At 35.3% G+C, this 65118-nt stretch overlaps 1 protein-coding gene across 3 annotated transcripts; it reads left to right on the top strand.

The window, feature by feature from the left end:
* Window positions 1–17950: 17950 nt before the first annotated feature.
* On the top strand, window positions 17951–64398 carry LOC123528306 (uncharacterized; the record flags this gene model as incomplete). 3 transcript variants are annotated; one of them, XM_053534568.1, is given in 15 exon segments in its annotated part: window positions 17951–18054; window positions 28242–28322; window positions 29120–29222; window positions 35322–35436; window positions 35872–35924; window positions 36136–36167; window positions 40447–40482; window positions 40700–40774; window positions 41027–41050; window positions 52769–52840; window positions 53904–53990; window positions 60263–60468; window positions 60823–60872; window positions 62242–62302; window positions 64382–64398. In XM_053534568.1, coding segments are annotated over 15 exon segments (1049 nt in total), but the record flags the coding sequence as incomplete, so codon positions are not given.
* Window positions 64399–65118: the final 720 nt, after the last annotated feature.

Genomic DNA, 65118 nt, shown 5'->3' with positions numbered 1-65118 from the left:
CAAAACTAGGTCACTAGCTCAAATCAAAGAAAAACCTTGTGTATGCGATAGAGGCTGTATTATTTTTATGATCTTCATGAAATTTTGTCAAAATTATAACCTTGATAAATCTAGGTCAAGTTCGAAAATGAATTATATTTGATAAAAAAACTAGGTCACTAGGTCAAATCAAGGAAAAACCTTGTGTATGTAATAGAGGCTGAATTTTACTCTGGATTTTCATAAAATTTGGTCAGAATGTTTGCCTTGATGAAATCTTATCTAAATCTTATTAGTTTGAATATGGATTATCTAGGGTCAAAAACTAGGCCAATAGGTCAAATCAAAGAAAAATCTTGTGTAAGCGATGGAGGCTGTATTTTTCAATTGATCTCCATGCAATCTGGTCAGAATGATCGATGAGATCTAGGTTGAGTTTAATATGGTCATCTGGGTCAAAAACGTTTTCACCAGGATTAATCAAAGAAAAATATTGTGTATGCGATGGAAGTTGTATTTTTCAATTGATAAAATTTGGTCAAAATGATTTCCTTGTTGAAATCTAGGTCAAGTTCGAATATGGGTCATCTGGAGTCAAAAACAAGGTCACTAGATCAAATCAAAGAAAATACTTGTTCACACTCAAGATTTTTGCTCAGAATATTTGCTCAGAATATTTGTTTCCACGAAATCGCTAGGTCAAACATGTTTACACTGCTATGTTGTGATTCTCAGGTGAGCGACCTAGGGACATCTTGGCCCTCTTATTTACTTTAACTGTCCTTATTTTCTTAACCGAAAATAGGAAATACCAACGCCATTATTAAGATTAATGTATAATGCAAGTTTAATTTTAATGCGACTATTTTTTACTGACTAAATCAGTGGGCTAAGTATCGGTATATTTACCATTACCTGAAATTCAAGATTTAGCGTGATAAAAGAAACCGAAAGCGGAAGAAATATATTTGAAAATAACAAATGGAATTCTTACAATTTTGTATTTAGTTTGCAATTGTACCGTGGTATGTTTAGGACATGCAACTATTTTTTATTAAATTATCTCGTTCGCACGCCATCTTATCTCGAGCGCTCGACATCTTATCGACATCAGATCTTGTACGAAAAGGTATAGTATATCATTTGGCAAAGGCATATGAAATACGCGACTGCATTAGAAATACGAGCAATCACTGTTTGCTTTCGTATTCCAACGGAGAATAATACGTCTATTATTGTCGCTCTTGTTTTCCTGTCACGTGATAGAGTCTTGTTATTATAATTAAACATAGCATGTTTGTAGTTGTTAGAGAAATTTTAAAAGCATAGGTATAGCACCTACGGGGATATGCCCTGCCCTCTCCCACTGGTAGGGACCTGTAGGCAGGGGGCTCTCCCCCGAGAAAAAATACAAAATATGATCAACGATCAAACTTTGGTGCGTTCTTTAAAATATTAAAGTGAAAAATTATCTTTCACTTGCGATCTGCCATATCATAATTATGATCGTTTGTAATGTGTCTCTCTTGTCTGTTGCAATGGAGTATTCAGATGCAACAAAGTGCTTGTCTTCTGTTAGGTGTAAGGTATAATACTCTTCTCGATGGAGCTTCCTGCTTATCACATAGGAGTAACATATTCAAACAAGTTTCTTACAAGGACAGTTAAATCTTATTTTGCACACGTGGGAAACTGGATATTAACTTTATATAACAAAACGTTTTCTATCACCCAATAGCAAGAATGTTGCAAACAAGATTGAATAATGTTAATTAAAGGCAAAATAACTCACTAAAAAGATTAGTCTAAGAGCCGAATAAGTTTAAATGACATTGTTTGCGACGTAGAATGATCATAAAACTTCATTACATAATATTTAAAAAAAATAATTAAATGATATTAGGTTTCATCTATTGATCATGAATGATTACACATGTTCACGTCAACGAGTGGAGATACAATAACTTCGAACTGAAGCTGTTTTTTTTTTTCAAAAATAAGTGAAGAAAACATCGAATGGGTTCATCAAATTCATGTACATAACTTATGTTGGCCATATCCTGGAGTTTCAAATATGCGTTACAATAGAAATGTTTTATAACCTTCATAACTTCATTAAAATACGAAACTGAAAGATTGAAACGTCGGGATTTGATATTTCTCTAAACATGCCCTTGTATTCAGGATACAGAATAAAAATGTAACGTAAAATATTTGCTAGATTTTCTAAATAAAGTTTTATTTAGGGTAGCGTATATGTGATATGTGTGTGTGCGTTGTGCGGCGGGGAGCGGGGGAGCTTTGCGTGAAGCGTGGAGTGGTGAGGGGGAGCATTCAGAGTTATAAACAAATTGAGAAATTTTCAACCTTAACTATTTTAGTTATTTTTTTATGTGGTGTTAAAGTGCAACACATTTTACCATTGTTATTTCATCATTGTGCCATCGCGCTGTCGCGTTTTCTTCATCATACCATCATGCATCGTGGTTTAGAATTTAATTAAAAAGTCTCACGATTGTCCGAACGGAACACAATAAGACTGCTGAGATATATTACAGCCTGGTAATTGTTTTAATGATTCCTATTGATACATTATTGAAAACAAAAACAAAATCCAGTCTGAAATGCTTGGACAAAGCGAAGTTCGATTTGAAATATCTCCTTTATATAGTTGTACACGCAGTTCTGACTATTTGAAAATTAAACTTTAAGAAATTATTCTTAATTAATCGAGATTAGATTTTTCCGGAACGGTTGGTAATTTCATACTTCATTTGAGGCAAAAGGGCGGAGACCAAATATAATTGCCGAGGAAAAAGATGACAAATGAAATATCTTTTAGAAGATACATGACCCCTAATTTTCTCTACGTTTTATAACAGTATTATCATAACTCTTTTAATTGGGGTAACGATTTGTTCTCTGAAATAGAGCTAGCTATGTTTGGTAGCTCTTTTAAAAATATAGGGAATTTTATTTATTGTAGTGTGATCTATAAGAAAATGTAGGCAAAAATTTAGATTTGTCCAGATATTGATATAAATGGGCTAGTTTGGTCAGATTTGGTAAATAATGAGCAATTCATCGAAATTATGCAACAAAAAATGATAAAAACATAAAAAGCTCACATTTTCACACTAAATCTTGCCCATTTGTAGCTTTCAGAGGGGACATTTGGTATATTTCAAAGTGTGTAATTTGCTTGTAAATTATAATGAAAATTGATAAAATAGGGCAAAAACCAGCTCAGGCTAGAAGAACTTGTTAAAGTAATGTAGCGTAATGTAACTGGTTTTTCTTATAGGCCTACTTATAGTAAAGGAACCAGCGTGGGAGCCATCTGGTATAGTCGCGTAATGGCGGACAGGTTTTTGAACACTTATTTTTTCTCTTGGCATGGCCACATAGGTCTAAATTAAAGCTGTTTTCTGTTTAGATTTCATTATGTATGTATTTCCGACAGTTTTGTAGAGGTAATGGGATAGGAGGTTGTATCTAGTGAAGTGAAACTTTGGTATGGGTAGTACTTCCAGGTCACAGCAGTGTGATTTTGATGTGATTTTACAGTAAGCAAAAATGACAAGAAATTCTCTCTTGGAAGACACATAACCCCTACTTTTCTCTCCATTTTATATCAGTTTTATCATAACTATTTAAAATGGGTAATGGATTTGCTCTCTGAAATGGGTCCAGCTATATTTGGTAGCTCTTTTAAAACGTCAGTTCAATATATAATATGTATGGAATATTATTTATTGTACTATGACCAAAATGAGTGAAATAATGGGGTATTGTTATACCTAAAATCACTGATGCAAGAGAGAATGTTAAACACGTTTTGATTGGCTGCACACTAAATCTCGTAAAGGCACGTGCACCTGACATATTTTCTTCAATAGAAAAAATGTTGTATTTCGAACTACATTTTTCTGCTTTTTTACAGCTAATTACAGCTCAGGTCAAAGCCATTTGTCCATTGTCCTGTCCATATCATATATTTTGTACTGTTTATTGCTTGCGGCTAGTGCTTTGCAAAGATTTGACCTCAGCTCAGTTTTGACTTAACGTTTGAACAAGCTAAATATCATAATTATGGTAAGAACATAATTTATTCTTTGCAATTTACAGGAAAAAAGTACGAAATTCTTTTGAAAAAACAGTACTCGGACAATACAATATATTTAATTGAAATGAAATTAAGTAAAAATATTAAGAATGTTGTATACACTGCATTTATTAGACTACTTTAACGAATACTTTTATCCGATACAGATACATAGGTACGACACGGGTCAGCGGTCAAAGTCTTTTTTGAGGAGTAAATTGTTCAAAATTTATATAAGAATTGATGTGTCATACAGAGATTTTCATTTTACTTACACGCGGACTGCGGACAGCGGACTGCGTACTTACAGTAGGGGTTTACTCAAAATATTTCAAGGTTCGCAAGAGAGAAAATATGCATATGGTATTTATGTTTCTTTCACCTATATGAGTAGTAAATTTTACCTTCATTGTAAAAATTGTATTGGGATTTAATAATCAGCTGTTATACAATACATATGTTTGAAAATACATGGGTAGTGAAAAAGCTACATTAAACACACGGAATCGCAATTTTCAGATGTCCTATGGTACTACGATAATACTTCACCTTGGTATGTTCATGCATTAAAAAGGTACAACTTTAAACTTGGATTTAAAGATAACGGCACGGCGATTCCTATAAATACAATTTGTGTTCGTCCATATCACGTTCGTCCATATAACGTTTATTTAAGACTTCTTTAATTTGAGACGTGTTTGGCGAGAAAATTTAAGTAATTCTGATATGTGTATTTTTGTATAAATGTTTAATTATAAATTGACTGTATGATTGTGTGTTTGTGTGAATGTATATCAGTTGAAGACGATACTGGAAATCAGTTGTATAATATCTGTATTTTTACACTTAGTATGTAACCTTCAGAAAATAAAGTTATTATTATTATTATTATTATTATTATTAAACGATTCCTAGACTTGTTCTTCCTAGCAACAAGAAAAGAAAAAAAGCAGTACAAAATATTGTTGTGAAAACAAACCAAATAAAATACAAATAAACATTCTGAATAAAATCAACGTCTGTTCCATTTTTAGCTCACCTGAGCAATGCTCAGGTGCTCAGGTGAGCTTTTCTGATCGCTCGATGTCCGGCGTCCACATTTAGCTTGTGTATGCGATAGAGGCTGTATTTTTCGACTGATCTTCATGAGATTTTGTCAGAATAATCACCTTAAAGAAATCTAGGCCGAGTTTGAAAATGGGTCATCTGGGATTAAAAACTAGGTCACTAGGTCAAATCAAGGAAAAACATTGTGTATGCGATAGAGGCTGTATTTTTCAATTGATCTTCAAGAATATTGGTCAGAATGATTACCTTGATAAATCAAGGTCGAGTTCGAAAATGGGTTATCTGGGATCGAAAACTAGGTCACTAGGTCAAATCAAGGATAAACCTTCTGTATGCGATAGAGGCTGTATTTTTCAACTGATCTTCATGAATATTGGTCAGAATAATTACCTTGATGAAATTTAGGCCGACTTCGAAAATGGGTCATCTGGGGTCAAACACTAGGTCACTAGGTCAAATCAAGGAAAAACCTTGTGTATGAGATAGAGGCTGTATTTTTCAATTGATCTTCATGAATATTGGTCAGAATGATTACCTTCATGAAATCTAGGCCGAGTTTGAAAATGGGTCATCCGGGGTCAAAAACTAGGTCACTAGGTCAAATCAAGGAAAACATTGTGTATGCGATAGAGGCTGTATTTTTCAATTGATCTTCATGAACATTGGTCAGAATGATTATTTTGATGAAATCTAGGCCGAGTTCGAAAATGGGTCATCTGGGGTCAAAAACTAGGTCACTAGGTCAAATCAAGGAAAACCATTGTGTATGCGATAGAGGCTGTATGTTTCAATTGATCTTCGTGGGTATTGGTCAGAATGATTATTTTGATGAAATCTAGGCCGAGTTCGAAAATGGATCATCTGGGTTCAAAAACTAGGTCACTAGGTCAAATCAAGGAAAAACCTTGTGTATGTGATAGAGACTGCAGTTTTCAATTGATCTTCATGAATAATGGTCAGAATAATTACCTTGATGAAATCTAGGCCGAGTTCGAAAATGGGTCATCTGGGGTCAAAAACTAGTCCACTAGGTCAAATCAGGGAAAAACATTGTGTATGCGATAGAGGCTGTATTTTTCAATTGATCTTCATGAATATTGGTCAGAATGATTGCTTTGATGAAATCTAGGCCGAGTTCGAATATGGGTCATCTGGGGTCAAAAACTAGTTCACTAGGTCATATCTAAGAAAATACTTGTTTTAACTCAAGAGACCACATTTTTAGTCCAATCTTAATGAAAATTGACCAAAATATTTGTTTTCATGAAATCACTAGGTTAAACATGTTTACACTGTTATAGTGTGTTTCTCAGGTGAGCGACCTAGGGCCATCTTGGCCCTCTTGTTGTTGCTTAGTTTAAATAAAGCGTTCTCGTAGACTTCTGTTCGTAAGAAATCATTGTCTTTCATTAAGTTTGATAATTGTAGAATGTTCCATAAAATGGAAGTTTTAATGAAATATCTTGAATGATTTCATTCAACATTTTGTCTAAACATACAAGAAATTCTCATACATGTAACTTTCATCCCCGTCAAAACGAATTTGGCGACAACTTCCTGAATTAGTTTTGTATCAACATGTTTAAAAAAAGAGTATCGTATCTGATACATTACAATAATTTACCGACAAGTTCATGAATAAGTTATGTATCAGCATGTTTTAAAATAATGGTAAAAAAGGAGAAAAAATATCAAGACATGCTCGGTCTTGATGACTGAGGTCACGGAAATATTAAATTCCTCGACTTCTGTTTTTAAAACATTTTGAATTTCAGCTGTGTTTGATTATGAAACATTTTCACTGATATCAAAACTACTTGTAAAAATTTAAGTTTTAAATGCAGGACTATTTTTCAAGTAACTATTCAGTAAGGATTGTCATGGGTTTTAATCTTAAAATACCTTTAAAACTAGCTGTAAAAATTTCAATCTAAAACCAAGCTGAGACCGAAATGTTTTGTGAACAAAGGACCTGAGACGCGTCCAAGGTCACAGTTTCGATTATTTTCCAAAAATGTTTTATGGCCAGTACATGCATGGAATTGTCAAAGAAATTATATTTTAGCTTAATCAAGTCCAATGGCACCATTTGAGCAATTCTATTTGGTCATTTGATACAATCAGCTTAGTAGTCAAGACTAGACTTTTATTATTATTGAAAAAATACCTTTTCGAACATATGCATATATTGTATGTATAGATACTCTGATTCAGGGAACTTGAACAAAGATTTAAGTACCCCTATAGTAAGTCCGCAGTCCGTGGTCCGCAGTACGTGTCGAAGTAAGCTGAAAATCTCTAATTAGAAAATGTACTTACGATTCCCTGAAGTGGGTGTGCATCTACAATGACGTGCCAGCTGGTGTTCATAAAACATTTATATTTATTATGTTAACATGCATTTACAACTTTTATAAAAACGGATAGTCTTAAAGTAATAAACCTTTAAGAGCAACCTTATAGGCCTGCACGGAATAACACACTTAGAAATATTGTATTCAATTCAATTCAATTCAGTTCAATTCTTTATTACTCGCATTTAATGAAACTCATGATAATACGAGGCAAATTACAGTTTTGACATATAATATCAGTGTATGTTAATGTGCAAAGATTTTCATCAACGTCATCGAAACGGCCAAATTTCAAAGACATATACAAGTGTACAAACATTTATTAAACATTTAATTGAGAGAGTAAATTATTAAATATGAAGCTTTTGACTGTTAATCTTTTACTTTTTTGAACGCTGAAATACATGTATCGTCGGGGCCCCTATAATAGCAGAGTACCGTGATTTGCCCACTTCGATTTCAAGAAAACTCGACCGTGTGGAGTTGCGAAAAAGTAAAAAATACGTTGTAAGATGAATGCACTGAATATTACAGTACTGTTAATTTTTTATTTAAACTTTATTTCCTTAATAATGCCGTTAATTTGGTACATTTTATTCCCAAAAATCGATATTTGAAGTTTGATACTCCTGCGTCTTGTTGATGTTTATTTTAGGGTTTTAACATCTGTTTAACATTGAAATATAATATGAGGTTCTATTATAAATTAAAACCTTTACACCTTATAGCAAACAAAACCTAGGCCTCTTATGATCAAGTAATGATTAGGCACTGGTTACAATTCTTTTCATACAGAACAGCTGTGTTTACATTTTAGCAATGGCAGTCACATGACGTAAATTTTATTTTATAAAGGCCCGGTAAAATTGTTTTTCAAATACAATGTACCTATATTCCTAAGTTAATTGTTTTCTTTCTTTCGTTTCTTTTTTTCTTACTTTTATACTTATCCCCAGTCTGTTAGAAGTAAATGTAAACTGCATACAGATGTGTAAAAGCATCTAGGTTGTACGCAAAACCTGACATTTAAAAATTGACTCAGACGCGAGTTGATATGGGGAAAGTGCACATGTTTTGACCAATATGAAGAATCCAAAATAGTCATTCAAAGCTTATGGCTGGTTACGGGTATGGATAGACTTGCTTTGTAGCTAGGGAAACGGAAAAAGGACAAATTTTGTCATTAAAATGGATTGTTTACAAAGATTGTAAGATACGAAAGTTGTAAAAACACGTTGATTAGTAGAACATGTTCGTGCAAAAATGACAGTGGAAAGCACAATGATGGAGAACTTAACGAAAACATGTCCTTACAGAAAACCCACATGTCAGCTTTAATGCTGATGAAAATTGGCTGTCTACTGACTACAAACTCTGTTGTAGAAAGCTCTAAATCAAGTTTGTTTTCACTTCTGGTAACTATCAGATAATGACAGTAATTGTTGTCTCTACACCAGCTTATAGTTTTTTTCCTGGAAAAATATGGATTCTGATCCTTTAAATGGTGCTTCAGCGGGAAATTATTTATAGTCCTTTCAGTTGGTCTAGATGTAGTCACATGTTCAATGATAAAATGTCGTTTTGACTCAAAAACATGTACTGACCTCCAGCTGTGACGTCATCACGGTTGACGTCAAAACAATGCGACGTTGACACAATTTACAACGAAAAAATGATCAAAGGCTGCAGATATTTGTATTTAATTTTTATACTTATAAGTAGGCTGGATGTAATAATAAAACAACTGTTGCCTTTTAAGTTCGGCCTTTTCGCCTTTTATGAGCGCCCTCGGTCGAGATCGCTTTTATCAGGTCGATAAATCCACATACCGACCTCGACAAAAGGCAATAATTGTATAATATCTTGAAGATTGGTGGCCTATATTGTACATTATTATTGGTTTGTACAGCGAATATTTTATTTTGGTTCTTCGGTTGTGGTTGTGTTTTCATGTTAATACTTTGATTGTTGATATTTGAATTAGTGGTTTTGCTATTTATAATTTTGTTATCATTATTATTATTTACCAGATCTTTATAGCGCTCTTTTCATCTATAAAATAAACGTTCAAAAGCGCTGTACAAACTACATATCACAGAATGATATGGACATACAATACAACACAAAAAATATATCAACAATAAAAGGTATTTAGCCTGAATCAGGTTTTACTCTACATTTTAATTGTACTAGATATTTTAAAGAACAATTAACAATAGGAAATAATTTCCATTGCAAAGCTTGTTTTCCAGCGCAAAGTGAGTTTCAATAGACCTTGAAGAAAAAGTGTGTTTTCAATGATCGTTTGAAAGCATCTAAGCTTTTAGCGTCTCTTATGGTAGCCGGAAGAGCATTCCATAACTTCGGTGCAGCTGATGAAAAACTACGATCACCGTACCTCACAGTTTTGCTTTTTGGAACAACTAGTTGTTTTGAATTGTTCTTGGATCTCAAATTTCTTGCTGGCTGATAGAGTTCCAGCAAGTCTTTAACATAGATCGTTGATTGGTCATGCAATGCTTTGTATGTGTGAACTAGAATCTTAAAGTCCACTCTATGAGTAACTGGTATCCAATGCAGTTCTTTTAATACCGGCGTAATTTGATCATAACGCGATATTCTCGATATAATTCGAGCTGTAGAGTTCTGAAGACTTTGAAGTATATTCAGCAAGACCTTCGGAACACCATACAAGAGCGCATTGCAATAATCAAGGCGTGAAGTGACGAGTGAATTTACTAGAGATTTTGTAGCATCTGTATTTAGACATTTCCTGATGTGGCCTATTTGACGTAGCTGTCCGTACCCTGATCTACAAACTGAGTTAATATGTTTTTCCATGCTCATTTTGGAGTCTAGAAAAGCACCAAGATTCCTTACACATTTAGATGGTTTAATGTTCTCTTCTCCAATTTTCACAGTAACCGATTCAATATGTTTTTCGTTTTTTTAAAATTGTAAATACAATGACTTCAGTTTTATAGGCATTGATTTTCAACATGTTGTTGTTCATCCAAGATACGATTTCTACGAGACGGTTTTCAACACAGCGTAAAGCATCCTTTTGAGAGACCGGATTTGTTGGTTTGAACGATAAATAAAACTGCCCATCGTCGGCGTAAAAATGATGATTTAGTCCATGTTTCTTGCATATTGTACCCACTGGTTTAGTGTACATTGTGAAAAGTTTTGGTCCGAGAACAGACCCCTGTGAGACACTGTATGTCATTTGCACTGGTTTTGACAATTCACTATCTATGGTCACTGTTTGGTAGCGGTCGCTCAGATATGAAGTTATCCATTCAAGTGGTTTCCCTGCGATACCAAAGTGGTCGTGGAGGCGGTGCAATAGTGTCTTGTGGTCGATGGTATCGAAAGCAGCCGAAAGGTCAAGCATCACTAACATTGTTGCATCATTTTGGTATATATACAGTTGAGAAAAAAATATACGTTAGGCGAGAAGGCTTAAAAGGAGATGCCCTACTTGAGGACGAGCAGAAGGAAGACGCTGAATTCCTCGCAACGGACGAGCGTAGCTAGTGAACGGTATGATCAAGAACGTCGGCGCTTAACAAAGATGCTGAAATAGAAGAGAAAAAAACACACTTATTTGAGCTTGAAAAATGTAAATACATGGCGAAAGAGGCTGGGAAGCAGAGACATATAGAGCTCAATCTCAAAACAGCAAGAGATCAAACTGATTAAACTGAAAGTTGAAGCATGAGCTTCATCCGACTTTAAACCTTCTGTAGAGGCATCGCAGAGCAGAGACCTTAGGTCAAAGCTACCTAAATTTGAAGAGAGTAAAGACGACATGGTTGCTTATCTTGAACGTTTTAAAAGATATGCACGTGTCCAGGAGTGGAATGAAAATACTTGAGCCACAAGTTTTAGTTCTTTCTTAATCGGGAAAAGTTTCGAAGTAAATACTAGTGTACCCATTAAATACGCTTCAAGTTATCAGGCATTAAAACAGCCGTTCGTTAAAGATATTAGCTTACGGAAGAATCTTTTCGGGATAAATTTAGAGAAGGTAGGTCAGATCAAGGGAAGACGGTATTTCAATTCATGGCTCATCTTGATAGTCACTTCAGTAGATGGACTGAAATGGCGGGTGCTGCAGTTGAAATACGTAATTATTTAATTATTATTAGGGAGCAGTTTACTAGAATTTGGTCATCTGACTTCAAGGTCACACTTTTCCTGTAAGAAAAAAACCGAAAAGCCGCGATGACGTCATTACACTGGTAGAAAAGTACATAGAAGGTCATGGCGGTACGATTACTTACAATAAGAATCACAAACCTTTCAATCTCCTCAATAAATTGGCACCATACCAAGGTCAAGCCCCGTGCCCAAAACCCCCGTCCTATGATAAGACAGTATGTGAGAAAATAGCATGTTTTATTTGTAACAAAGGGACTCATTGCAAAAGACACCAGAGATAAAACAGGAAGCGATAATGTACATAGGGCTAAATTGTAGGCGTGAACCGTCACCATTGAATTTGTGTAAAGGACCGATGTCAGTAAGTTTGGAGCAGGGGACACAAACACAGCTGCCGTAGTTGAAGGGACTTAAGAAGATAAGGAAAAGAAGTATATAAAACAACTTGCAGTGCTTGTAGTTAAAGAAGATGCGATAAAGGCCGAGTTGCTTTAGAATGCATATTCATAGGATAAGATGATTAACCGACTAAGGAGATACGCCAAGGAGACAAACATTGGCAGCTAATACAGCGATGGAAAAATGGAAAGAACTGCGGGGCAAAGAGGTGTCAGATCTTAGTAATACATAATTTTAGAAACCGTATCCCTATAACTTTTAAATATACACCTCGTGGAGAATCTTAAATCCAGTACCGAATGAAAAATATCTAGAAGTGGACATTGCAAACAAAATATCTCGGAATACACATATCAAAAATAGTCAGCAAAATACGAAACAAAATATGGAATTTGTGTAAAGGACCGATGTCAGTAAGTTTGGAGCAGGGGATACAAACACAGCTGCCGTAGGTGAAGGGACTTAAGAAGATAAGGAAAAGAAGTATATAAAACAACTTGCAGTGCTGTTAGTTAAAGAAGATGCGATAAAGGCCGAGTTGCTTTAGAATGCGCATTCATAGGATAAGATGATTAACCGACTAAGGAGATACGCCAAGGAGACAAACATTGGCAACTAATACAGCGATGGAAAAATGGGAAGAACTGCGGGGCAAAGAGGTGTCCGATCTTAGTAATACATAATTTTAGAAACCGTATACCAATAACTTTTAAATATACACCTCGTGGAGAATCTTAGGTCCAGTACCGAATGAAAAATATCTAGAAGTGGACATTGCAAACAAAATATCTCGAAATACACCTATCAACAAAGTCAGCAAAATACGAAATAAAATATTAGGGTTCATCCTCAGGAACATTGTTATTAAAATGAAAGTATCCAATCCCTTGCTTTTAAAAGATAATAGGTAAGGGTAGATTTCTCGGAAGCACAGAGCACCAAAACACAGCCCCAGAGCCACGCATTTGCCAACAACAAAAAGAAACGGTAATGGAAAAATATTTCAGACGGTCAGCTCCTACTAAATGCGATTGTGCATCGCCGTGCAATTACAACTAAATGAAATAAAATTGATTGGAATAACGTGTGTGGAGGAGGTTAACATATTTATTCTGGTGTGTAACTATTTTCCTGTGACAACCTTTTTAGCTCACGGTCATTAATTTCTTGTCTGCACGATAGTGATTTCATTTATGATTTGATTTTGACCAAACTTGTACATAACTTGTATCACCGTAAGATCTTGGTTCCTTTCTAGAACCAGCCATATCCAACCATGGGTTGCAGAGTTACATCTCCCTGGTAGGGCAAAAAATAGCTATTTTGGTTTTGCCTGCACGATAGCTGTTTCATTTGTGGTTTGATTTTAACAAACTTGCATGTTTGGTGTTCAACCCTTTTAGAGTTGGACGCTACGCTTTCCTCTTTGATTGTGTCTGACGGATCAGGTGGAGGACTCTATGATGAGTAGTTCTTAAATCCCACCAGGACTGAGCTATTTTGATTTCCGTCTTCTGGCCTGTTTCGTCGGGCCCTTAATGGTGTTTCCCTTGTTGCTCTGTCTTCTGCAAATGCATTGAGTACATGCGTTTTAGGTTCTTAAGGATTGCATTTTAATATTATATCTACGAGGGCATCTTTGTGTTTTTCATTACATACCTTCTGTTGCCTTTACGTATGTTAGGGTTTCACCTGGCGGGTATTACTTTTATTTACACTGTCTTGTGACTTTGGAACATGGTGGGGGTAAGAGTGAGGTTAGGTGCAACATAAACCGGTTTAAACTTCCCAGTGGTGGTTTTGCCACTGACCGTTCCAAGGCTGTGCCCCACTGTGTTCCTGTATTTGATTGTTTTGTCCTTTTGTGTTCATTTATGTGTGTGGTGTGCGAGAGTTGTTCGTGCGTGTCTTTCGAGAGACTGCGTTTTTTGAACGTGGCTTTCCCTGTTGGATATTCTTCCTTGTTTTTTTTTCTTTATTTTATCTTGTTTTTTCTTTTCTTTTCACACAAGTTGTATCACTATAATATCTCGTTTGTTTAGTTAAACCAGCGATATGTATTTATGGGTTCTAGAGTTATAACCCCTGAAAGGGCAAGGCTGTTTTAATCTTGTCTGCACGATTGCAGATTCATTTATGATTGGATTTTAGTTGACAATGTACAAAATTTGTATCACCATAAGATATCGGTTTCTTTATTGAACCAGCTTTATCCCATCATGGATTCCAGAGATACGGCACCTGAAAGGGCAAAAATTGGCTATTTTGGTATTATCTGAACGATAGTGGTTTCATTTGTGACTTGATTTTAACCAAACTTGCACACAACTTGTATCACCATAAGATCTCGGTTCCTTCCTTGAACCAGTTATATTCCACAATGAGTTCTGAGAGTTAGGGCCCCTGGAATGGCCAGCCATTGGATATTTTAGTCTTGTCTGCTAAAAAGGCGCTTACATTTATGATCGGATTTTAACCAAACTTGCACACAAGTTGTATCACCATATGATCTCGTTTGTTTTCTTGAACCAGCCATATTCACGCCAGGGGGCATGGTCACTTTTCCGTATATGTATATAGTGGAGTTGAAAAATCTTCTTGTGTGAACTCCTGGCCTTATTTTATAATAATTTTACACAAATGGTCCTTGTGTGCCTCTTTACCAAGATTGTTCAAATTATTTTGATTTGTCAAAAACATGGCCACCAGAGGGCATGGTCACTTTTCATCAAATGACTTTTTGTTATTAAAACATAGATTTCATTACAGAAAACAATTATGTAATTTATGTTTTATACAACTGTTCAAAAGTAATTTTGGAAACCTTACTTCAAACGAAATGTTAAAGTCAAACAGAGCGCCTATTAACCGTACTTTTTCATTTTCTCTAATAATCTATGTGGAAATAAGTTTCGTTTTACGAATTCTTTGAATCTTTGAGACACTATTGTTTTGCAAAATAATGTTTTCACTAATGTTGACGGATTCAAGTCTGTTCTAGTTAGAGGATATTGTAACTGTTGTAACAGTAATGACCAGACTTTTGGAAATAGCAAACCAGAAAAATAATGTCAAAACGCTATTTTCCCACTGTGGATTAGTTTTCTAATAAAGAATAAGCCATCTCTTTATTTTGATTCGTCAATAAACATGACGCCAGAGGGCGTAGTCACTTTTCATCAACAAATTCTTTAAATAACCTCTCCAAAACCATTGAATGGATTTTGATGAAACTTTACACAAATGATCTCTGGGTAATCCTCTTTCGATGTTGTTCAAATGGTTCTGGTTCATTGAACATATTGGTGTTTTAAGTAAAATGGGTGTTCAGCTATCAGACTTTAAAAATCTTTTTCTCTAGAGTTTTGATATTTGGCATGTGATATAAGGGTTTGACTCTCTACCATACTTGTCCAAGCCCCTGTGTGTGACATGTATTTACTATAGGCTTATATATAAGAAACTTTTAAATACTTCTTCACTGAATCTATAACAGCTAGATATTTAGCGTGTGATATCAGAGTTGTGCTGTCTACCGTAATTGTTCAAATTATTGCCCTAGGTTCAAAATGTGTGACATGTATATAATATAGGCTAACAAAGAAGAAACCTAACTTTGTACTTGCACCATTACGTAATGCAAACACACTTGAAGCCTTGTACACAAGTGTGCTCTTTAGGGTCAATGAACCTTTTGTTTATTGTTTCTTTATTTTTTTTTTATTATTTTTTTTTTTTTTGTTATTGTTGAATTTAATTGAACACTGCGAATTGTGAAACTCAAAGGATAGTGTTTATAACATCATCAGAAATACATGTCTATAGTCAAAAAGTCAGAGTGTAATTAGGTTACGGTACCTTTACATTTGAGATACAGTGCATTCCGTCTTGTAATGCCAACAGGTTATAAAGTAATCTCTTATGTACAGAAGAAATATTCATTCTTTGTGTACTCTAAAACTATCGCCGAATCTGTGATATATTACGATATCAAATGTAGATAAAGGTTCACGAGTGTATATTGAATTCAATTAGCTTTCCTTTATTGATACCCTTATTAAAATGCCTTAGCCGTTTCAAAACTCCTTGCACAATTCCAATATTTCCGCACTGAGTGCACGTACCTGATTTCCTTTGTGATTCTTGTGCAGTGCAAACTTGGTTAAGATTGAGAAGAAATCAGTCAAAGACGGCGCACTCAGTCCTGCAGTATTGTGTGAAATGGTTGTGATTAGTGCGTAAGGTGCATACAATAAATGAATATAAAACATGATAATCACTTTAACACTTTAACTGATATACTTATACAGTTAAATTTGTCTATTAAATGACTGTCGAAGCCGAATATTACATATAAACAATTAATTTGACAGTACCATTCATATTTGCAATGTAACGGTGAAACCTTAGTTCGAAATTAAAATTTGTATAGCACTTTAATTCATTGTATATGCACCATAAACATTGACAAATCGAATCTGCCTCTTAAATGGAAGGTCAAATGTTTGAATCCGTCTGGGGGCCGTTCTATAGAGAATAACAGGCTACTGTCTTTTGATATCAATGTTATCAGGTCGAGGCTGATGTGGGCTAGAAGGGGTGAGGGAACCGAACCCCTTCCGCCCATATCAGCCGAGACCTGATAACATTGATATCAAAAGACAGTAGCTTGTTATTCTATTTATCATGAAACTCATACAAACTGCCTAGAAAAACATATGTCTTCTTCTCTTATTTCGTAAAATATGTCTTCTGAAGCAAACAATTAAATTTATATTTTACGGATTTGAAAATTCATCCGCCCCTGAAACTCTGAACGAAACAATACGGCAGCCATATTGAATTCAACTCCGACAATGTTTTTGACTTTCTGACATATAACAAATAACAATGAAATAATTTCTTACCTGCGTAAAAATAAAAAATCATCATCTTGAATAAACCAGAACATGCTTTATTTCCATATTATACAACATTTGACTCAGACAACTACAGTACAGGTCCAAAGCGCTGAAAATTTCACTTCCAGTTCCAGACTTTAAAGTTTTTAAAATCACTAAATTTACACTGATCCAAGAATTATAATTAACTGATTCAGGAATAATAAGTAACACAAACACTTTTGCTAATACTTAATAAAATGTGCATGCCTTAAATAAGGCATAAATCAAGAATAAGTATATCATACATTGTCAAGTGTATTGTAAACCTTTCCAAGAATCGACCCATGTAAACATTGTGATGTCATGATGAACGTTTCACAATGACGTCATTCAGTGATATTGTCTGTGTGATAAAATTAGAGACAACCATATTCAAGGAAATTTGCTGAGATTACAGAATCTATTTAGAAAAAAAATATTGTGCAACATTGAAACTTGGCTCTAAATAAAATTCAGTCTGGAAGGAAACTGATGTGAAAACTAGTCCGTCAATATGGGAGGAGCTTAATTTTGATATCAGGTCAATGACCTGATAACAAAATAGAATATCAGGCAAGTGATATCAGGCACTTTGCATAGTAGTTGCATGATAAAATATGACCGCTTGGTGGGCCGCAGTTAAAGTTAAAGAACTGTTACCGATTGCCTACTAGCTAAACGAAAGCATATATTCGTATCTGCAAGTCACTGTCATAAGTTTATGGTCAAAGCTAGTCAACATATTTACTCAATAACCGAAACTCAATTCTTTCCATTGATACTTCAATTCCAGTATATTTAATTATGTTAAAGTACAAATCTGACTTAAATCATGAATTGCCCCCTTTTTGTAAATTTGACGGTGGTCAAATCAACTCTAACAGCTGAAAACATTTTTCTGCATCAAAATATGGCTAACAATATTTAAACACCGTTCAATATAATTTCCTTTGCTTAGTTTCAGATAAAAAAAAAGCAAATCTACTTGACAATCCAGCAACTTGAAAACACAAGGTCAATTGAATGGCGTGGAATGCTACTGATAGCGCGTTGAATATAGGTATGTTACAAAAAATTGTTTTGTGTGTCATTTGTGCCTCTACGAATAATTCAATAACAACTAATACACGCCTGGTAAAAACAGAGATATGTTGTTTACCAGGCGTTTAATAACTGTATGCAGGTGTCCATTTGAATAACTTCCTTTAAAACAATGCATAACGCATAACTTGTCAGAACATATTTCGTGTTATTTAAGTCATGGCTCTATGCATGTATAAATGTTTAAATAAAGTTAAGCTGAGGAAACTTTTACATATGTTATCCATTGTCGAGCTGAAATTATACTTCTCAACAATCTACTTTTCATATTTTTCTATTTTGTTGCTTTTCTCGAAAAGTATTTAGATACTATTTTTTCTGTTAACTATGTATCATTCATGTTATTGAAAAACAAGTCAAGTTTTCGGTAAAAGTGCAACAACCGGTAGGCTTTGAAGTTGACAGTGTTAAATATAACCTTAACGTAATTATTAGAATAATTAATTGTATATCAGACTACTGTAAATGACATTAGACACAAGCTTTGATTAAGAACTCTCAACAAGAGCTCCACAAATTAGGTCAAAAGACGCCCGAAGGTTTAGATCAGAGGAGGTTTTATAATCTTAAGATTTCATTTGTGTGTGAGAGGATGGATGTAATGTGGCAATGGAGCGGGGAGGTGGTGTAGGGCTTTTGTGCTTTAGCCTTGATGGAATACTAAAGCACGAGGAACTGAAAGTGAATATTTCTTTATATTTTTCCATTTGAGAGAGGGTGAAATGTGGGGGTAGGGGTTTTATGTGTGTGAGTTTAGGGCGGGGATTTGTGTAGCTTCTTGACCTTCCATCTTTATTCTAAGTTTAGAGTCAAAACATTGAATGAAGTGGTGCTGCAGACACAAAATACGAAGGACATTTAACTTTGACATATTGACCGAGTTCGTACTCTCTGCACATTATTATATTATAATCTACCTACGTGCAAAGTACGAAGTCAATACCTTCAACGGTTATTCAGTTATGCTTTTAACACAAATTTGACCTTGCTGTTACCTTGACTTTTGGCCTCAAAGCAAGGTTCATGCGCCAGAATAGTAAGGCACAAAAACTTAAAAGTGATATTTTTCCTGATTAGGAGAGGGATGTGGTCGGGGAGTAATGTCGATTGCTGTATTTGTTCAGATCATATCATCACCAGCCACCTATATTCCATGTTTGAAGTCATTACCTTGTATGCTTATCAAATTATGCTTTGGACACAAAATATGGCGGACAAAGCCGACCTTTGACCTACAGTTCTAGTTCATGCACTCTGCATATTGTCTTTTCGCCACCTACTTGTATGCCAGTTTAAAGTCAATACCTTAAAATAGTTATTACGTTATGGTCCGGGCCAAATGAGGGTCAAATGTGACATTGAGCTACTTTAGTGATCTTGACTTTTGACCTACCGACACAGATAGTGCCTAAAAGTAAACAGCCTATTGAATAAAATTAAGTTCTAAATGGAGAAGAAAGCAGATCAGTCACCACAAAGACGAACGTTATCATCTCCTCGGGGAATAGATAGCGAATAGAAACACAAACATTTAAACTCAAAAGTTGATAGTGACTAGTCTGATTTGATAGATTCAGAATAAAAGCCCCACGATTTTCAAGTCCATTGCAACACGAGTTAAATAAATGACACACCAGTCTGGTTAAAGGGAAATGTAACTACATGTACTTCAGAAACAAACATCAACGTAAGTTCCATCAGGATCTCTAATAGTTAAAGTAAGGTGCAGAGCAAACACATGCAAACGTTGATGTTTGTTAATCGATCTGTTTTAATATACATGTACAATTTTCATAATCGCATACAGTTTTACACAGCATATCTGATCATGATGTCCTAAGAAATTCTACAGGCATCAAAGAATCTCTTAAGAATTTACAAAGAGAACAAAAGTAGAACCACAAATGATATAATGCTGGATATAGCTGGGACATGGAGAGCTATAGTCACAAAACATGACATAAGTACATCACACAGGGTTTGTCAAGTCACAACCGATAAAAAGATAAAAACAAAATTTCGTAGAACATGAAATGCCCCTCCAACTTCCTGATGCATTTTGTAACTGCACAAGGAACAGAAATTATTTGGTCACTGTATACTGGACGTTTGACGTACTGACCTCAAATCAACAAGAGCTCGTAGAATACGAAATACACCCCAGCCCCCTTCGATGCATTCAGTAATTGGACAAGGAACAGAAATTATTTGGTCACTGTGTACTGGACGTTTGACATACTGACCTCAAATCATTTACAAGTCAGAAGTAAATCCGTATCAAATGTGATCCTACAAGCGCTACTGTTCTGGGTCAATGTGACATTGACCTTTGACCTACTGACGTCAAAATCAATAGGTCACTGGGAACTTTACCTTAGACCTCAAAATTAATCGGGTACTTGCTGGTCATGATCAACAACCCTATTACGTTTCGTGCTCCAAGGCCAAAGTGTGCTCAAGTTATTGTCCGGGAAAAGTTTAATTGTTCCGTGTCCTTGACCTTTGATCTACTGACCTCAAAATAAATAGAGGTCATCTGCTGGTCATGACTAACCTCCCAATCAACTTTCATGATCTTAGACCTAAGTGTTCTTTAGTTATCATCCGAAAGCGGATTGGTCTACGGACAGACAGACCGACTGACATAACTACCGCCCGACACCTGCAAAACAATTCTAAGCTCAAGCGTTGTCAAGTTATCATCCGAAAACGGTTTAAATGTTCCGGGTCACTGTGACTTTGGCCTTTAATCTTCTGACCTACTGGGGTCATGTGCTGGTAATGACCAACCTCCATATTATTTTTTATGATCCTAGGCCTCTGCGTTCTGTAGTTATTATTCGAAAACGTATTGGTCTACGGAAAGACAGACCTACCGACGGACATCTGCATAATAACATAACCCATCTTCTTCGAAGGGAGCATAATAATTATGGGTCATTTATCAATCAAAACGTGACCTCCGTATCAAATGTGATCTTAGACCAAAGAAATTCTCAAGTTAACTAGCAAACAAGTTCTACCGTTCTCGTTCAATGTGACCTTGACGTTTGATCTATTGATCTCAAAATCAGTATGGTTTGTCTGCTGGCAATGATTAACCCCCTATAAAGTTTCGTGATCCTAGGCCCAAGCGTTCTTAAGTTATCGTCCTGAGACGCTTTAACTGTTCCAGGCAACTGTGACCTTGGCCTTTGACTAACTGATCTCAAAGTCAATAGGAACCTTTCTATCGACTTTCGTGATCCTAGGCCCAATAGTTGTTGAGTTATCATCCGAAAATCGTTCAACTGTTGTGTCGCACCTTTGTTGTAGTTATGCCCCCGCCATAAAATGCGGGGGGAGGGAATTCGTGATACCCATGTCCTCGTGTGTGATTGTTTGTTTGTTTGTTTGTGTGTGTGTGTGTTTGTGTGTTCGGGAAAGGGTGGTGTTCGTGTCCGGGCCATAACTTTGACATGCATGGTTCGATTTCAGAATAATTTTATACAAATGATAAGCATGGATAGGTTATTCGTCTTGCATAAAACCATGTTTCTAGCTTAAAGGTCAAGGTCACAGTCCTTGGTTGAACTTAGTCAATGTTCACTACAGATATATTGATAATGTGGTCTACGTGTCTGGTCCATAACTTTGACATGCATGGTTCGGTTTCAAAATAACTTAGCACAAATGTTCACCATTATAAGACGGAGTGTCCTTTGCAAGAACCAGGTCCCTAGGTCTAAGGTCAAGGTCAAACTTAGAGGCCAAAGGTCATATACAAGAATGACTTTGTCCTGAACATTTCTTCTTCATGCATGGAGGGATTTTGATGTAACTTGGTTCAATTAAACACCATCATGAGACAGAATGTCATGTACAAGAGCCAGGTCCTTAGTTTAGAATTACTTCTCTTTGTTGTTTCTATAAATAGCTTATATTGTAAGTTTTTTATTACTGGTCGTAGGGAAAAATCAAGACCACTTTTCTGTAGTACAACATGCATGCTACATCCAACTTTGAGATGTATTTTGACCTATCACTACCTGGTTAGGATTTTTGTGTGGATTTTATTCATTTGTTTACTTTCTTTTAAGATTTTCCACCCTTAGTTGTTACTATAAATAACTTATATTGTAACTTTTTTATAATTGACCGTACGGAAAAACCAAGACCATTTTTCTGATGTTACTTTCAGATTTTAGGTGTATTGTAAGGTATTTTTACCTGGTTAGGAGTTTTTTATGGACTTAGAATTTTAACAAAAGGATTACAATAATTACTACACAACCACAGAATTAAAATCAATTTGCAAATACAGGTGGTAGTGAATATTCGCTATGTTTATACGGTCAAGGGTCCTTCTTTTAGTTTGTGAGCAGTACCATGCCTGTGACCTTTCTCATGTTGCGGGGGCATCCGTGTCTGTGACATATTTCTAGTCATTCTATACATAGAGCGTGACGTCACACATTCCGTCTAACCTCTATACTAGGAACTGATAACTAGCCGATTTTGGATAACTGTACATACACTAAAACATAGTCCCGCGGAGGAGGTGACATTTTCAGAATAAACTTATATTTTGCATGTTATTACAAGAAATATGAGTAATTGTGATTACTTGAACTTTTTAGACCGTTATCGTTCTTTAACTCGTGTCATAGAATTATTTTTTGACAAAAAGGAAAATCTACTTTCACTTTCCTATACTATAGTATTGCAACGCAATATGGCATATTAAATGTGGCTTGGAAGACTAAGAAATCATAAGATCAATGTCCTAAACGTCTAAATGATGCACAAATAGAGTGCTTAAGTCATGTCATCAAGAAGGAATACTGTGTGGCCTGATGTACCAGCTGGCACCCCATGTCAAAATACATGTATATCATAATCTGTTAAAAGAGTTAATAACCAAACACTTTCTCTAAGTTTACATATTGCAAGTCTAGTCCTTCCCTTGGTGCACCACTGACTGAGACCAAAGAGAGAGTTATTTCTCTGCGGCTTCTGACTGGAAATACTAAAAAAGTACTTGTTGTTTGTATGATCATGGACAATTAATGTAATACTGACAGGATTTCAGTTTTCAACATCACTATCATGAGTGAAAAACAACCACCTTTGTAAATTCCAGTTTTATTTGTACATATATCAAAGTTCATACACACTATTTTGCAGTCTAATTTTAATTAATTAGCAGGCCTACTGAACATGGGTAACATATCAAACAAATACACCTCGGGCAAACATGTAAAAAATATTAAAATCCTATGCACAGACAACTTCAATACAATATAATTGTTGATTGAAGTATTTGCTAGTCAAAAGTAAAAATAAGGCTAAGTTATGAATACTGACCCGCAAGCCATTCAATAAGTGGTATATTACATGACTTTAGACATTAATAGTCACTGTTATTCTCAAATTAAACATGTCATAAAACACAAACTATGGACCAGATATTTATGTAAGAAGTCATGTAATATTACTAATGATTATCAATATTATAACTGTGCACACATTAAAACATTTTATCAGATCAGTTAGAGGTAAAAGGGAAATACAGTCATAACTTAATGAAAATAATAACTAGAATGTTAACGATGTATATATATATATATATATATATAAACAGTCACTATGATGACTAAAATGTTTTTAGATTCTGTTCAATGTTTTAATTTGATAGTATTTCACACAAGAATTCTATTTTTAAGGCTTGTCGTTAAATATTTGGTTCATTCTTCTCTCAGAAAGTATGTTAAGTTTCCAATATTTGATGAGAAATTCTCTCTTTTTTATATCTTCCAACCAAAACCTTTAGTAAATATCATGTCAACCATACCAATTAAAACAAAAAGCAATATGTTTAAATTAAGTCCCTTTCTTCTGAAATGGAATTTATTCATAATTTATTTTGATACAAAAATAACAATGTCACTTAGTTTCAAAAGATTCCATTATTTCTATCACTACAATTTTTTGACAGCTGTAACATTATATCAAAGTTAATAAGATACTGTGCTCAACAATAAAAATTATAACAAAATCAAAGCATCAGTCTCATAAGTTTTCCATGGCAAAATGCATAAAACACTTCCTAAATCATAGTAAATGTGCTGTGCTATGAAAAATATTATAAGATCAAATGTGCAAGTAGAATTGAAGTTTTATGTGTTATAATTTGGAAGTGTAAATGGACATAATTGGAGGTTATACGGTGGACAAGTGCCAGGTCAGGATTCGAACCTGAGACCTCCCCATGACATTGTACTTCTATGTCCGGGGTGCTCTAACCAACTGAGCTACCTATCAACAACTGTCCTCACCGAAAAATAAATTCTGAGAATTTTTAAATTTTGAAGCAAGCTGAGAAATCTTTATTGAATATGATTTTTACTATTCTGATATCATAAAATACTTATACTAATTATCAACTGTTTATTCAAATTTGTATAGAAAAGTATAGAAAAATATCAATTAACAAAACAAGAATACAATACAAGAAAACAAAGTGTGCGTGTGTGATATTTAGCCTTTTAGGTCTGGACCATTTCTGACTAGACTGTACATTTAGCCTTACTTGACAACATCGAGCTGACACTTTGGAAATTAGACCTGCAAAAAAGACAAAAAGGTATTTCAATTTATAGTTACACTGAAAATTGGTGTGTTCAATACTTTTGTACAATCGTATTGTGAAATGATGTACATGTACAGCATCGATCTACAGATCAAGGGGTCGTAAGTTTGATCCTCACGCGGGGCGTATGTTCTCCGTGGCTATTTAACAAACAGTATTATGTCTGAAATTATTAGTCCTCCAAATCTGATTCATGTGGGGAAGTTCGCAGTTACTTGTGGAGAACAGGTTTGTACTGGTACAGAATCCAGGAACACTGGTTAGGTTAACTGCCCGCCGTTACATGACTGAATACTGTTGAAAAAAAGTGTTAAACCCAAAACAAACAAACAAAACACAGTACAGAAATATACATGCAGAATTTTGGAGGTAAACAAGCTAAACGATGCCGTTTTTCATGTATGAATCGATTTCTACAACTGCAGATAACTTACATTCATCATTTCAAATGATACTCAAATGAATACACTAGAAATAATCATACTCTAGAAACAACAATAGTGAAAATTCTACTAAAAATGCAAAGCACACTTTCACTTTCTTGTTTACGACTCCATGTTGAAAATAGTTCTTACCAATAATGCCCCGAGCGAAAGTACACAGGTCAGTGCGACAGTATGAAAGCGCTACCGTAGTGTACACAATGATTTCTAGTTTATATTTATGTGTGAAATTGTGTTTATGTATTCTACAATATCCTCACGAATGTTTAACCTTCTTGAAATGTTTAAGGATAAACCTTTTAAACTTGTAAGTTAAAAACGTACACGCAAATACTTTTATCACACCATTTTACATATTCACATGAGAAATAGACATGCAATAAGTAAACATCAACAACCACCACTGACTTGCATGTCATGTATTTGGACTCTACTGTGGATATGACTAACAATATATATCAGCTGTGTTTTTTAAATGAAATTATATCCATTTAATTGCTTGGTGTAATTTCACTTGCTGAACTGTGTAGTTTCCAGTATATACCATTTTCATTAACAATCATCCAGTATTCAATATCTATACTACCTTATTAACTAGGTTTTGACCAGTGATTGTGAGCATTTAAATGTTCTGTTTGATATGAGAAAAAGTTAAATTAACTGCGATTATAATATACTCACCGTTGTATTTCTTTTCAAATAGGTATGATCCATTTTGAGGGAAAACTCTAGTTTTAAATATGGTATGAACATACATTTCGAATTAGGAGAGGACTTGCAGTAACTAAAGGGCATTACTCTCTTACTAAAGTGTATTTTCTTTTACTGTACCTCGCATGCATTTCTCTATATACAAAATTCCTATACCCATATATCATCATGTTGACATGCTCCTAAATAAAGCACAGTCTAAACATAGATATTAGGTTTTCCCAGTAGCAAATATTAATGCCATGATGACACACTCCTAAAAAAGCATAGTCTATAAATATATATATTAGGTTTCCCAATTAAACGATCATGATGACAAGTGCTTAAAAATGGCTAAATGTAAACATAGACATAACACAGGCACATGGGATTAAAAATATGACCAGACAGATAAACCTCCATGTCTCATCATATTAAAACAATACAAAAGGAAAAATATGTGGTAAAATATGAGCCCCTTTCAAATAATATATGCCATCAACACAAGGCTATATACCAGAGGTTCGAGCCTGCCAGCCATGGGTTCACTTCTTATACCGTTGTGAGAAAAAATCGTAACTGAATGCATACGTGAAATAGTGACAGATAGTTTGTGTACGAGGATTGTTCAAATATGAATGCATCTAAGCACATAAAAATGTATCCTTGATAGATTTCAATGAAAATTTTATTTGGTCCCCTAGAAGTATTTACCTCCAACAGATATGCAAAGTTTCAGTCTTCTAATCCAATCTTTGAATGCATTTTCATAGTCTTTTCTAAGTATACTATGAAAACACTGGAATATTGCAGAACCGAGGTGTTTGCGCTGCACAAATTTTCGACCAGAAAGGTATTTTTTGAGCCTTGGGAACAAAAAGAAGTCACACGGGGCAAGGTCAGGCGAATAAGGAGGGTGAGGGAGCACAACAACCTTTTCCTGCTTCAGAAATTCTTGTACAATAGACGCCTTGTGCGATGACGCATTGTCATGTAGCAATCTGACATTGGCCAAACCAGTTGCGGGTCTTAGATTTTTGAAATATTTGTTCAGTTTTCGAAGAACTTTAGTCTTCACATTTACGGATTTGCCTTTAGGTACAGCAACCTGAATGGCAGGACCCTGAGTTGTGAAGAATATGGCATACATTACCTTCTTGATACTCGTGGTCCGCTTTGCAAAGTATGGTCTTTTGCCAGACTTTGTTGCCCATATTTTGTTATGAATGTTTCGTTTGGGCTCAAAAAATGAACCCATGTCTCGTAACCAGTGACTACATTTGCAAAAGACCGTGCATTGTAATTTGGAAACTGTTTAAGCAACAATTTTGCGCATTGCACGCATGCCCTTTTCTACTCATCTGTCAACAGATGGGGAATCCATCTAGTACAGATCTTTCTCATTTTCAAATTACGTTTCAGAATTGTATGAGCTGCTCCTAATGAGATGCCAACCATAGTAGCTATTTGCCTAGCGGTGTATCTTGCATCAGTAGCAACTATTTCTTTCACTCTAGCAACCATCTTGGCAGACGTTGCTGTTTTCGGACGACGGCCATGTGGTGCATCTTCTGTTGAAACTAACCCACATTTGAATTTCTTAAACCAACGAATAACTGCCGAAAAAGACATTTCATTATGCCCATAAACAGAACATATTTCATCAAAAATGTCTTTACACCCTATGCCAAGAATACAACGATTCTTAATATTGGACCGTATTTCAACGGCGTACGCTGACCTTCTTCCAACCATTTTTGTATTAGTATACACGAGTAGGCCATGTTTAGCGAACGATAGACACAGCTAAAGTGAACGGATTTTAACTGGTGTGGTATCAATGTAAAGCTAACATGTTTATCTACCCAATAATCTTAATTTCCTCGTGATTTTCGCATTATTGAGCGAGATAACGTTCTAGATGCATTCATATTTGAACAATCCTCGTAATTTTCTGAAGAATTTGTTTCACAACGAGAAGTAAACCCATTGCTCGTAGACTCGAATGTCTAGTTTTTAGCCTTGTGTAGAGGGCAAATATCATTTGAAAGTGGCTATCATTTAACCACACATATATCATTTTCGACTGATTAAATATGAAAACAGGAGTTTTACCTGTCTAATCATATTGTTTTCATCCCAGGTCCGATACCCGTGCCTATGGTTTTCCCAAAGTGAATATCTATGTCAGCAATGTAACCTTATGATAGCCCTCCCTAAAATGCAATATAATAGTCTTAATAAAGATACCCTGCTTTCTTCGTGTCAACAGTATTTTCCCCTGTCGCCAACCTTTCATATCTTGTCAACAACCTGATTTCCAATTACATTCGCAGAGTAAGGATGCTATGACACTTTTGTATATTATTATGCCGTTTACAGATGCCTCTGGACTTCTCAAGGTTGGATATAATCACGCAGGTACATTGTACATACAAAAGAATTCCAAAAGAAAAACCAAGTGTGAGTATGATACTGATATGATACCTTAAGTATGTTAAGTATTATATTCTAAATCTCTTGAAGGATGGTCATGAGTGTTGACACATATGACAATCCAATTAATACATTTTAAAACATAATTTAATATATTTAATATATTTAGACCATTTGAATCGATTATACCACGCAAAATTACCCCGCAAGTGTATCTCATCTTCTTCTTTTACATGCGCTTGTATATTCTGTTTCTTTGGAAATATTCTGTGTTTTGTATACATTAAGTATGGTTCTACATTATATATTGTCCGTTAAATAGGTTAACTTTCTTTTTCATGTCATTTCAAATGTAGAATCATGAAAGGTTTTCTAAACATTCAACTTTTAAAAAAAGTTAAACAGAAAATTATAATTCGGTAACAAGAGAAGTTGACTATTATTTGGCGCCATGTATGCGCGATGAAACAGTCCTGTCATAGTTGATCTAAACTTCACAATAAAAAACATATTAGAATAGAAATAATTTACAGCAAAGCCGTGTTTGAACACTTTTTATACACTCGGGCGGTTAATAGAAATAAGATTATTTTTCGGAAAGCTTTGAAAATACAGGAACTATTTCATAAATAATCGTTAATTGATGTGCATGTGAACTTACCGGATTCAGCTTGCATTTATAAGTTCATGTGCATTCGATTATCTTCACTTACTATAATAGTAGTTCGACCGAAGAAACATTTTTGTCTTTAACCGTCGTATTGTAAGTAGTGATTATGCGTTTCACTTTTGTCATCAGTTACTTTGTGTTGCTTTTTTTTCAGGGATTCCACGTTTTGTCATCATTGCACGGGGATGGATATATATTTTCCAGGATAAAAATGCTAAGATAGCAGAAAAGACATTCCCTTTACATGATTTCAATCGGTATGAAGTTTCGTCCTCTTCAATACATGTTTATCCATATTTCAGATTGCATACCACTAGTACGGTATTGGTATTTTCCATATATACGTAATTTGATTTAAAAATCTAAATATTTGAAACCAATGCATGCACTTGCTGGTGGTTATTAAATGATATTATGATCATTGTCTCGATACTTAATACCAATGACCGGAAAATGTACACTGTATTTGCGGATAAATCAAAGGGAGAATAGTCTTACACTTGATTACTTTAATATATATTCATAATAATTACATGTATATATTCAAACGCCACTTAAAACAGTTACTGTTGATAATAAAGTATCCAGATAACACAATTAAAAATAGTTGTTTTTTTCTGTTAATTCAGCAAATTTAATACTTCTTAATACGTTTATAATAATAAGCGTCCAAAAAATCTAAATATACGTATTTGAACGTTTAAATATTAGATATAGGTTTTACGTGCAAACGTTGATTTGTTTTACGCACAAGATTTTAGCATTTTCATTAGTTAAAGGTGGTTATATGGTGCCCCTATATTTCTGTGAAGGATCAGTAGATGTCCATGTCAGTTAAGGCTAAAAACAAGCGGACAATAAAACAAATTAATTATTGAGCTTGTTAATGACTCTCCGCGGACATATGTTAACGCCTCTACCCTGTATTCCAGGCAATATTTAATAATATTCATGGATAAATTGTGATTATGACGGAAATTTGCTTCTACCGAAGAGCATTAGTGCAAGGTGCATGTTATATTTGTACTCTAACTTACTCTTAAATTTCAACTAACGTAACTCGAAGTTTTGACTTACTGTCACAAATTTCGACATACTATAACACAATTTTAAGCAGCTTATGCCGAAATTTCAACTTATTAATTCTAAAGTGTGTCTTATTATCATGTCCTTTTAGCTACAAAATCTGAACCTCTGTCCATCTGTCAAAGGCCAACATGCTAACTGGCTGCTTCTCCTAAACACCTGAGCTTGGACGTTATTTTATTAGCTCTTAGGCAGCTTAGTGTATAGTGGATACATCTGCCTACACATCCAAAATATGATACCCAGTATGTAGGGACTTGAACATAAACGACCATACATCAGTATATGACTTACCCTAACCTCTAAAGCAACTCTGCAACTTAAACTGTGTCCAGGGTGTATACCAACATTCATTTCTAAAATATGTTCTGGTGAAAGAGGCTCGAATCAGATCGACATATTTCCAGATATGGTCAAAATAATGAAATTGTCTAATTTCGAACACACTACACAGTCATTCTATGGCGTCTCCTTAAACCCCAGAACTACCAAGGTACACGATCTTGGTCTAAAAGGATAGCACGGACCAATTATGACATGTGCATGTACGGTATGTTTATATTACCTTGCTTTAATGCCCAGCAATCTTACATAAACCTTTCGGTTACATAAGGCACCAAATATTTGTCAGAACATATACATCTGCATATAATGTAGTAGTTTATTACTCTAGATTTCGATTAAAATGACCCGAAATTTCGAATAAAATTACTACGTAGAAAGCTGATATTTTGAGTTAGTATCTCAAAATTTCGAGTTAATTTATAAAACACCGTCTCTTTTTTTGGCGATGTAAATGTTTGAATATGTACTGATATGCTGTTGATAAAGTTGTGCTAGATGTAATTATTTGATAAAAATCTATGATAGGCTTAGATTGAACGCAGCTAAGACTGGAAGAACAAGTGGTTTAGGACCTTTCTTGGATCCATAACGACATAAGAAAACATATAAGAAAGAGAACGAGAGCATATGACATGGCTAACGAGCCCATAATGAACGTCATACAAATAAACAAACTGCTCCATTATTACAAAATTCAAAATCGCATATTTCATATTAGGCATCAGACAAACAACAGAATGTAACCCTTAAACATCCAACAACTGGAAAGTACTAAAATAATCCCTTTCACCATCAACAAACATATCTGTTTTCATTGCTTAATAATAATGATAGCAATAAAGCAAACCTTAGTGGTTTCGTTCAGACCCAAACTTAACAAAACGATTATAACAAAAGCCTGCCAAACATACAAACCAGTTCAACTTTTCCATCCAAAACTTGACTGAATAACATCACATAGTAAATATGTGCTATCGTAAAGAACAATGATCCATTCAATCCTAACAACCAGATTAAAAAAATAAAGAATAAGCTATTTGCAAAGGCAAGTAAGTCCACAAAAATCTATTTTTTTAAGTCCACAAAAAAACAACACTTACCAGGCAGAGATGTGTTAAAATACACCTAAAAATTGGAAGTAACATTTATCTTGTGCAAAGAAAAGTAGTCTTCATTTTTCCCTATGGCGAGTTATAAAAAAAAATTACAATTATACAAGTTATTTACAGTTACAACAAAGGGAAGTAATTCTAAAACAAAACCTTAGTCCACAAAAAATCCTTACCAAGAAGAGGTACGTCAAAATACACTAATTATAGTATCATAGTATTATACACTAACTATACTAAAATTGGAAGTAACATGTATGTTGTACAACAGAAAAGTGGTTTAGTTTAATAATATTTTATTGTATTTGTTATTAGGCATATGTACAATAGTATGAACACAAAAGTAACATATACAAATGAAAAGTGGTCTAGAATTTTCCCTACGGCCAGTTATAAAATGTTAAAATATAAGCTATTCATAGTAACCACAAAGGGGAGTAATTCTAAAAAATATGTAACTTCATAAAAAGCAATACTGTTTCATTGAAGGCATTATCTTTGTCTGTCTACGTTAGGGCCTAAGCTCTTATATGACCTTTGACCCCTAAGTGTTACTTTGACCTTTAAGATAGGGGACATGGGTTTGTCCATGATACTCGTTGTCACTGAGGCTAACATTTATGACAAATAAAAGTAACATTGCTTAAATAATTAGTTCAAGTATGGAGCAGAAAAATGTCAATTTTAGCAATTTCGATCATTTCAAGGGCCATAACGCTGGAGATACTGGTCCGATCTGGCTAGCTATCGCACTTGACTAAGAATGTGTAGTAATACATTTTCTGCATAAGTTATGTTGACATCACAAATAAAATACTCTTAAACTAGTTATCGAGTGCACACTGACAATTTGGGCAATTTTGACGAATTCAAGGACCATACCTCTAGGGATACTGGTGCGAACTGACTGATTGCCGACCTTGACCTAAATTGTATAAAGATACACATTCTGTATAAGTTATGTTTTGTTTTGATGCAAAATAATCTAGATATTGAGCGAACAATGTCAAGTTTGGCAGTTTTGACAAATTCAGGGGCTATAACTCTGGAGATCCTGGTTCAAACTGATTGGTTATTGAACTTTGCCTAGATTTTATAGAGATACACACTAATATAAGTCTGGTTCAATTATGATACAAAATACTTAGTTATTGAACGGACAGACCGCCCAACCGCCCAACCGCTCAACCGCACGCTCGTAAAGGATGAAAACATAATACGTCCCATTTTCTTTTCGAGCGGGTGTATAAAAAGTAATTCAAATGCATATTTAAAATTGACTCAATTAACAACCAACTTGTTTCTATATATTCTAGCATAAAACTGCTGTTATTGTCACTTTTTGGGGGTGTTTTAACAGGAGAGAAAACGTGTTTTAACAGAGAGATTCTCGCACTCACGTGCTGTTAAAACACCTTTTTATATATGCGCGTTCCGTGGCAAAGCGTAAACGTCATTCGGCCCCAAAACGGATGATTCAAAACGAAATGACGTCAACATAAAAAACAGCTCAGACATTCCCGCGCATTTCATGGAAATTTAATGACGTTGAGGTAGGATGTATTCATTTATTAGTATTTTTTCCGCGTTTTATGCTAGAATAGCGTTAGCGCATGTTCATTTCATGTTATAACATCTGCAGAATCCCTCGGGATTCTGCAGACGTTATAACACGAAAAAACATGCGTTATCCCTAATAATACTTTCTGTCAAACATTAGATGAAGGTGAAGAATTCCGTGCAGTCTTCTGGGATAAATCTAATGAAAGCTTTTAACTGGGCATGGCACAAACGGCTTTCGTTTAAGCTAGAATCTACAGGTATATGTGATGCATATTAAATTCGTTTCATGGAGCAGAAAATTGTTCTTCCTCGAGGTTCATCTGATACTGTTTATATCTCAGCTGTTGTACCAGAAGGCTCTATTGTTGGCACCCTTCTTTTCATTGTCTTTATTGGTGGCTTGCATTGTCCTTTATATCAGTTCAACTGTCAGACTTTTTGCTGATGACACAAGCTTTTACATTTTTGTTAAGAACATAATCATTACTGCCGAAACCCTAAAATAGAATTTCTTGACATTTCTCGTATACCATGGCATGTCAAACAAAATCTTGCATAATTCTTTGTATATGCATGGTGTTCAAATCAACGAGGTGACGTCCCACATGCATGTTGGTGTTAAATTTCAAATGACAGAAATTGACACAAACATATAAGCAGCATTAAAGAAAATGCGTGGAAACGTATCAGCATGATAAATATCTTGAAATTTATTCTTGACCGTAATTCTATCAAAACTACCTGTCTGTCTTTTATATGACCCCTCCTGGTTTATTATCGATTAACAAGCACAGAACCCTTCCGTTATTTGAATTTTCCGCGAAAAGGTGCCTCATTGATTCATACGAAGCTACCAGCAGTTAGTTTTACAACTGACATCAGAATTTTACATGTGTCGGCTGTATAAATTTTCTAAAGAATTAACAATCAATATCTCTCACCTTAATTTACAGACATCCAAAATCACGAAGTTCTAATTAAAACAAATATTGACGGGGGCCAAAATTCGAAATGCACCCTGCTACCTTGTCAAGTGAAATGTAAACATACAAAAACAGAATGTAAACTATTCACAGTTATACAATAAATAAATTCGAAATGATGAATGAAAGCGATCTTAGAAATGCTTCTGACTTTGAATCATACAGTGATATACATTTAATTGACATTGCATATTTATGTTGCATAAACACATTCTAGTGTCCACGTGTAGTTAAACTTCGATTGACATACATATCCATATCAGGCAAGCATATTACGTTGTCTAGACAGGAACTGCATTAGAAAAGTTCATCCAAGATTTTTCTGTAACGTTGATGAAAATATAAACTAAGCGGAGTTAAATGTTAAAGCAATGTGGCCTGATTAGATTTTTCTTATACAAGTAATGCTAATCATAGTATAGATATAGCCCGCCAGCTTTACCCAATAGGGAGAGTGCAGATCCCCGTGCATGCGTATGTTCTCCGTGACGATTAAATAAAAGGCATTGTGTCTGAAATAATCTGTCCGCCACCTCTGAATCATGAGGGGAAGTTTGCAGTTTCTTCCGGAGAACAGGTTTATACCGGCACAAATTCCAGGAACACTTGTTAGGTTAACTGCCCGCCGTTTCATACTAAATACTGTTGAAAAAGGCGTTAAACACAACAGTATAGATAATCAGATTTTGTGTTCAATGGTTGATATTATATTTTCTGAGGGAGCTATAAATAAATGCAACTTACAATTCGACAGATTCGATAGCTATAGCATCCTTCTACAGTTATTGACAATATAACCCGTGCAAACATTAAGAACAAGTGAATTGAACTAAATTTGATATAATAGTAAACATCTGCTATTAGATGGAGATGTTGTCGTACAGTATATAATCACGGCTTTTACATCGCTCAGTTGATAAGATCTGCCGAGCATTTAGTCTTCTTAAAGAAAATCAGCGTAATAAATTTCTTACCTATTAACTATATTTACAGGGTTACTGTTACCATAGATAACGTAACAATGACCATGGGCAGTAGTTTTACATATTATTCCTAAATGATCATACACTTTTTTTTCCACACGATTCCTGCCAGTTCATTAAACTTTGAATAACGATCGATTACTTGGCAGGCTGGCACGCTCTGGTGCTATAAGAAATCATTGTGTTAGTGTCTGAGAACAACTGAGGAAAACAAAATTGCAGAATGAACAGAATGAAGTTAACGTAAATAAAAGACATTTTTTATTGTTTTTAATTATGTGTTTCAGTGTGGAGAGCTACCATCATGTGGCCGGCGAAAATTTCTGCTTTTGCCTGAACTATTCTGACCTGCAAAAGAAAGAGCCACTTATTTTCGCTTGTGAAGTTGAGAAAACCAAACAGGTATCACAGTGTAGTGTTTATGTGGTTTCGATTGCATTTAAATATTCAAATTCTTTTGACGTACTGGTTTCAGATTACCTTTAATGTTACTCAAGATACTAATAATAATGTTTGTTAAATGTTTTGCTTTACTGTGCATTAGGCAAACTTTCTTGATTTTTCAATGGCGTACAATAGTTTTAATGAACTGTAGTGGTTTGATGTCTTCAGCTCTGTTGTAGCAAAAGTACAATTGATGGATGCGTGTAAACGTATGTATACTCCTGGAGGTATCCGGCGATTGCAAAAATATAGAAATTAATGGCCCTAACCGATCTACTATTGTCAAAATATGTATGAACTGATCTTGTGTTCATTTTAAATTTGTTTTCTGTTATTCGTGTGTTAATACAACCTTTTAACATTTTTGGACAATAAATATTTGTTATTTTATAGACATGGATGAAACATTTTGATGAAGCTATTAAAGCGATTAATGGATCATCAGCGTAAGATATTATTTTTTTTAATTTTTAATAACTTTACAAATTTGCCACGTTGTAGTAAACTGTAGTACTATAAGAAGCCTATTCGAACTTGCTGAAATTATTTAAATATAAGTTCTAATGACGTTTGTATCCTTAGACTGCAAAATTTAACTAATTGACGATCCACCTTTTAAAATTTGTTCATCATAAGAACTTTTACTTCCAATTTCAGGGACAGCGATTACGAAAGCATTACTGGAGAAGGTAAGCGTAAACATATATGCGTAATTTAAATGATCATCTCTTTTTTTCAGTACTGTTATCCTTCTAGACATTTTAAACAGGGCAGGCGGGGCTCCATGGCTGAGTGATTAAGGATGTTGACTTTGAAGGACTTGCACTTTACCGATGCGGGTGCGAATCTCTTGGATTCTGCCTTTTTAAATCTTGTTTTGCTAACATTAATCATCCCAATGAAAAAATTGCTACTGCAAATTTGTTTTAAAACCGGTGGCATAAAATCAATATTTTCTCCGATTTAGTCAGACAGAACTCTTATAGCTTATTTTAGTTCGCAATAATATTACTGCGTAAAATGAAAAAGTACAAAATATCAAAAAAATCACTAACAGTGTAGTTTTTTTACAAATCAAAACCCAGATTTTGTAGAAAACCTCACATGATATGGCAACAGACATGTTGTACTTTATTTGACAATGTGTAGAAAGTAGTGTTAAATGATACAACTTTCAGGAATGATTATTCGCTTCATTTATTCCACATTGAACTAATTTTTAAAATCTTAGGAACTACATAGCGAATTCTTACAATATAGAGAAGCTTCTGAAGAAACAAAAAGTGATTTCCTCCTACTGAGAATCGACCTGTCCTGTTAAGCTTATATTGCTTTGTATAATGTAACGCTTTCCTCAAATGAACACAAGGAGCTCAATTTCGGACGATTTCGCTGCACAAGAAAAAGAAACAAACTAAACTGGAGCGCTGTAATTTAATAGAATTCCGTAAATACATCGTATGCATTTAGGTCCGATTTGCAGCGTACATGCACTCACACTGAGTTTTTACTAACACCGTAATATGTACAGTCAAAATCACTTTACTTAAATGGAGCATGCATATAAGTTCCACTGAATCTTGTGATATCGAAGGCTGGAATTCACAACGTCTGATTTGCTTCGACTGCTTACATACTTGATATGAAATCGTGCTCCTATCCCAAAAATACTCAAGGAATGTTTGCGTTGTGATGCGATATCACACCATTGACTATTTGAGAAGCTGACGTTGTCGACTTGTCTTCCCAGAGACTAATTACTTTTAAATTATGCAGTTCTGGATAAGTCAAATCACTGAAAAAGGAGGGAAAAGCATTAGGTACCAATTGCAAGTACACATGAAAGCTTTCATCCTCCTAATACATTCAACGACTCAATGTATTTATATCCAGGTGGTTACTTCATTTCAACAATTTTATTAGGGACGATCAATGTGTTTGAAATCAATAACATTATATTCATTTACTTTACGTTACGTCACCTACACGCATGTACACATAGAAATACACATTGAATATTCAATATTGGTCATTATTTTATAGTAGACTGGTATAAAATAAGAAAACTACTATATTATATTTTGGAGGGTTGTACATTTCAAATAATGTAATCCGAAAACATTAAGTATGTGTTAAGGTGTAAAATATAAACAAGACAAATTTTTAGCATCAACAACAAACAGCTCTTACCAGTTATTAGAAAAAAGTACGAACGTTGCTGCAATATTCAGCAAAAGGAAACTCCGCGCCAAACTAAGCAGTATATGTAGTACTGATATAACAGGGGGTTATCTAACGATATTGGTGTCTTTTGCTGTAGACGCAAGGCAAACAGACAGTCTGATGGGGTTTCATGAATGTTGGAGAAAAAACAATGCATTTGTAGTAGGAGCAGAATTTTAATTGTATTCAGTAATCGACATTTGTATATATCCAATGATCCATATGCGAAATTGAAATTTAAGTTTCGGTAAATGAAACGAAATGTATTGTATACACAAGGTTGTTTATAAATTGAAATTTACGTAGTTGTTAATCCAAAATGACTTAGTGTCAGATGTTATCAAGACCATTCTTCTGCGGAATGACTAATCAGGAAGATATGGGCTCGTTATGGTACTTTCAAGCTAAGTGACGAGGAATGAATAAGGTGTGCAATGAATGAAAACAACATACATAATTTTATCCCGCCCTAGGGTCGTAACACTTAGAATTTAGAAGGAAAACCAATTAATCAATTTAGATAACCAAGTGCAAGTGGCATTATTTAACATTGAACTGTATTAACTTACAAAAGTTAAATTAAGGACATAATGCCTTATTCTCATTTGACACGGGTGCCGTGCGATAAATTAGTCTACGCTTTTCCTTGCGTTTCCTTTTTTTTTTTTGGGGGGGGGGGGGGTGAGGGGGGGGGGGGGGGAGGGGGGGGGGGGCATCGTAGCTGGCTACCGGCTACGGCGTATGTGTTCACATTGTATTCGAGCATCGTGTAATGTTTTTGTATAGACTCTCGGGGGAAGGCCGAGAGAAATCCGTAGAGTCGCTGCGTGGAGATAATAATGAAAAACATGCAATTACAGTGCAGTTGCCGTGCAGTCTCCACAAGCTTCCCACGGAAATCGTACGACGCCCATACGGCGACTGTGCAGAGGCTACCTAGAGAAGATACAGTGACGGTGCAGCCTCCGTGACGTTTTTAAAAGTCCTAGTACGCTTTGTATAAGAAGGAGTGTTGGGAACTAACTCAAACTTCTGCTTTTTAGTTTGAGCTATGCCGCTCTGAATTTAAGTGGTACTATCATTTCGTTGAAGAAACGGATAATGAAGACAAGTTGGAGATGGTCAATATATATAACGATCTGAAGCATGTTTTACCCCTTATTAAGGCTGCTGCATGGCAATCGTGCGGCTGTTGTGGGGTTGCCAGGCAATGATTGTTCTGTTTCAAAAGTTATGTTCGGACAGCGAGCGGCAACCTGGCTAAGGTCCGTGCGAAGGTCCCACGAGTCTAAATTCTCCGTACAATTTCTTTTGGGACACCATTTCCACGAAAAACTCGTGCGTTGGCTGCACGATCACGATTACGTCCTCCTTACAATACCCGTGCGCTGACGAACGCAGGCCAAATACGAAATAGGCATAAAATTCGCCCTTTGGAAAATTCAACAATAGTTGTTTAAAAAGAGTTAAAGGAAAAACTATAAAAGCGTCAAAATGCTGATAATATTAAGTGTTTTGAAAAAAAACTTAGGATGACGATAAGTAATTCTAAAAGCTACTACTAAAGAAAAAGTTTGTAAACCACCAAGGGCGTAATATTTCCTTCAAACAACTGCATAAATTTGAGGATCACCTTTTGCTTTATATAAAGTAATGTACACATACAACAGAATGGCTTAGACAATTCACACCTGTCTGGGTTTTGCCATTTTATCATTAAACATTTTATTATAATAACAGACCGTCCTATGACATTTTTCGAAAGATAAACAATTATCAGAACTAAACAAACTGGAATTTAGAAAGCAGATCTGAGGTTATGAAGCCTGTATATCACAGGAACGGTCAAAAGAAAAGAACTAAAAAGTAGGCACCATATCCAAGGGGTGATTCTACAATACCCAAGGTTATGAAAGCGGGAGTATTGGAATCACCCAGGCCGAAATGGTCATGCTGAGAAACTAAACAGTACCAATAACACGACATTAAAGTCGTGCTTAACGATCTGAGAAGATAGGCATCAACGTGTGCTTGTGAAATGTATGTATTAATATTTATGGAAAAAGCACTCTCGTCAAAGCATTTTTTTCTGTCGCATTCATCAAACTGATAACGAAAGGAATTTTCCACGTGATGTCCGACAGAAATTGCTTTTTACTCTGCTCTTTGATTTCTTCCCTGTCGTTTCATCAAGTGAAACTTATTTTTCTTTTTTGTGCTTTTAAATCTGATGCAACTATCATGAGCCAGGTCAGACATTAAAAATACCTGCAAAGTTTGCAAATCGAAAGGAAAAAATCGTCATTTACAACATACAATGCACTCACAAAAAGCCATCAAAATACGCTGTCATTTTTTTATCGTAAGTCAGTCCAGTCATGGAAATTTTGACAGGCGGCATGGCCTTTAAACATTACAAAACGGGCTGATATATTGGACCCAAACTATGACTCTAACCAACTATAACCCGATCCCCAAGAAGGTCACAATGTTCGATTGTTACAGGGAATATTTGAACTGTTGCGGAAGTTTTCAACAGAAAGCATGCGTTGTGGTGCAACGATTAAAAATGAAACTTTAACAGCTCTTTGTACACCATGATACAGAAAGGTACCATGTTACTATTTGGCACATTAACAATCATGAAATTTACTGAACCACGCAGTTTTTACCGAATTTTATAAAATTTGATGATAGGAAAATATTATATGAACAGCATAAATAGACATTTAATCTTTTTCACAGGACGAAATAATTCCAATGGTATGCTAGTGTTACCAGGTCAGTAAATGATTTTTTAATTAGAAGGTGATTTTGAAAATAGTTACCAATTGCTTTATCTAAGTTTTTTATTCTAAACTGACATAATTCAATTTGCTGTTAAAATACTAGTATTTCTGGCTTTACATTTGATATCAGTTTCTAATGAAGTAGCATTACGTGACAAAATTTACATTAACTAAATATCTATAACAGCAGTACTAAAATTCTTTTAAAGGCAATCAACCCGCCATTGTAGAAGTTGACGGTTCCGGCTATCTGAGAGCAAAACAAATGAAATCATCTAATAAGGGTAAGCAAATAATAATTCAAAATGTTCAATCGCAAACGATACTATCCTATATTACATTCGAGTAAAACGCAGTACTACACAATTACGATTACACACAAACGCATTGTAGGCTTCTTGCTGAACATAAAAGAGTTCTGATGCAACTGAGTTTCTGTTTTCAAAGATACAGGTGAAGCAATCCGCCCGTTATATTTATGGTCTCCATTATATACGTTGTTGCATTGGTCATATTTACGCTATTTTTTTTTTTAGATTTTTGCCAAGACGAACAAAAATGTAAGTATTACAACCCTTTTATTCCTTAAATAGGTATATTCCTAACATATAATTATACACTAGGCCACACCGAATTGATAACTTGGTCAAAGGATTTCCCGCTCCATTTTTTAAAACATCAGGAGAATATGTTTCAGGCTCCGTATCAGTATGCAGAATTGACAGTCGATATGACAATAACATTGTGTAAATAAATCTGGGAAAGGTCATTAGGATGAATTTTCGCGAGACATTTTCTTCTCAAAATGAACAATAATATCTCATTATTATCTTATATTAATAGTTTATAAAAACAAAAGTTTGCTGCGATCCTTGAAATTATACACATATATATCAGCAATAGCTGGGTAGTAGTTAAATGATAAAAATGCGGTATAATGAAATTTGGACACCACATCCAGTCTTACCTCATGGAAATTTAATTCTGTATGTGTAATACAACAGTAAAAGTTTTAGGCAGTTATGGTTTCAACGATTTTATCATCAGAAATTTGTTTGTTGGTATTAAACATTACCCCGTTAGCTCATCAGCAAGAAGGTAGTAGGTATTGTTTACAAACTGCCAATTTTGCTAATTGTCTTAGTAGTGAAAAGACTCGAAGCAAATGGCTAAATTGCCAGATTATCTGATATCTGCCTGTTGTCCCTTCTCTCGATGTTTGTAACTAATTACATTGTAGCGCGTCCCGGTAAACAAAAATATATTAATAAGAGTCATATGCTTAGTTGCCACCATATATTCTTTGGACAGTTTGTCATTAAACTTTCATTATTCAAGGATCTTTGGTTCTTTTATGTGTTTTCAAACCTTTTTGATATGGTTTGGCAGTGTTTTTTATTCTTGTTACAATGTTTTATTAATTGTTTCTTCCAGTCGCTCCTCCCAGCTCCAAACTTATATCCAAAAATATTTTTTTTTATTTCGCTCTCCTGCTCTTAATTGTTTTTGGAAAAAATCCGATTACCAAGAAATTAATATGGTGTGGCCCTATATAAAATTCTGGACTATTTTGTATTCTTTATGTATGCTGTGGTTTGGAATACAAATCTGACGAGTAGTAAAATACTTTTGTTTCTGCTACTCAGGTAGGAAAAATTACATATTTATAAATGTACGCAGCTTTTGTTGCTTGCAAAATTTAAATACTTATCTTTAAAGTATATTCACAATAAACCATAATGATATGCTACGTTCAATTTGACGTGAATCCCTTCAATTTAAATGTAATTCAGAAAGTTATTTAACATTTTTCCGAACCATGCAGTGGTCTACGTTTTAAAATGTATCTGACAACTAAGAGTTTGGACTTTTTTGCGTTGAAACAAATGACTGTATTCTTTACAGTTATTCTCAGAAGACAAAATGTAATGGCTTTACTTGGATAAAGTGTAAATATAATTGGAACTGATCTTTGCTTGAAATTTTGTATATTTTGACTTCTGTACATGGAATCTACAATATTGAAGTGTTACGTTACATCACACAACGACAGTTAGTATCTATGTAACATACTGTTTGAGAAATAATATTACTGTAATTTTAAACAAGCAAGGTATTACCGATATTCATTTACGAAAATAAAGCCAATTCATAGAAAACACACAATTTTAGTTTGATAAACTGTATTATACGTTACCTACATTGTACGTTAACAAAATGACGTTTTTTATTTTTAATGTAAAACATCGTTTTGTAATCACAGTTTACTTAGTTTTAAACAATAACACATACATTTCTTAAGCAATAAAAATAAAACATAAATATAAACTAACCAGAATAAATTTATACATCTTTCATTAATTTGATTTCGGTATATAAAATATAAGGTAGAGTGACTAGATATGGGTTTGCACCCGATAGTAAAATGCAACGTGACACGTCTATAGTATTAAATGAAAATAGAGATTCAACTACTCGCTTACTGGAAGTGTCTGTTGTATATTTGCCGACACCATAACCAAGGTCAACGACTTGGGTTCTTATATTTTCGTCCACCGATAGCCGACTGGGTCATGATCGGCAGATGCGGATCCACAGCGTGTTTCTTAACAAAAAAGTGAAATGCGTTCGTTGAAGATTCTTGTTATTGGTGAGAGCGATTGTATTTAGAACAGGGCTAGAGGTTTTCCGACCTTGATGGCCAAGGCTGCAATATTAGCTGCAGATATTTTATTCTTCCAACTGGAGACCATATGTCGCCGATTCTCTTACGACATCTACAGAAGAGTCCGCCCACAATGATAAATTCCTCCACTATGAAAAGCTAGAATGTCGCCATATGACGTACAGTTGTGTCGATGTGTTATTAAATCAACAATAACAAAGTCACTTTGATAGGACATTTACCATACCTTAGAACTTTGATGGCTATGTCTTTTCCTGTCAAAATGACAACATGCCACATTGACATATCAAGATAACGCGTGTTTTATATCCTTTCTGGCATCAACCATCGCATAAATGTTAACAACGGCTCAGTCTTGAATGGGTGAATCCACTTTGACCTCAACAGACACATTGTGGCAGATGCTTCCCTCTGTAAGATTTTTTTCCATCGTGTCTCAGACTTGCAAGTTCTGCCGATTCTACGAGGGTTCTGCAAACAGTTACATGTGATTTGGTTTGGATTTCTTAAGTGGTACGTTTTATCAAAATTATATTTATTGCAAACCTTCAGAGTATTTCCACTTTACCAAAACACATGTTTGTAATCTATTTACCAAATCGCGAATAAACAGACTTCTTTTGGTATCTATTTGAGACACTGATAAATAGCGCTGCCAAGAGTACTATTGGACTTATACTTATGTCAACACCTTGGAAACAAAAAATATTCACTGGGACTCGAGTCAGGTGAATAGGGCGGATGGTTTACAACCCTCACCTTTTCAGAAGCAAAATATAAGACTTAACAAAGTTGTGCTTGTGAAAGGAGGCATTGTCGTGTTTAAGATGAACTCTTGACCATTTCTTGCTTAGAAGTTACTTATTGCAAAATTCTTTCACTATCTATACTACAGAGTTCTTGTAGAATCGTCCAGTGCCTGTATGACCAGATGGACTATGCCTTTGAACTACTAGCGCGAGAATTAAAGAATTTCGTACACAATCTCTTTCCAACTTATGGTTCTCTTGGCAATACAGGGACGTTTTTATCTGTTCGCTTCCATTTCTTTTTATCTGTCCTAAATGTGCATCACCTAGGTTTGTCAACTGTTAGCAAAATAGAAATAACCCGACTATCACACCATTATTACGTTTTCAAAAGTTCTCGTTCAAATTTAAGGCGTTGATTCTTGAGCTCATCAGTGAGCAAAGTAAGTCTTTCTTAGGTTGGCTATATCTTTTACCAACAAAGGGGTGCCAATTTGACAGATAATTTCCAAGCTTTTAGAGCTTTAACTCACTTTAAAGGGTTGCATATTAAAATGGCCAAAGGTCCATTTATACCACACAATTCTTCAAATAACTTCTTTGAATCTATATCAAAAGATAACAGGTAATAGTAGATTTAGCCTATACGGCATTTGATAAGCTACGAGTTTCAGTCTTTCCGTCCATTTTACAATGTTACAAGTCCATTGATCAGTGTATATGACTGCATGGAATTCAATCTGCAATTTCCCGGTCATTTGAAAAGCAACTTGCGCTCGATATAAACGGATATCATTAGCTATTCGACTCAACATTCCAGTGCAATGACGTTTATTAGAAAATACTTGAAATAAATCTACTGAGGCCCTTTAGTTTTAGAACCTTTTGCAAGCCTTCGTATTACATGTACGTGGGAACGGATTTCAATTCACACAACAGAATCTATTTTAAGTCACTTTTTATGCATGAAGTATTTTGAGATGGAGATTGTGCAACGGATGCTGTAATAGCATATGACACAAAATTAATCTACAGTAAGGTGAATTTGTATTTTGTTTGCAAGACTTTGACTTAAAAGAGGATTTGTCATTTACTCCAACGTGTATGTTTTCTGAAACGGGCAAGCTTAGATTTGCCAATAAAATATGTAAGAATCTGTAAGAAGATTAATAGCAAACTTGGTTCGACTGAGTCTGTTCAAGCCTAAGTCGCAATTGAAGTTGGAAGCACCTACCAGACAGACCTTCAAACAGACAACGAGTGTAGTTATTGATGGTAGGCCTTTCAGCACGAATAGGGATACGAAAATTGACCGGTGTGCAATCCTGTTAAATACACCATCTGTCGAAAGTAATGTAACTGCCGCTGTAGAAAGCTATCCTTTCAATACCAGAGAATAAAAAGGCTGTTTTCTCTCATATACATCTCAATAGAGGACAAAATTGCGAGACACTGAGAACAACTAATAACTACGGATAGGTACGCTGAACTATGTTTTTATGCGCCTGACAACTTGCCCAGCGTGTGGACGGGACTGCGGTGAACTTCGTTGAACTACGCTTAAGTACGAACAGCCTCGAATAACTACGTTCTGTTATGGCAAGGTACGTCTCAGTATGGATAACTATGTTTTAGAACGTTTGACTACGGATGAATAAGTTTCAACACAGTTTGACTAAATGCACACTCAAATGGCTACGGATCGCTCAAACTTTTGTGAATGATCAAAGGTTGGAGAAACTTGCAAATTTTGGATAAGTCTTGAACACGTTTTGACGAAGTGTTGGTAAGGATTGATACGGATTACTTCTTTGAGGTACCGCTCAGGTACAGATCGATACGGATTACTACGTTTCTATCCGTGACGTAGCTATCTGTGCCGTATGTGTGACTGGTACTGATAGATATTTGCGAATTTAAACTATAAAGACTGTGAACACCTAAAATGATCGATATTGTAAGTGGACCATCTCAACGTAGTGTGATAGGAAAGAACATCATGTGATAAGGTCTAGCTAATATGCAACATTTGTCCATCTGTCCATCTGAGAAAAGTTGTATTACGTATGTCTCCAAATGTATTCGACCTACATTGATTACACAAGCTGTGCATCTGAGACAAAGTTGTCAAAGTGATTTAGTGTGATCGCTGTGTATCTGTCGTCGTCGTTTGACGTAAACAATTTTGTTCTACTTTTTCTAAAGAGAAGAGTTCTAAGTTTAATGTAGAAAGTATGGTATCTGAAATTTTAAGATTGTCATTCTGTAATTTGATTTACTGACCTACCTTTTAACGCCAGATTACAACTTATTTGTATTCCGCTTTTTGGAGGGTCAGGTTTTTGGTTTTTTACTGCAACACTCCTGTGAGGTTTGCTAATATGTGTTAAATAATGATGTCACGGTTTCAAATATCGAGGCCATAGATCCTGGACTATCTGATTCAAATGGAAAGATGTCACGTGATCATTTTGCTGTGATATTTGACGCTAAAGCATCCAAACCACCCCCAGTACGAAAAACTGTGTCGTACAGGAAATTACGTTCGATCGACATTGACTCATTTCGAGAAGACATACGAAGAATAGATTTCTTTAACACATAGTGCACTCCATCTGATACTGATATCGATGAATTTGTGGAGGAATATTCAAATCAGTTAATGTCTTTAGTAGACAAACACGCCCCTTTGACTACCAAGACTATTGTGTTAAGATCTTCATGTCCTTGGTATACCGAGCAACTCCACAAAGCAAAACATCAGAAACGAAAATTAGAACGGAAATGGCGTGAAAGTAAGCTAACAATCGATTACCAAATTTACCGGACACAGTGTGCTGAAGTGAATAAGATGCTAAAACAAGCTCGTGTTGAATACTATACTGTTTTACCATCACATTCATCTCCATGGCATCTCGCACACGATTTCAGTGACTTCTTTATTTGAAAGATCGAAACAATTAGAAACGATATAGCATCGCAAACACAATCTGTATCTGATTTAGATGACACAGAAACTGAATACACAGGAGTCAGTTATGTAGAGTTTACTCAAACCTCAGAAGACAAAGTGAAATCAATTATCAAAAAGTCTGCAAACAAATCATGTGAACTAGATCCTATCCCAACACGGTTATTAAAAGAATGTCTTGACGAACTAATACCAGTGATAACAAAAATTATGAATGCATCTCTAAATGCTGCGCATGTGTCCAAAGCGTTCAAACATTCACGAATAAGACCTCTTCTAAAAAAGCCAAGCCTAGATTCTAATGTCCTAAAAAACTACAGACCTGTGTCAAACTTGCCGTTTCTGTCTAAAATCTTAGCAAAAGTGGTAGATGTTCGAATTGAAAATCATCTGAGGAACAACGAACTCCATGAAGTTAATCAATCTGCTTATAAGAAATTCCATTCAACCGAAACCGCCTTATTTAAAGTCCAAAATGACATTCTTCAATCGTTGGATAAGAACAATGTGACTATTCTTGTGATGCTTGTTCTCTCTGCAGCATTTGACACTATTGACCACGGGACGTTGATTCATCGCCTTGAACGTCACTTTGGTGTTACAGGCAAGCCACTCGCATTGATGATGTCATACCTTAGTGACCGCTACCAGACCGTATGCATAGATGGCGAGCTACCACAACTAGTGCTAATGAAGTACAGTGTACCCCAAGGGTCTGTCCTGGGGCCAAAGAACTACACAATGTACACAAAACCAGTCGGAGTTATCTGCAGAAAGCACGGACTGAACAATCATTTCTATGCGGAAGATTCGCATTTATATCGATCCTTCAAACCAATAAAAAATGTCTATTGAAGAGACCATTCATTGCGTTGAAAGTTGTTTGAAGGATATAGTAAAATGGATGAATACTAACATGTTGAAACTCAATGCTAAAAAAACCCAGAATGAATCATATTTTCATCTGAACACAAGACACAATCTGTTTCAAACATACCTGTGAAAGTGGACGGCTCTGAAATCAAACAATCAGGCAGTGTCCGGCACCTCGGTGCTTCCCTGGATTCGAACATGAGGATGGAGCAACATGTGAATAGTGTGTGTAGGAATTCCTAGGCACAGCTGCGGCAAATTAGTCACATCAGACAATATATAACCGCAAACGCAACCAAATCACTAATCAACTCTCTTGTTACATCACGTTTGGATTATTGCAACTCTCTTCTATATGGAATTCCAAAACAGTCAATGAACAAACTGCAATATGTCCAAAACACGGCAGCTAGAATCGTAGCCAGAACATCCAGATACGACCATATAACGCCTGTTCTGCGTGAACTCCATTGGCTTCCTGTGCAATGTAGGGTAGAATACAAAATTATAACACATACGTATAAGGCACTCAAAGATCAATCACCAGCTTATGTAGTGAACATGCTAGAAATATATACACCATCCAGAAATCTGAGATCGCAGAATAATGCATTAAAACTTGTGGTGCCCAAATGTCGAACAATGCGATTTGGTGACAGGAGCTTTCAGACAGCTGCTGCGAGGTTATGGAATGCCCTCCCATCTAGCATAAGAATGCAAGACCTTGCAAAGTTTCAAAAAAAGCGCTAAAGACGCATTATTTCATACAATTCTTTGGGAACTAACATCTCACTGATTACCTTATTTATAATATAGGTACTTTGTCGGCCAATTAATTACTTTAATTAAGACCTCCAGTGTGACGGAATAATGTTGGCGGTGTTTTTTTTATCTGTGGGATGTATCATGGGTGTTCTCCGGACCGTTTAGGTGGGGATTGACCCAATCATCCGGACGGTTTGCATGCTGTGATGCAGACATCATCCAGTTTAATTCCGTCTGTTCAAAATGTAAGATATCTTTTGTTCTATTCTACTCTGACCTGTGTCTTTGATAGGTCAGTTAATGTTTTATGATATTGTATTTTTGTTTCAGTTTAAGTTCTTCTATAATAGTTCAATTGCCATTTTTTATTGAACATTATATAAATGTTTCTATGTAAAGCACTTTTGAACGTATTTTTATATGTAAAGAGTGCTATATAAATGTGGTATATAATAATAATGATAATAAATACTTTCTAGATTTGCACAACGCAAAGTCGGACATATTGACAACGGCATTTCTAAGTGTTAACAAGCTTCAACTTTCAGTGTTTACAAGCTTTTAGATCATTTGAACCTGTGACCTTATGTTTGAGCCAAGATGACCTAGCTAAAATAATAAAAGTAAAATAAAGCGTTTACAGTGAAATTGTGAACGACAGAAGAAAACGGACAGTGCTACCACAAAAGTTTTCTATGAGCGCGTTGTGCTTTAATGTGCTAAGAACTCGGGTGCACAAGTGCTTATGTTGAAAACATTTCGTATACAATTTTACGACGGTCATCCGTATTTTTGCAATATATATAATTTTTCTCAAACAGACAAACAGAGGTACGAACAGATAAAGTCAAATTTATATTCCACACAGCACAGTGGTGGCGAAAAAGCCAGATTTTATCATCGATATACGCATGCTTATCTTACTGCACATAATAACGTAAAATTATACTGAGATGATTCCCTTGAAAAATCGATCGTCCTAGGTACTTACGCCCCATTTCGTTTTAACTAGCATATGTCTAAAACGAGGTGATAGCAAGCAACACCTACCAAAAAACGTGGTAAGAAACGTGGTAAGATGTAGCTACACCTGGTAATATTTACTAATACCAAGCAATACTACGGACGCAAGTAAGCTTACTAGATAATACGTAGAAGTAGTACATGGCTGGCTAGACTGGGAAACCAGTCTGGCAATTGACCAAACGCTGCCTATCAATCATATCAATAAATCGATAGGTGATCAACCCATCAATGCGCTTAAATCGACGCACACTTTCAGATGGTATTACTGTGAATATTACCCTCCGACACTGCGATCCCGACACCGATAAAATAGCTAATAAAGTCCTTTTAAAAATAATTATATGTACGAGTAAAACTTATTTGAAATGGTAAAAAGGTGTCAGTGGGGACTTTGCAAGTCCGACATTCGGCTTCTAGAACGCCCAGAAAGCGATCTTAATTTTATCTCTTTTCCAATTTTCCAAAACCTAAGTAATATCTAAAGAAGTGTTTTCGCTAGACGTCTTCACAGAAAATTGAATGTGGAAAACATCGACGGAAATTATCACATGTAAGTATGTACAACTGAATGAATAAATCTAGCTTTTACGTAATTCACATTTGGCCCTGGCGCCATGCGATAAATTAGTCTACGATTTTCCTTCCAGTGTTTGGGGCATCTTATACGATGTATGTGTTCACAGTTTATACGGGCATTGTGCCATTTTTTGTACAACCTCTCAGGTGACTGTCAGGAGAAGTCCGTGCGGACAATGCACGGAGATTATATGGAAATCATGCAATTTCACTGCATTTGCCGTCCACGGTAAATGATGCGTTAGCTGCTCGATGAGCGCGCGGCCTCCTACGATGTTCGTGCGGAAATTGTGAAATTCCACATGTGACATGTCTACAGGCTACGGGCTTACGATTTATTCAAACTTGTATAATTTTTCGTTAAACAAAATCGTAGGAAAATCGCATTGCCTTCTGCCTCCGCATGGAGGCCGCACAGAAAGGAGTACACGGGCGGTCTATTTGTTCCGCAGACACATTGCATGCTAGATTTGAACAAGGCATTTGTTGCTTTATTTAAAAGCCACAATACTTATTTACCAAAAATTCCACATTTTTCATGCCCTAACTCTTCAGTTACTCAGTTACCTTGATCATCATGCACTCCGAAAGACGTCGGTGGTGTAATATCTTTGTAGACTGAGGGAAAATGGCTATTTATACCTAAAGTGTAAGTGCATCATTATCCTTCAGAGCACGTTTTCCAGTTTTGCACACGCGGCATAAATAATGATAGAGTACAAGTCGAGAAAATACTAAGAATAATGCATGAATGAAACTGAATGATAAACAGATAGTTTATACTTATTCAAACACGCATTAACTTGTTAGTGGTTATTGAAGAAGAGCACAAAATTTTCAAAAGTAAAAATCTTCAGTTATTGTCGTCGTGTAACCCTTTTCCGTCTTCTTTTGACTTCTGAATATAGGCCGTAGATATACACGCTTTCCCAACGAATTACGTCTTCGGAAAATCTTGACACTATTACTGTTTGACTCCTTAAAGTACTTTCTCGCTTTCCTTATTTGTTTTAAAGACACAGAAAGTTCTCGTCAATCTACTCAGAAATATTGCGTAAAGTTGCAGAAGCAGCCATTATCAATCTAAATGTCGGAGGTTCAGATTTTTGTGGTAACACGTGACCTATAGGCAGAGCCTGGCGTATGGTCAATTATCTGTAAGTTGGTAATATAAACAGTAACACTACTTAGCACTAATCTAGCGTGATTTTAATGCATAGATATTGGGGATTATTTTCTCTGACAAAGCACTTTTTATCAACGGCATCCAAAACTATAAGCTGGCAGCCATGTTCGTCTTTGTTTGTTTATTTACGTATTTAATAGGTTTCTGCTACGATAGATAGCCTAAATATCGATAGTCCTGATCTTTATTCGTCCCTGTTCTCAATAGTATCGTTTGTTGTTTCTTTACTCTAGTGCGTTTCAGTACGTATGTGCGTCATTCTGTCGAAATCAGAATATCCCTAAAGGAATTTGAAAAGAGATATTAAATGAAGCAGACAGGAGTAAGAATTTAGAAGAGATTGTATGTAGCGATAAAGTTCTTTACAGGAATATAGATATCTGTAAATCATGCCAGACAGTGTCGAGAAAAAGTTACTGGGTAAGTGAGTTATACATGAAATGAAGAACCGACGGATTTAATGATGCTTAGATTAAATTGCCGTTTAACTACGTTTAAAAACATAGTATAATATCTGGCCTCCTTAATACCTGGCAGTTTGACTTGGGATTGGGTTTGTATTGTAAATGTTGTTTCTTAGTAACTGTTTTCATCGGTAACGTGGTGCAACTGCTAGAGTCGTCGAGTTGTACATGTAATGGCACGCTGAAAGAACCCATATGTTACTCTTACCAAAACTTCTATGCCATAGTATAAAGAAAATGATTTCATGATGTTTAGCTTAAATTGTCGTTTAACTACGTTTAAAAACATAGTATAATATCTGGCCTCCTTAATACCTGGCGGTTTCACTTGGGATTGGGTTTGTATTGTAAATGTTGTTTCTTAATACCTGTTTTTATTGGTAACGTGGTGCAACTGCTAGAGACGTCGAGTTTTACATGTAATGGCACGCTGAAAAAACCCACATGTTACTCTTACCAAAACTACTATGCCATAGTATAAAGATAATTTCCGCCATGTCTATCTGCAAGAGTTATAAAAAACGAGACAAGATTTTAGTATCTTTTAAAAAGATACATGTCCGCATTAGTCAGTACACACAAAGCCACGAAATATGTGTGCACTCATTTTTACACGGAACATCTAGTTATATTAATCATAATCTAGCAAAATTTGACAAAAATAAGAAAATAAGGAGGGGCCGAAATGTGTGTTAGGGACGACCATTTTGAAATCATTTAGGAATACAAAATGACAGAAATGGGAACAATGTTGACCAAGCGGCGAGTTGACTATAAATCGTTTGCGGAGTTTTAGCTTTTCCGCAGAGGATTTACAGTCTAAATCAGGTGTAAAATGACCTTCACCCCGGATATAAGAAGGAAGTAAAGATAAAATCAGTACAGGCCTGCGGCCGGAAAAAACACCGTATAGTTCATAAGTACTTCTGTACATAAAATGAGCAGGGATTTAAAATGAATTAATGTAAACATTGAATTGCAGGGAAAAGAAAGTCGGTACGAACGGAACCAATGAGTGTACAAGAAAAATGCGACAAATTTGTATCTGCTGTGGGTAAGTGTTGTATTATATACTTGACCTTATCAATTAAGTATTCTGTAATTCTATAAAATTAAATGATTTTAAAGCGGAATTGTGTGCATTTTTTTTTTCAAGTAAAAATCTAGCTGCAATAGATGTGTGTGTAAATAGGATGGATTGAATTATAGCTTTTAACCGAATATACCAAATTCTTTTTGTTACCAGTACGAACTAAGTTTCCAAATGTGAGGTTTCTTAATTTCACTCGAGCAGTTTTTATAATAATAGTCAAACAGCGTACATCAGATGCTTCCCTTTAACGTCAGAATTTACTACTTCTATGTAAGGGAAATCATTGCGAAGAAGATTGAAGAAAAGTATTTTTATTATATTAGCCCGATTTCTACATTTCTGAAGCATCAACTTCATATACTTATGCGACATTATCATTAATTTTACACATATAAATGCACATCAACTGAAAATTGGTTTGACACATTCACCAAAAACACACTGGTCAGGAAGATGTGCATAATGCCACTTGAAGTTTGCTGGAGTTTTCGTTCGGATGTTTTTGTAGTGAGAATTTTATAGCATTTTGTCTGTTATCCTTTTGTATCGAGTCAGTATAGCCTTTATGTATGTTTTTCTTCCAAAATGTTCAAATGTGATTCCCCGACACAATCACGCGGAAGTGTTCAACTATATGTAGAAATTGATCGCAACTAGGCCAGGACAATTATTGGTGACCTAGATCGATTTAGAAGTATTTGCATATCCTGGTAAAGCAGGGGACACATTATATAAACGCCATATTACTAAAACCCAATGAGGAAATACTATAAACGTCCAGACATAGTTGTCAATTCTATACCAGTGGGTTCAAAAAGGGTGACAAACTTTGATTTTTTTTTCTAGTCATATATATATATATACTACTCATTCTACTTAACTTCACCAGTTGCTTTAAATCATATTAAGCAATTTTGCTCAAGAGTAAGCGTGTTACTTCTATTTTAGTAATCATGTATAGATCAACCTTATATAGATTAAACTATGCTTTAAGTATATTGTATCGTCTTTCTATTTATACCAGATCGTGGATATGCAGAAAATGACATAGATGTTCAGTATAAAACGGTATATAACCGTAACCAAGTTACTGGATATTCAGGCGGGAAAGGTTGCATCTTTTATGTAATATTTAAAATTGAATTAAATATCTAACCAGAGAACAAAACAGACGACATTAGACTTAAGCTAATTATTCTATATTGCTAAAACATCCAATTTGATAATTTGTAAAATAGAAAATTTAGAAACTCCGCAGGTCGCTCAAGACGACAAAAAAGAAAATTTTGCAGGCTCAGTCAGACTGACCCTGTTCATGAACGGTAGTGAAATTACATACTAAGAAGACCTTGATATGTATTTTAGCGTCGGTATCTACTGTAAAAACTTGCACTGACCGTGACTGTGTTCAGTGATAAACATTATATTGAAGTGATGTGTTTGTTTATTTCGGTTGGTGTACTAAAACACTAAATTAACTTAAAAACTTATAAAAAACTGTAACAGAGAAATACTCAGGCGCCTTTAAGGCAGACAACCCTTTAAGGAAAAGGTAAGCAAAAAAAAAAACAAAAAAACAACAGCACATTTTAAGGTGGAATGCGCCTATTTTGAAGTTATCGGGTTTCGTTCCGAAATTTTGATTAATATAAAATTCAGCATATTCCTCATAGACTGCGGATTTTACTTTTTTGATATTTCTGTAACTTTTTTCTCTACAAACCTTCAAACACGACCATTGACGTCCATTTTTGATGAACCATAATTTCACGTCCGTCAGACTGTTTTCTTAAATCGTTCTGTTCAGTCCACAAGTATCGATTTGCTTGTTTCTCATCATATTTTCATTTAAAAATGTCTTTGAAATGGTGTATAATTTGTGGAGATCATTTTAACGTTGAGGCCGATATTTACGTTAAAGTGACGTCAGAGCGACAAATGTGACGTTTGGTTTTGAATAAAAAGTTTGCGTTAATCTTGTCTCATGTAAAACCTAAACGATAGACTTTGACAAAAAACTAACATGATCATAAAAACTTTATTTTCTGTCGATTGAAGGAATAAAATTATGGGGTCACCGAATTCATTTTCGCGTAAAATTACGTTACGCTACCCCTACCCCAAAATAAAAACATAGCTTAGTTTTCCGATATATCTCTTTTCAAATCTTAGTATTTTACATTCTCATTCATCAGTTGTTCACTACAGGCGTGAAACGAATCATGGAACGTGAGAAAGAGAGTTTTCCTTTCAAAAGAGGTCCTTATAACTGCAAAATTGGCGACTTCATTGAGAAATGGTTTGAATGCAGAATGTATTACATACGCCAATACGACAACTTTGCTTAAAAATATTGATCATGTTAATTTTGAAAGTCGCTATAAATATACTTTCTATATGATAAAGCTTATTTTTTCAAATACTTCTTATTCAAAGTACCAATAAACACGTTTTCCGTTGTAAAACACAGCTAATATGAAGAATATTTGCATATGCAATTGTGTTTATTGTTCGGAGTTTTCACACTTGAAACACGTACAGAAAGCATCATTATTGTACAATATCATTGATCAATATTATACAACAGATTCAAATATTCTAAAGGTTGTGATTTCAGAGGTATGACCCTTGACTCAACCGCCCCTCCAAGGGAGTAAAGGTTGTTTGTATATTGTTTTTTCTTAATATTATCCCTAACCCTCCCTAAGTACGCACACACGCACGCACGCACATTCCGAGGTCTTATATTTTTACTATTTCGTTTCTTACTTCACCACCCTAGTAATGTCTGACCATAAGATAAGTTGCCATGGGCTTGCCCGGTTAATTACCCGCTCCACGCATACGTTCGCATAATTTGATGGCGGAATTTGGTTTTTACGGGTCAGAGTTAATTTTTCAATTTTTTGAAATTTTATACCACAGACGCTATTGGAAATAAATCATAACTTCTACAAGTTCAGTATTCATGATATAAGAAAGGTTTCGTTGAGTTACAGCGAGTGTCAGTCACAACCGCTGCTTTCTTTCGTTCTTTCTTTTACCCCATCCGCTTAGCTCAGTAGGAGCGCAGATCTACTGATCGCGAGTTCGGTCCCCGGGTAGGGCTTGACGATTTGATAGAAGGCACGTGTCCGAAATCATTCGTCCTCCACCTCTGATTTATGTGGTGAAGATAGAAGTTTACAAATTTACAAATTTGTGACAGATCTCACCGGCGGCAAGTCGGAGAATCCAATGCCTGTTGTTGAAAATGAAAATACGCTAGCTGACAAATTCGCTGACTTTATCATGGAAAAGATTCAGAAAATACGGGACAGCTTAAAAGATTTTGAAAACTATAAACCATCAATGAGAAATGTGCCGGAATTTGGAAAATTTGATGAACTTAGTGAGGATGAAGTTAGAAAACTCATTAACCAGTTACAAACAAAGTCGTGTGAAATTGATGTTATTCCAACAAAAGTGTTGAAGTCATATTTAAACGAGCTCCTCCCAATTATAACTAGACTAGTGAATCTTTCTTTGACTCAAGGAGTCTTCCCAGTGCAGTGGAAACAGGCAATAGTTAGACCTCTGTTAAAGAAAGCTGGTCTCGAACTTATATTCTCAAACTATAGGCCAGTGAGTAACTTATCATTCTTGTCCAAATTGATAGAGAAAGCAGCACTGTATTTACTTAATAAACATGTAAATAAACATAATCTCCTTCCGAAAAATCAGTCCGCATACAGGCATCATCATTCGTGCGAATCGGCTTTATTGAGACTTATTAATGACATCTTGGACGCTATGGAACATCAAGAAGTGACTGCATTGATAGCATTAGACCTTAGTGCAGCTTTTGATACGGTAGATCACGATATTCTTTTGGACGTTTTGAAATGTCAGTATGGTGTCTCTGGTATTGCATTGGATTTGTTGAACTCATATCTGAGGCCACGGAGCTGCCGCGTGAGTGTGAAACAAACAGTGTCATCAGCACGTGAGCTTACGTGTAGTGTCCCCCAGGGAAGCTGTTTAGGGCCGTGGCTCTATCTCACGTACGCAGGAACGATTTTTGACATTGTTCCCCCGTCCATTTCCGTCTATGGCTTTGCCGATGACCACACCGCAAGCACACGTTTTAAGCCCGAACCATCCATCGAGGCTAAATCCATTGGTGAACTGGAGGAGTTTGCTACAGATTCAAATGGGTGGATGAACAGTAACAAACTAAAAATGAATTCCTCAAAAACTGAACATATTGCCTTTGGAAGTGCCCCTCAGTTGAATAAGTTAAACATTCATGAGATAGATATTTGTGGTGATAAAATCAAGAGACAGAGTAACATCAGATATTTGGGGGCCTATTTGGACGAAACTTTAACTTTCAAAGAGCATATAAAAATAAAGTGTAGAACGGCAATGTTGAACTTTTTCCGAATCAAAAACATTCGCAAATATTTGACTCAGGATGCAACTGAAACCTTAGTGCTATCGCTGGTTATTTCGCATTTAGACTACTGTAATGTTATTTTATACGGTATTTCTGATTGTGACATCGCAAAACTGCAACGCATTCAAAATATGTGTGCGAAGTTAGTTCTGAATCGTAGAAGAAGAGACAGTTCTAAGCAGGCACTCTACGATTTGCACTGGCTGCCGATCAAAACCAGAATAAACTTTAAGATCTTGACGTACATGTTCAATTGCCATGTTGGAAATGCGCCTGCATATTTGATTGAACTCTTAACACCGAAAATCCCCCAGCGCTCCCTTAGATCCTCGGAGTCATCAGTTGACTGTTACACCGTCCCTTTCAACAAGAGAAAAACTTTTAGTGATAGAAGCTTTAGTACTATAGGGCCAAAGTTGTGGAACAATTTACCGCTGAACATCAGACAAAGTTCTTCAATTGACTGCTTTAAGAAAAAGTTGAAAACGCATTTCTTCAGAGACTACTTCGCATTATTCTAAGTTTTGACTGAGTTTTAAAACAGTGATGCTAGTGACAGTGACAGAAATTTAATGTTTGTCTGTGATAATTATATGTTAGTAATATTTTAAAATATAGTATTATCATTAACTTTAAATTAATAATTGCTATTTTAATTCGTTTTAATTAATCTTATTTAAAATATTTTATATTTAATATTTTATTTCAACTTGTATTGTACAACGCCATTGAATATGTTTTAAATGTAGAAATAGGCGTTTAAGCAAATAAACCAGTTTCCAGAGTTTCCAGAAGTTATTTGTTGGGAATACAGAATCCAGGAACACTGGTTAGATTAACTGCCCGCAGTAGCGTAGAAAAACAGAGCTAAAAAAATTTCTTTCTTTTTTTATGTCATGGAATGTTTTCATTACTAGTATTTCTTATGTTTCTAATATTAGGAAACAGTATTATGTATGGAATATGTTTCTATTATGTGTCTATTAATACAAGGATAACATTTGTACACACAGCTCCGGAGAGCTAAAACCTCTTTGGAAAGGATGCTGTTTCTATCTAGCCAAGTTGCAAAATAAATTAACCTTTTAAGAGCAACAGCCTCATTACAACAAACATGCTGTTTTCCCGCGGTTATGAGGAGGATTCACTTTATTCGAAATCGGTGTGTCCGACTACTCTCCAAACAATCGAAATATTTCCAAAACGTAAAATTTGTAATAAAGTTAGATAAAATAATGTTTACTCGAACATGATGTTATAATTACATAAAGGCTTTCTAAATTTTAAAAAGTGGTATTAGCACTTTTTCCGAGTTATGTAAAAATGAATATTTCTCATTTTCACCTACGTTTTACTTTTTTCGTACTGTGCCGAGGTTGGCCAGATTCTGTTTACCCAGTATTATTTTCTGAAGACTGGTTGTTGTTCGAATCTGCTTCATTAAGAATACACCTATATTAACTAATATGATATCTATGACATATTTATAATGTAGGCCTATATTTGTTTGCCTCAGTTCTAATAGATGCATAAAATTCTTTATGTAACAATTTTTTACGCAAAGATAATACGTCACGGAAATAGCGGCATGTGATGGAATTCTATACTGGTACTTGTTATCATTAAAAGGTTGAGATAATTTAAATAAAGGATTTTCACTATATTCTGTCGTAGTATTTTTAAATTTATTTTTGTAAATGTTAACAATTCAATGTGCATCGATACATGAGTTTTCATGTATTATCATTAACTTGCGAGATAAATCATTTCACTTGTAACGTTGAATGGAATCATTAATAGTTGTAAAGGCCTCTTTTGATTAAATTCTACTTAAATAGGTTAAAGATGAGTTTGTCTTGATCACGAGAATCAGAAAATCCATTTAATTACGCATTTTATATCTGGGGTAGGAGTAGAGTAATGTAATTCAGCGCAAAGGGTAACGGGGTGTTGATTTTGTCGCATTCTCATATATCGAATATAATATAAACATTAAAATCTGAGTTCTACACACAAATTATTTCGCTAATGTAACAGAGTTTTAAAGGCTATTTTGATTTAATTTTACTAGGAAAAATAAAATAGTAGAGTTTATCCTAGAAGGAGGAGATACATGAAAAAATACTCAATTGCGCTATCTTGTGATTTGGGGGTAGGGGTAGCGTAACGTAATATTACGCGAAAATGAATTCGGTGACCCCATAATTTTATTCCTTCAATCGACAGAAAATAAAGTTTTCATGATCATGTTAGTTTTTTGTCAAATTCTATCGTTTGGGCTTTACATGAGAAAAGGTTAACGCAAACTTTTTATTCAAAACTAAACGTCATATTTGTCGCTCTGACGTCACTTTAACGTAAATATCGACTTCAACGTTAAAATGATCTCCACAAATTATACACCATTTCAAAGACATTTTTAAATGAAAATATGATGAGAAACAAGCAACTCGATACTTGTTGACTGAACAGAACGATTTAAGAAAACAGTCTGACGGACGTGAAATTATGGTTCATCAAAAATGGACGTCAATGGTCGTGTTTGAAGGTTTGTAGAGAAAAAAGTTACAGAAATATCAAAAAAGTAAAACCCGCAATCTATGAGGAATATGCTGAATTTTGTATTAATCAAAATTTCGGAACGAAACCCGATAACTTCAAAATAGGCGCATTCCACCTTAAGCAGCTTTGAAATAATGCTTTAGTAGACTATATAAATTGGAAACAGCCAATATATTGTTTCGTGCCATACATAGTATGTGTACTGCATACATGTGATAATTCTGCAAAGAAACCAAAATAACGTTGTTAATTCATTTATAGTTCTACTCTTATATTGTGATAAATGAATAAAAGATCTGTCAGCCACATGTAATACTTTCTTCCTATATAGAAAAGATGTGAATAGCAGTCAATGTTAACGCTCTATTGTGACTTTTTCCTAGATATGCGAGCGCCGCCTTTACCGGCTAAGTACTTGAGTCAAACATCTTCGCAAGCCCCTTTATCAAGAAACAATACTGAGCCAATTCTACCTTATACAGAACAAGACAGAGAACCATCGGTTACAAAATCTCACTCATACGTGGATGTTGTTTCTGACAATATGAGTGAAGTAACAAGTTGTGCTTCCAGCTCACGAAAATCAAAAGTTAGTATAAATGTCAGGAATATTGGTACATACTTCAAATGTTCCTGCAATAAAGCATAAAACGAGTTGTCTGCCGCCTTGAACAGGAAGTATACTTATTTTCTATATTGAATCCATGATGGGCAGTTTTTCTGCTTCATTTGTAGCCATTTTAAAACATTTCTGCAACAAAGTGTATCAACAGCAGGTTTTATGGGGATGTTGTTTACAAGCTTTATAAGATTTTGTGTCATAAAGCAAATTTCCATTTTGGAGAGGCTATGTTCTAGTATCGAAGCAATTCCTGTTGGATCGAGGTGTTTGTTTCATATCCTTGTTTTCATGTCAATATTTAAAACAATAATACTTTTGTAGGGTTTAAGCAGCGCAACATTCATGTGTGAGTTTCGAGCCGAGGCTGAAAGGTAAGAACAATATTTGTCCTACGATAATCAATTTTATTGTCTGTTATTCTATAGAAAAAGTGACCCCCCGGTCATAGTATTATGACCTCCAGATCATAGTACTATGACTCCCCCACGTGAAGTAAACTGAACCTCACGAAGAATATTGACTCCCATAAAAAAATGACCCCCGGTCATTTGGTCAAATTTAGTGATAACTCATGTATCTAAGGCTGCATTTTATGTCCCCACTCGGGGGCATATAGATTTGCCCTTGTCCGTCCGTCCGTCCGTCCTTCCGTTTGACCATTAGCCCCAGATACCATCACTTGACACAGAAATCAGAGCATTCCGCAACGGGAAAAGGGATTCTATTTCTAGACGCTGTATCTTGGTGTATACATTTTTTCAGGAAAATAACAATTCACAATACGTTCAAAAAACACACCAGTGTCAATAATCCCTGCAAACTTCGGTATGAAGTAATTCTTCAGAAGAAAACTGCACAAGAAACTGCTAGCATAGAACTTAGTATTAATAGAAGTTGCAATACTTAGCAGTGGCAGTAAAGTACGGTAGCGGCAACAATAGAAAGTAGTAGTAGTAGTAGTAGTAGTGGCAGTGGTAGTGGCAGTTGCAGCAGCAGCAGCAGCAGCAGCAGCAACAGAGGAATAAGCGACAGCAACAACAGCAGCAGGAGAAGAAGAGGTAGATGTACAAGACGTATTAGTGGAAGCAGGTATAGTAGTATCAGTAGTAGCAGTTGTAGTAGTAGTAGTAGAAGTAGTAGTAGTAGTAGCAGAAGAAGAAGAAGTACATGTAGTAATAGCAATATAAGTAGCGGCACCAGTAGTAGTAGTACAATCAAAATGTTAACTATTGGCAATGGAGGGTATTAGAGTTGTAGATCTAGTAAAATTGTCCGTTAGGTTTGGTGGGGATCACTTTTTAATAGACATTGTCGTCGAAAGTCTTTTTAGGAGCCGGTGTTTTACACGGAAAGAGTAACTTTTTTAAATAGAATAATGTCCGGGAATCGATATTGTATGAGAGTTCGAATGTAGTAATTTCGGCAGTGAGTATTTTACATAGAAGGAGTCACTTTTTCTATAGAATTATAACCGGGGTCGTTATTCTATGAGATTCGAAGGGAGTCATCTTTAGGGAGTCAGTATTTTACTTGGAGGGGTCAGTTTTTTATAAGGGGGGGGGGGGTCAATATTTTACAGGAAAGGAGTCACATTTTCTATAGAATAATGACCGGGGGGTAATGCTTCTTTTTATGTACTGTTTTGATTGCCAAACTAAAACTTTTTGAGATAGTTTAATGTTAGATGCATGAGTGAAATGGTTCAGTTACTTTAGAATTTATTTCCGTTTTTATGAACAGGATGTTGAACGAACAACCCGTAGGAAACTTTTTAGTTTGTCCTAGTGAAGAGAGTACATGGGTATGTTAATTGCTTTATATATAGTTTTGTACTAATTGTCCGTATAGATTAAACAGTTAGGCTTTTATAGGCAATGTCTTAAATGTGTGTAATTATGATAGACATTTCTTCAGCTTTAAAGCAGAACTTTCTTTTTAAATCAAAACATCAGAATCGATTGACACAACTTATAAATTTGATAATTATGGTAATTATCTTTTTCATTAAACTTTAAATGAGTATAGTTTTGTTTGAGGTTAACATATATAAGTCATTTAGAAGATAACAGAAAGGAAGTACATTTATCTGTCAATGAATTGTAAAGAACTGTCAATTTGAAAATTTGCTTTGAATTTGGTTTTGATTATATGTACTAGTAATGAATACATCTTTTGATTACTGTCATTATTGCCGAATTTCAACCTTACAAAAAGATGCAATACAATTCAAATATTTTAGATTTGTATCATTATATGTACAACACAAGTTAACATAGTACACTTTTATATAAGGTTATATGTCATCTTAATAGATTTATTAGAAACGTGTAAGCCCACTTAATAAACATAGAAATATAAACACTAAGGTCGTGAAGGGTTTATGAAGGGACACGCGAGGTAAGAAGAAGGCGAATCCCGAATTGTTCGTATCTTTGCGAATAGCGGGACTTGTGAAACACGTAGTGCCAAGGTACGAATTCCAGTGACGAGGGTTTTACACTCGCAGTTTCGTCATCTTAACTTTGCGTTTTGCTATCACAATCTTCGTTCTTCACATACTCCTTTGTAAACGGAAAGGTACGATAGCAAAGCTACGACATTAGAAAAATGTTATGCTTCGACACCGTGCACTTGCGCTTCGCATTTATCAAGCAACATGCGACGCGCGAGTGAACGATGACAAAACACGAGGGTCCAATAGCGAAACCGGAAGGTACATTGGAAAACCGCACCTTGACGTTTTTTGATACTGGTATTTTTTGCACTTATGCGTCTAAGCTTCGTCATCGTACATATTCGATTGGTGTGTACAAAAGCCGATCACAAAAAGTGATGCTAGGATGGCGAATCTAAGATGGAAAAAATCATCGTCCTTGGCCATTGTGCCTTAGCAATAAGCTGTGGTTGCATCTGCAGTACCTCCGCGCTTCGCATGTTTATCAATAACACAAAGCGCGAATGCATATTGGTGAATTACCAGGCTGTGATTGTAGGTGATAAACGCTTTGATATAGGACACATGCGCTGGCCCTAACAGAACACCATATAATTATGTCTTGAAGAATTTGTTTTGTTTAATTCTATTATTCCAAACTTACAAGGTGCCATAAGGCTAAACAGCCCGACTGAATCTTTGCGAAATTTCTTTAATTTTATAGAAATTTCAAAGCGTGATGATAGGATGGCGAATATAAGATGGTAAAATCATCGTCCTTGTCCATCTTGCCCATTGTGCCTTAGCAGTAAGTTGAGGTTGCCTATGCAGTACTTTCACGCTTCGCGTGTCTATCAATAAACACAAAGCGCGAATACATATTGGTGAATTGCCAGGTTCTGGTTATAGGGCACAAAACTACGATACGCTTAGCGCTTTGCATTTATATAGGACGCGTGCGCTGACCCTAATAGAGCACCATATATGTCTTGAAGAATTTGTTTTGTTTTACTCTGTTGTTTCAAACTTACAAGGTGCCAAAGGTTAAACAGCCACAATGAATTTTTGCGTAATTTCTTTCACTTTTACAGAGATTTCCAACACCGAATAAATTAAACCATCGTGGCAGATTTTGTACACATACAACTTTGGTTTGAGCCTGGTTATAACACGATATATGAAAATATGCTTGAAAGTCTATGTTCTCTGACACACAAATGTATTGTATCATAGAGTTATAATTTGTTGCTTTTTGTTTTATATGAAGAGCATAAACCGTCATCGATAAACTTGTCGAAGTTTTTATCGTGAGATTTTCAAATACTGAGTCTGACAATGGAAAGGGATCATATCATAGTATCAGTGAAACTAAAAAAGACTGTTTTACAGAATCAATCCTTATATCTTCCTTATGCTGTTCGCTATACCAGCGCATACTTTCCACAGGTGCTGCTTGTCAAAACCATGAAGGAAACATTTAAGATGCTGATACACACAAATGAACAGGTACCTTAATATTCATTAATATGAGCATTACATATCTGTCTTTTTAATCCCCCGCCGTGGCGGAGGGAATATAGGAATGGTCTGCGTCCGTCCTTCCGTCCGTAACAAAATCGTGTCCGGTCCATATCTCCTAAACCCCTTGAAGGATTTTCATGAAACTTGGGTCAAATGACCACCTCATCAAGACGATGTGCAGAACCCATAAGTCAGCCTTGTCGGTTCAAGGTCAAGGTCACAACTCAATGTCAAAAGTTTGAGCCTGCCATTTTGTGTTTGCTCTATATCTCCTAAACCCCTTGAAGGAATTTTATAAAAGTTGGGTCAAATGATCACCTCATCAAGACGATGTGCAGAACCCATGAGTCAGCCATGCCGGCTCAAGGTCAAGGTCACGACTCAAGGTCAAAAGTTTGAGCTTTCCATTTTGTGTCCGCTCTATATCTCTTAAACCCCTTGAAGGAATTTTATAAAACTTGGGTCAAATAATCACCTCATCAGAACGATGTGCAGAACCCATGAGTCAGTCATGCCGGCTCAAGGTCAAGGTCACAACTTAGGGTCAAAGGTTTAAACCTTCCATTATGTGTCCGCTCTATATCTCCTAAACCCCTTGAAGGATTTCATCAAACTTGGGTCAAACGATCACCTCATCAAGGCGATGTGCAGAACTTATGAGT

This window comes from Mercenaria mercenaria, unplaced genomic scaffold, assembly GCF_021730395.1.
Source record: "Mercenaria mercenaria strain notata unplaced genomic scaffold, MADL_Memer_1 contig_3811, whole genome shotgun sequence".
Taxonomy (NCBI): Eukaryota; Metazoa; Mollusca; class Bivalvia; order Venerida; family Veneridae; genus Mercenaria; species Mercenaria mercenaria.
The sequence above is the reverse complement of the archived record's forward strand: the minus strand, read 5'-3'. Positions and strand labels throughout refer to the sequence as shown.